This window comes from Mesoplodon densirostris, chromosome 13, assembly GCF_025265405.1.
Source record: "Mesoplodon densirostris isolate mMesDen1 chromosome 13, mMesDen1 primary haplotype, whole genome shotgun sequence".
NCBI lineage: Eukaryota > Metazoa > Chordata > Mammalia > Artiodactyla > Ziphiidae > Mesoplodon > Mesoplodon densirostris.
Window position 1 is genome coordinate 34,726,016 of NC_082673.1, and position 72,089 is coordinate 34,798,104.

Here is a 72,089-nt window from a genome sequence, read left to right on the forward strand (position 1 = left end):
AATTCCATCGGAAGGTATGGGTGACACATCCTCTTCCTTACAGTTGGCAGCCTGGCAACTCCTGAAGAAAGGCCAGCAGAGCCCCACTCACACCGGGCCACCAACAAAGCCTTGGCCCCTCACTCCCTCCCACCAGCACAGCCTCGAGACTGCTGACAGGGCAGAGAATATGGAGTCAGGCACAACTTCAGGGGCTATTGCTGCCTGGAGCGCTGTTTATATTGACCTCAACCAGGCACACCTGGAGAGCGCCGGCCGGCAGGGTAAGGTTGCCCAGGTCAGCTAATCCACAACCCTCAGGGAATCACATTGTTGAAAATAGACCTCGCTAAGGCAGAATAGAAGCCAAGGAAAAAAAGGACACAATGCCATTTGCAGCCCCGTAGATGAGTCTAGAGGTAATCACGTGACTTGGAGTAAGTCAGAAAGTGAAAGACACATATCGTATCATATCACTTATAGGTGTTACCTAAAAATGGATACCAGGGCAGATATTTCCACGGAGAACGGCAATCACAGATTCATTAAACAAACTTATGGTTCACCAATGGAAAGGTGTGAGGATTGGTTTCATTACGATTTCGTGGTTAATAGACATAATCAAAACAGGTGACATATATAATCACCAAAGACCTACGGAATACCAAGAGAAGACTACTCAACATTCTGTCCTAACGTACATGGGAAAAGGATCCCAGGAAGAACAGACATCTGTATATGTGTAAAAGAACCACATCTTCCACACCTACAACAAGCCAAACATTGTAATCAAACTTGCTGTAACAGAAAATAATAAAAAAAAAAACATTAAAAACACAAACAAGAAGTAGTGAGACAAACTTGAGGGGCTTTCTCCTGGCACATTCCATTCTAAATTCCAATCTAGAACACGACTTCCATTGAGGCTCTGTTGCTCTACTTACCAGATTTGGTACGGGAGAACTGCTGCCACCTTGTGGCCGTTTCACGCAACAGCAGCTTTAATCCCAGCGCTAATGGTCAGTTGATATTCAAAATCATTGCAGGCCTGTAAATGACACCTGCCCTGAAAACAAATCCTGGGGTCACATATCGACCAAAAAATTCAAAGGACGTCCATATTTCAAAACGACCATTTCAAAAGGCATATTTTACGCACATTAGTGTTCTGCTTCTTTTTCTTTTGTTCCTTTTTTGTTAAAAAAACGGGAATGGAAAAAGGCATCCCTCAGAATGGGTGAAATTCATTGTAAATGAATCAATGGACAAAGGTTTAATCTCCAATATATATATAAACAGCTCATGCAGCTTAATATTCAAAAAACAAACAACCCAATACAGAAATGGGCAGAAGATCTAAAGAGACGTTTCTTCAAAGAAGACACAGAGATGGCCAAGACGCACATGAAAAGCTGCTCAACAGCAATAATTATTAGAGAAATGCAAATCAAACTACAATGAGGTATCACCTCACACCTGTTAGAATCAGCATCATCAGAAAATCTACAAACAACAAATTCTGGGGAGGGTGTGGACAAAAGGAGCCGTCTTCCACTATTGGTGGGGATGTAAATTGATACAGTCACTATGGAGAACAGTATGGAGTTTCCTTAAAAAAACTAGAAATAGAATTACCATCTGATCCAGCAATCCCACTTCTGGGCATATACCCAGAGAAAACCATAAATCAAAAAGGCACATTCACCACAATGTTCATTGCAGCACTATTTACAATAGCCAGGTAATGCAAGTAACCTAAATGCCCACAGACAGATGAATGGATAAAGATGTGGTACATATATAAAATGGAATATTACTCAGCCATAAAAAGGAATGAAACTGGGTCATTTGTAGAGACATCGATGGATCTAGAGACTGTCATACAGAATGAAGTAAGTCAGAAAGAGGAAAACAAATATTATATATTAATGCATATATGTGGAACCGAAAAAATGGTACAGATGAACTGGTTTGCAGGGAAGAAATAGAGACACAGAGGTAGAGAACAAACGTATGGACACCAAGTGGGGGAAGCCATGGGGTGGTGGTGGTGGGATGAGTTGGGAGATTGGGATTGACCTGTATACATGTATATGCATAAAATACATAACTAATAATAACCTACAGTATAAAAAGATAAATACAATTAAATTTCAAAATTAAAAAAAAATAAAATAAAACAGAAAAAAAGTTCTTCCCTTCACACAGATGTATTTATAGGAATGAATTATTTCCATGCTTATATCTATAAATACATAAAAGAGGAATAAAATCTAACTTGAACCATAAAAGAAAAAAAAATACCTGAACCCACCAGTTATACAGAGGGAAACCCTATCAGGGCACTTGCTCCAGCGGTAAACAATTCTGAAATTGGTCAGAGGTGGGGAATCACCTCCCATACAGCCAGCAACCCACACCCCATGCAAGGAGCGTCCTCATTGCGAAGCTGGTGGACCGTGCTGAGGCATCTGTGAGTAAACGTGAGCTGAGCCCCAGGCCAGCTGCTGCTGAACTGTTCCCACCCTTCCCAGGTAAAACACCTGAATATGTACAAGGGCTTGAAAGCCTAGAGGAAGGGCCCTGGAGCCACACCAGCGACAGCACGCAGGCCAACTTGGTGCCTGCAGGCCAGCCAGGATGGTCCTGGCCCCGTGCGCTCTTCTGGAAGCTTTCTATTGCCCTGCCTGAGATACCCCTCCTGTCCCGGCCCCCACTGCTTTTTTCTTTCCTCACCTCTGTCCGGAGAGAAATTCCATCGGAAGGTATGGGTGACACATCCTCTTCCTTACAGTTGGCAGCCTGGCAACTCCTGAAGAAAGGCCAGCAGAGCCCCACTCACACCGGGCCACCAACAAAGCCTTGGCCCCTCACTCCCTCCCACCAGCACAGCCTCGAGACTGCTGACAGGGCAGAGAATATGGAGTCAGGCACAACTTCAGGGGCTATTGCTGCCTGGAGCGCTGTTTATATTGACCTCAACCAGGCACACCTGGAGAGCGCCGGCCGGCAGGGTAAGGTTGCCCAGGTCAGCTAATCCACAACCCTCAGGGAATCACATTGTTGAAAATAGACCTCGCTAAGGCAGAATAGAAGCCAAGGAAAAAAAGGACACAATGCCATTTGCAGCCCCGTAGATGAGTCTAGAGGTAATCACGTGACTTGGAGTAAGTCAGAAAGTGAAAGACACATATCGTATCATATCACTTATAGGTGTTACCTAAAAATGGATACCAGGGCAGATATTTCCACGGAGAACGGCAATCACAGATTCATTAAACAAACTTATGGTTCACCAATGGAAAGGTGTGAGGATTGGTTTCATTACGATTTCGTGGTTAATAGACATAATCAAAACAGGTGACATATATAATCACCAAAGACCTACGGAATACCAAGAGAAGACTACTCAACATTCTGTCCTAACGTACATGGGAAAAGGATCCCAGGAAGAACAGACATCTGTATATGTGTAAAAGAACCACATCTTCCACACCTACAACAAGCCAAACATTGTAATCAAACTTGCTGTAACAGAAAATAATAAAAAAAAAAACATTAAAAACACAAACAAGAAGTAGTGAGACAAACTTGAGGGGCTTTCTCCTGGCACATTCCATTCTAAATTCCAATCTAGAACACGACTTCCATTGAGGCTCTGTTGCTCTACTTACCAGATTTGGTACGGGAGAACTGCTGCCACCTTGTGGCCGTTTCACGCAACAGCAGCTTTAATCCCAGCGCTAATGGTCAGTTGATATTCAAAATCATTGCAGGCCTGTAAATGACACCTGCCCTGAAAACAAATCCTGGGGTCACATATCGACCAAAAAATTCAAAGGACGTCCATATTTCAAAACGACCATTTCAAAAGGCATATTTTACGCACATTAGTGTTCTGCTTCTTTTTCTTTTGTTCCTTTTTTGTTAAAAAAACGGGAATGGAAAAAGGCATCCCTCAGAATGGGTGAAATTCATTGTAAATGAATCAATGGACAAAGGTTTAATCTCCAATATATATATAAACAGCTCATGCAGCTTAATATTCAAAAAACAAACAACCCAATACAGAAATGGGCAGAAGATCTAAAGAGACGTTTCTTCAAAGAAGACACAGAGATGGCCAAGACGCACATGAAAAGCTGCTCAACAGCAATAATTATTAGAGAAATGCAAATCAAACTACAATGAGGTATCACCTCACACCTGTTAGAATCAGCATCATCAGAAAATCTACAAACAACAAATTCTGGGGAGGGTGTGGACAAAAGGAGCCGTCTTCCACTATTGGTGGGGATGTAAATTGATACAGTCACTATGGAGAACAGTATGGAGTTTCCTTAAAAAAACTAGAAATAGAATTACCATCTGATCCAGCAATCCCACTTCTGGGCATATACCCAGAGAAAACCATAAATCAAAAAGGCACATTCACCACAATGTTCATTGCAGCACTATTTACAATACCCAGGTAATGCAAGTAACCTAAATGCCCACAGACAGATGAATGGATAAAGATGTGGTACATATATAAAATGGAATATTACTCAGCCATAAAAAGGAATGAAACTGGGTCATTTGTAGAGACATCGATGGATCTAGAGACTGTCATACAGAATGAAGTAAGTCAGAAAGAGGAAAACAAATATTGTATATTAATGCATATATGTGGAACCGAAAAAATGGTACAGATGAACTGGTTTGCAGGGAAGAAATAGAGACACAGAGGTAGAGAACAAACGTATGGACACCAAGTGGGGGAAGCCATGGGGTGGGGGTGGTGGGATGAGTTGGGAGATTGGGATTGACCTGTATACATGTATATGCATAAAATACATAACTAATAATAACCTACTGTAGAAAAAGGTAAATACAATTAAATTTCAAAATTAAAAAATAAAATAAAATAAAACAGAAAAAAGTTCTTCCCTTCACACAGATGTATTTATAGGAATGAATTATTTCCATGCTTATATCTATAAATACATAAAAGAGGAATCAAATCTAACTTGAACCATAAAAGAAAAAAAAACCTGAACACACCAGTTATACAGAGGGAAACCCTATCAGGGCACTTGCTCCAGTGGTAAACAATTCTGAAATTGGTCAGAGGTGGGGAATCACCTCCCATACAGCCAGCAACCCACACCCCATGCAAGGAGGGTCCTCATTGCGAAGCTGGGGGACCGTGCTGAGGCATCTGTGAGTAAACGTGAGCTGAGCCCCAGGCCAGCTGCTGCTGAACTGTTCCCACCCTTCCCAGGTAAAACACCTGAATATGTACAAGGGTTTGAAAGCCTAGAGGAAGGGCCCTGGAGCCACACCAGCGACAGCACGCAGGCCAACTTGGTGCCTGCAGGCCAGCCAGGATGGTCCTGGCCCCGTGCGCTCTTCTGGAAGCTTTCTATTGCCCTGCCTGAGATACCCCTCCTGTCCCGGCCCCCACTGCTTTTTTCTTTCCTCACCTCTGTCCGGAGAGAAATTCCATCGGAAGGTATGGGTGACACATCCTCTTCTTTACAGGTGGCAGCCTGGCAACTCCTGCAGAAAGGCCAGCAGAGCCCCACTCACACCGGGCCACCAACAAAGCCTTGGCCCCTCACTCCCTCCCACCAGCACAGCCCCGAGACTGCTGACAGGGCAGAGAATATGGAGTCAGGCACAACTTCAGGGGCTATTGCTGCCTGGAGCGCTGTTTATATGGACCTCAACCAGGCACACCTGGGGAGCGCCGGCCGGCAGGGTAAGGTTGCCCAGGTCAGCTAATCCACAACCCTCAGGGAATCACATTGTTGAAAATAGACCTCGCTAAGGCAGAATAGAAGCCAAGGAAAAAAAGGACACAATGCCATTTGCAGCCCCGTAGATGAGTCTAGAGGTAATCATGTGACTTGGAGTAAGTCAGAAAGTGAAAGACACATATCGTATCATATCACTTATAGGTATTACCTAAAAATGGATACCAGGGCAGATATTTCCACGGAGAACGGCAATCACAGATTCATTAAACAAACTTATGGTTCACCAATGGAAAGGTGTGAGGATTGGTTTCATTACAATTTCGTGGTTAACAGACATAATCAAACACAGGTGACATATATAATCACCAAAGACCTACGGAATACCAAGAGAAGACTGCTCAACATTCTGTCCTAACGTACATGGGAAAAGGATCCCAGGAAGAACAGACATCTGTATATGTGTAAAAGAACCTCATCTTCCACACCTACAAGAAGCCAAACATTGTAATCAAACTTGCTGTAACAGAAAATTAAAAAAGAAATTAAAAACACAAACAAGAAGTAGTGAGACAAACTTGAGGGGCTTTCTCCTGGCACATTCCATTCTAAATTCCAATCTAGAACACGACTTCCATTGAGGCTCTGTTGCTCTAGTTACCAGATTTGGTACGGGAGAACTGCTGCCACCTTGTGGCCGTTTCACGCAACTGCAGCTTTAATCCCAGCGCTAATGGTCAGTTGATATTCAAAATCATTGCAGGCCTGTAAATGACACCTGCCCTGAAAACAAATCCTGGGGTCACATATCGACCAAAAAATTCAAAGGATGTCCATATTTCAAAACGACCATTTCAAAAGGCATATTTTACGCACATTAGTGTTCTGCTTCTTTTTCTTTTGTTCCTTTTTTGTTAAAAAAACGGGAATGGAAAAAGGCATCCCTCAGAATGGGTGAAAATCATTGCAAATGAATCAATGGACAAAGGTTTAATCTCCAATATATATATAAACAGCTCATGCAGCTTAATATTCAAAAAACAAACAACCCAATACAGAAATGGGCAGAAGATCTAAAGAGACGTTTCTTCAAAGAAGACACAGAGATGGCCAAGACGCACATGAAAAGCTGCTCAACAGCACTAATTATTAGAGAAATGCAAATCAAACTACAATGAGGTATCACCTCACACCTGTTAGAATCGGCATCATCAGAAAATCTACAAACAACAAATTCTGGGGAGGGTGTGGACAAAAGGAGCCGTCTTCCACTATTGGTGGGGATGTAAATTGATACAGTCACTATGGAGAACAGTATGGAGTTTCCTTAAAAAAACTAGAAATAGAATTACCATCTGATCCAGCAATCCCACTTCTGGGCATATACCCAGAGAAAACCATAAATCAAAAAGGCACATTCACCACAATGTTCATTGCAGCACTATTTACAATAGCCAGGTAATGCAAGTAACCTAAATGCCCACAGACAGATGAATGGATAAAGATGTGGTACATATATAAAATGGAATATTACTCAGCCATAAAAAGGAATGAAACTGGGTCATTTGTAGAGACATCGATGGATCTAGAGACTGTCATACAGAATGAAGTAAGTCAGAAAGAGGAAAACAAATATTGTATATTAATGCATATATGTGGAACCGAAAAAATGGTACAGATGAACTGGTTTGCAGGGAAGAAATAGAGACACAGAGGTAGAGAACAAACGTATGGACACCAAGTGGGGGAAGCCATGGGGTGGTGGTGGTGGGATGAGTTGGGAGATTGGGATTGACCTGTATACATGTATATGCATAAAATACATAACTAATAATAACCTACAGTATAAAAAGATAAATACAATTAAATTTCAAAATTAAAAAAAAAATAAAATAAAACAGAAAAAAGTTCTTCCCTTCACACAGATGTATTTATAGGAATGAATTATTTCCATGCTTATATCTATAAATACATAAAAGAGGAATAAAATCTAACTTGAACCATAAAAGAAAAAAAAATACCTGAACCCACCAGTTATACAGAGGGAAACCCTATCAGGGCACTTGCTCCAGTGGTAAACAATTCTGAAATTGGTCAGAGGTGGGGAATCACCTCCCATACAGCCAGCAACCCACACCCCATGCAAGGAGCGTCCTCATTGCGAAGCTGGGGGACCGTGCTGAGGCATCTGTGAGTAAACGTGAGCTGAGCCCCAGGCCAGCTGCTGCTGAACTGTTCCCACCCTTCCCAGGTAAAACACCTGAATATGTACAAGGGCTTGAAAGCCTAGAGGAAGGGCCCTGGAGCCACACCAGCGACAGCACGCAGGCCAACTTGGTGCCTGCAGGCCAGCCAGGATGGTCCTGGCCCCGTGCGCTCTTCTGGAAGCTTTCTATTGCCCTGCCTGAGATACCCCTCCTGTCCCGGCCCCCACTGCTTTTTTCTTTCCTCACCTCTGTCCGGAGAGAAATTCCATCGGAAGGTATGGGTGACACATCCTCTTCTTTACAGGTGGCAGCCTGGCAACTCCTGCAGAAAGGCCAGCAGAGCCCCACTCACACCGGGCCACCAACAAAGCCTTGGCCCCTCACTCCCTCCCACCAGCACAGCCCCGAGACTGCTGACAGGGCAGAGAATATGGAGTCAGGCACAACTTCAGGGGCTATTGCTGCCTGGAGCGCTGTTTATATGGACCTCAACCAGGCACACCTGGGGAGCGCCGGCCGGCAGGGTAAGGTTGCCCAGGTCAGCTAATCCACAACCCTCAGGGAATCACATTGTTGAAAATAGACCTCGCTAAGGCAGAATAGAAGCCAAGGAAAAAAAGGACACAATGCCATTTGCAGCCCCGTAGATGAGTCTAGAGGTAATCACGTGACTTGGAGTAAGTCAGAAAGTGAAAGACACATATCGTATCATATCACTTATAGGTGTTACCTAAAAATGGATACCAGGGCAGATATTTCCACGGAGAACGGCAATCACAGATTCATTAAACAAACTTATGGTTCACCAATGGAAAGGTGTGAGGATTGGTTTCATTACGATTTCGTGGTTAACAGACATAATCAAACACAGGTGACATATATAATCACCAAAGACCTACGGAATACCAAGAGAAGACTACTCAACATTCTGTCCTAACGTACATGGGAAAAGGATCCCAGGAAGAACAGACATCTGTATATGTGTAAAAGAACCACATCTTCCACACCTACAACAAGCCAAACATTGTAATCAAACTTGCTGTAACAGAAAATAATAAAAAAAAAAAATTAAAAACACAAACAAGAAGTAGTGAGACAAACTTGAGGGGCTTTCTCCTGGCACATTCCATTCTAAATTCCAATCTAGAACACGACTTCCATTGAGGCTCTGTTGCTCTAGTTACAGATTTGGTACGGGAGAACTGCTGCCACCTTGTGGCCGTTTCACGCTACAGCAGCTTTAATCCCAGCGCTAATGGTCAGTTGATATTCAAAATCATTGCAGGCCTGTAAATGACACCTGCCCTGAAAACAAATCCTGGGGTCACATATCGACCAAAAAATTCAAAGGACGTCCATATTTCAAAACGACCATTTCAAAAGGCATATTTTACGCACATTAGTGTTCTGCTTCTTTTTCTTTTGTTCCTTTTTTGTTAAAAAAAACGGGAATGGAAAAAGGCATCCCTCAGAATGGGTGAAAATCATTGCAAATGAATCAATGGACAAAGGTTTAATCTCCAATATATATATAAACAGCTCATGCAGCTTAATATTCAAAAAACAAACAACCCAATACAGAAATGGGCAGAAGATCTAAAGAGACGTTTCTTCAAAGAAGACACAGAGATGGCCAAGACGCACATGAAAAGCTGCTCAACAGCACTAATTATTAGAGAAATGCAAATCAAACTACAATGAGGTATCACCTCACACCTGTTAGAATCAGCATCATCAGAAAATCTACAAACAACAAATTCTGGGGAGGGTGTGGACAAAAGGAGCCGTCTTCCACTATTGGTGGGGATGTAAATTGATACAGTCACTATGGAGAACAGTATGGAGTTTCCTTAAAAAAACTAGAAATAGAATTACCATCTGATCCAGCAATCCCACTTCTGGGCATATACCCAGAGAAAACCATAAATCAAAAAGGCACATTCACCACAATGTTCATTGCAGCACTATTTACAATACCCAGGTAATGCAAGTAACCTAAATGCCCACAGACAGATGAATGGATAAAGATGTGGTACATATATAAAATGGAATATTACTCAGCCATAAAAAGGAATGAAACTGGGTCATTTGTAGAGACATCGATGGATCTAGAGACTGTCATACAGAATGAAGTAAGTCAGAAAGAGGAAAACAAATATTGTATATTAATGCATATATGTGGAACCGAAAAAATGGTACAGATGAACTGGTTTGCAGGGAAGAAATAGAGACACAGAGGTAGAGAACAAACGTATGGACACCAAGTGGGGGAAGCCATGGGGTGGGGGTGGTGGGATGAGTTGGGAGATTGGGATTGACCTGTATACATGTATATGCATAAAATACATAACTAATAATAACCTACTGTAGAAAAAGGTAAATACAATTAAATTTCAAAATTAAAAAATAAAATAAAATAAAACAGAAAAAAGTTCTTCCCTTCACACAGATGTATTTATAGGAATGAATTATTTCCATGCTTATATCTATAAATACATAAAAGAGGAATCAAATCTAACTTGAACCATAAAAGAAAAAAAAACCTGAACACACCAGTTATACAGAGGGAAACCCTATCAGGGCACTTGCTCCAGTGGTAAACAATTCTGAAATTGGTCAGAGGTGGGGAATCACCTCCCATACAGCCAGCAACCCACACCCCATGCAAGGAGGGTCCTCATTGCGAAGCTGGGGGACCGTGCTGAGGCATCTGTGAGTAAACGTGAGCTGAGCCCCAGGCCAGCTGCTGCTGAACTGTTCCCACCCTTCCCAGGTAAAACACCTGAATATGTACAAGGGTTTGAAAGCCTAGAGGAAGGGCCCTGGAGCCACACCAGCGACAGCACGCAGGCCAACTTGGTGCCTGCAGGCCAGCCAGGATGGTCCTGGCCCCGTGCGCTCTTCTGGAAGCTTTCTATTGCCCTGCCTGAGATACCCCTCCTGTCCCGGCCCCCACTGCTTTTTTCTTTCCTCACCTCTGTCCGGAGAGAAATTCCATCGGAAGGTATGGGTGACACATCCTCTTCTTTACAGGTGGCAGCCTGGCAACTCCTGCAGAAAGGCCAGCAGAGCCCCACTCACACCGGGCCACCAACAAAGCCTTGGCCCCTCACTCCCTCCCACCAGCACAGCCCCGAGACTGCTGACAGGGCAGAGAATATGGAGTCAGGCACAACTTCAGGGGCTATTGCTGCCTGGAGCGCTGTTTATATGGACCTCAACCAGGCACACCTGGGGAGCGCCGGCCGGCAGGGTAAGGTTGCCCAGGTCAGCTAATCCACAACCCTCAGGGAATCACATTGTTGAAAATAGACCTCGCTAAGGCAGAATAGAAGCCAAGGAAAAAAAGGACACAATGCCATTTGCAGCCCCGTAGATGAGTCTAGAGGTAATCATGTGACTTGGAGTAAGTCAGAAAGTGAAAGACACATATCGTATCATATCACTTATAGGTATTACCTAAAAATGGATACCAGGGCAGATATTTCCACGGAGAACGGCAATCACAGATTCATTAAACAAACTTATGGTTCACCAATGGAAAGGTGTGAGGATTGGTTTCATTACAATTTCGTGGTTAACAGACATAATCAAACACAGGTGACATATATAATCACCAAAGACCTACGGAATACCAAGAGAAGACTGCTCAACATTCTGTCCTAACGTACATGGGAAAAGGATCCCAGGAAGAACAGACATCTGTATATGTGTAAAAGAACCTCATCTTCCACACCTACAAGAAGCCAAACATTGTAATCAAACTTGCTGTAACAGAAAATTAAAAAAGAAATTAAAAACACAAACAAGAAGTAGTGAGACAAACTTGAGGGGCTTTCTCCTGGCACATTCCATTCTAAATTCCAATCTAGAACACGACTTCCATTGAGGCTCTGTTGCTCTAGTTACCAGATTTGGTACGGGAGAACTGCTGCCACCTTGTGGCCGTTTCACGCAACTGCAGCTTTAATCCCAGCGCTAATGGTCAGTTGATATTCAAAATCATTGCAGGCCTGTAAATGACACCTGCCCTGAAAACAAATCCTGGGGTCACATATCGACCAAAAAATTCAAAGGATGTCCATATTTCAAAACGACCATTTCAAAAGGCATATTTTACGCACATTAGTGTTCTGCTTCTTTTTCTTTTGTTCCTTTTTTGTTAAAAAAACGGGAATGGAAAAAGGCATCCCTCAGAATGGGTGAAAATCATTGCAAATGAATCAATGGACAAAGGTTTAATCTCCAATATATATATAAACAGCTCATGCAGCTTAATATTCAAAAAACAAACAACCCAATACAGAAATGGGCAGAAGATCTAAAGAGACGTTTCTTCAAAGAAGACACAGAGATGGCCAAGACGCACATGAAAAGCTGCTCAACAGCACTAATTATTAGAGAAATGCAAATCAAACTACAATGAGGTATCACCTCACACCTGTTAGAATCGGCATCATCAGAAAATCTACAAACAACAAATTCTGGGGAGGGTGTGGACAAAAGGAGCCGTCTTCCACTATTGGTGGGGATGTAAATTGATACAGTCACTATGGAGAACAGTATGGAGTTTCCTTAAAAAAACTAGAAATAGAATTACCATCTGATCCAGCAATCCCACTTCTGGGCATATACCCAGAGAAAACCATAAATCAAAAAGGCACATTCACCACAATGTTCATTGCAGCACTATTTACAATAGCCAGGTAATGCAAGTAACCTAAATGCCCACAGACAGATGAATGGATAAAGATGTGGTACATATATAAAATGGAATATTACTCAGCCATAAAAAGGAATGAAACTGGGTCATTTGTAGAGACATCGATGGATCTAGAGACTGTCATACAGAATGAAGTAAGTCAGAAAGAGGAAAACAAATATTGTATATTAATGCATATATGTGGAACCGAAAAAAATGGTACAGATGAACTGGTTTGCAGGGAAGAAATAGAGACACAGAGGTAGAGAACAAACGTATGGACACCAAGTGGGGGAAGCCATGGGGTGGTGGTGGTGGGATGAGTTGGGAGATTGGGATTGACCTGTATACATGTATATGCATAAAATACATAACTAATAATAACCTACTGTAGAAAAAGGTAAATACAATTAAATTTCAAAATTAAAAAAATAAAATAAAATAAAAGAGAAAAAAGTTCTTCCCTTCACACAGATGTATTTATAGGAATGAATTATTTCCATGCTTATATCTATAAATACATAAAAGAGGAATAAAATCTAACTTGAACCATAAAAGAAAAAAAAAACCTGAACACACCAGTTATACAGAGGGAAACCCTATCAGGGCACTTGCTCCAGTGGTAAACAATTCTGAAATTGGTCAGAGGTGGGGAATCACCTCCCATACAGCCAGCAACCCACACCCCATGCAAGGAGCGTCCTCATTGCGAAGCTGGGGGACCGTGCTGAGGCATCTGTGAGTAAACGTGAGCTGAGCCCCAGGCCAGCTGCTGCTGAACTGTTCCCACCCTTCCCAGGTAAAACACCTGAATATGTACAAGGGCTTGAAAGCCTAGAGGAAGGGCCCTGGAGCCACACCAGCGACAGCACGCAGGCCAACTTGGTGCCTGCAGGCCAGCCAGGATGGTCCTGGCCCCGTGCACTCTTCTGGAAACTTTCTATTGCCCTGCCTGAGATACCCCTCCTGTCCCGGCCCCCACTGCTTTTTTCTTTCCTCACCTCTGTCCGGAGAGAAATTCCATCGGAAGGTATGGGTGACACATCCTCTTCTTTACAGGTGGCAGCCTGGCAACTCCTGCAGAAAGGCCAGCAGAGCCCCACTCACACCGGGCCACCAACAAAGCCTTGGCCCCTCACTCCATCCCACCAGCACAGCCCCGAGACTGCTGACAGGGCAGAGAATATGGAGTCAGGCACAACTTCAGGGGCTATTGCTGCCTGGAGCGCTGTTTATATGGACCTCAACCAGGCACACCTGGGGAGCGCCGGCCGGCAGGGTAACGTTGCCCAGGTCAGCTAATCCACAACCCTCAGGGAATCACATTGTTGAAAATAGACCTCGTTAAGGCAGAATAGAAGCCAAGGAAAAAAAGGACACAATGCCATTTGCAGCCCCGTAGATGAGTCTAGAGGTAATCACGTGACTTGGAGTAAGTCAGAAAGTGAAAGACACATATCGTATCATATCACTTATAGGTGTTACCTAAAAATGGATACCAGGGCAGATATTTCCACGGAGAACGGCAATCACAGATTCATTAAACAAACTTATGGTTCACCAATGGAAAGGTGTGAGGATTGGTTCCATTACGATTTCGTGGTTAACAGACATAATCAAACACAGGTGACATATATAATCACCAAAGACCTACGGAATACCAAGAGAAGACTACTCAACATTCTGTCCTAACGTACATGGGAAAAGGATCCCAGGAAGAACAGACATCTGTATATGTGTAAAAGAACCACATCTTCCACACCTACAACAAGCCAAACATTGTAATCAAACTTGCTGTAACAGAAAATAATAAAAAAAACAAAATTAAAAACACAAACAAGAAGTAGTGAGACAAACTTGAGGGGCTTTCTCCTGGCACATTCCATTCTAAATTCCAATCTAGAACACGACTTCCATTGAGGCTCTGTTGCTCTAGTTACCAGATTTGGTACGGGAGAACTGCTGCCACCTTGTGGCCGTTTCACGCAACAGCAGCTTTAATCCCAGCGCTAATGGTCAGTTGATATTCAAAATCATTGCAGGCCTGTAAATGACACCTGCCCTGAAAACAAATCCTGGGGTCACATATCGACCAAAAAATTCAAAGGATGTCCATATTTCAAAACGACCATTTCAAAAGGCATATTTTACGCACATTAGTGTTCTGCTTCTTTTTCTTTTGTTCCTTTTTTGTTAAAAAAACGGGAATGGAAAAAGCCATCCCTCAGAATGGGTGAAAATCATTGCAAATGAATCAATGGACAAAGCTTTAATCTCCAATATATATATAAACAGCTCATGCAGCTTAATATTCAAAAAACAAACAACCCAATACAGAAATGGGCAGAAGATCTAAAGAGACGTTTCTTCAAAGAAGACACAGAGATGGCCAAGACGCACATGAAAAGCTGCTCAACAGCACTAATTATTAGAGAAATGCAAATCAAACTACAATGAGGTATCACCTCACACCTGTTAGAATCGGCATCATCAGAAAATCTACAAACAACAAATTCTGGGGAGGGTGTGGACAAAAGGAGCCGTCTTCCACTATTGGTGGGGACGTAAATTGATACAGTCACTATGGAGAACAGTATGGAGTTTCCTTAAAAAAACTAGAAATAGAATTACCATCTGATCCAGCAATCCCACTTCAGGGCATATACCCAGAGAAAACCATAAATCAAAAAGGCACATTCACCACAATGTTCATTGCAGCACTATTTACAATAGCCAGGTAATGCAAGTAACCTAAATGCCCACAGACAGATGAATGGATAAAGATGTGGTACATATATAAAATGGAATATTACTCAGCCATAAAAGGAATGAAACTGGGTCATTTGTAGAGACATCGATGGATCTAGAGACTGTCATACAGAATGAAGTAAGTCAGAAAGAGGAAAACAAATATTGTATATTAATGCATATATGTGGAACCGAAAAAATGGTACAGATGAACTGGTTTGCAGGGAAGAAATAGAGACACAGAGGTAGAGAACAAACGTATGGACACCAAGTGGGGGAAGCCATGGGGTGGTGGTGGTGGGATGAGTTGGGAGATTGGGATTGACCTGTATACATGTATATGCATAAAATACATAACTAATAATAACCTACTGTAGAAAAAGGTAAATACAATTAAATTTCAAAATTAAAAAAATAAAATAAAATAAAACAGAAAAAAGTTCTTCCCTTCACACAGATGTATTTATAGGAATGAATTATTTCCATGCTTATATCTATAAATACATAAAAGAGGAATCAAATCTAACTTGAACCATAAAAGAAAAAAAATACCTGAACCCACCAGTTATACAGAGGGAAACCCTATCAGGGCACTTGCTCCAGCGGTAAACAATTCTGAAATTGGTCAGAGGTGGGGAATCACCTCCCATACAGCCAGCAACCCACACCCCATGCAAGGAGCGTCCTCATTGCGAAGCTGGGGGACCGTGCTGAGGCATCTGTGAGTAAACGTGAGCTGAGCCCCAGGCCAGCTGCTGCTGAACTGTTCCCACCCTTCCCAGGTAAAACACCTGAATATGTACAAGGGCTTGAAAGCCTAGAGGAAGGGCCCTGGAGCCACACCAGCGACAGCATGCAGGCCAACTTGGTGCCTGCAGGCCAGCCAGGATGGTCCTGGCCCCGTGCGCTCTTCTGGAAGCTTTCTATTGCCCTGCCTGAGATACCCCTCCTGTCCCGGCCCCCACTGCTTTTTTCTTTCCTCACCTCTGTCCGGAGAGAAATTCCATCGGAAGGTATGGGTGACACATCCTCTTCTTTACAGGTGGCAGCCTGGCAACTCCTGCAGAAAGGCCAGCAGAGCCCCACTCACACCGGGCCACCAACAAAGCCTTGGCCCCTCACTCCCTCCTACCAGCACAGCCCCGAGACTGCTGACGGGGCAGAGAATATGGAGTCAGGCACAACTTCAGATGCTATTGCTGCCTGGAGCGCTGTTTATATTGACCTCAACCAGGCACACCTGGGGAGGGCCGGCCGGCAGGGTAAGGTTGCCCAGGTCAGCTAATCCACAACCCTCAGGGAATCACATTGTTGAAAATAGACCTCGTTAAGGCAGAATAGAAGCCAAGGAAAAAAAGGACACAATGCCATTTGCAGCCCCGTAGATGAGTCTAGAGGTAATCACGTGACTTGGAGTAAGTCAGAAAGTGAAAGACACATATCGTATCATATCACTTATAGGTGTTACCTAAAAATGGATACCAGGGCAGATATTTCCACGGAGAACGGCAATCACAGATTCATTAAACAAACTTATGGTTCACCAATGGAAAGGTGTGAGGATTGGTTTCATTACGATTTCGTGGTTAACAGACATAATCAAACACAGGTGACATATATAATCACCAAAGACCTACGGAATACCAAGAGAAGACTACTCAACATTCTGTCCTAACGTACATGGGAAAAGGATCCCAGGAAGAACAGACATCTGTATATGTGTAAAAGAACCACATCTTCCACACCTACAACAAGCCAAACATTGTAATCAAACTTGCTGTAACAGAAAATAATAAAAAAAACAAAATTAAAAACACAAACAAGAAGTAGTGAGACAAACTTGAGGGGCTTTCTCCTGGCACATTCCATTCTAAATTCCAATCTAGAACACGACTTCCATTGAGGCTCTGTTGCTCTAGTTACCAGATTTGGTACGGGAGAACTGCTGCCACCTTGTGGCCGTTTCACGCAACAGCAGCTTTAATCCCAGCGCTAATGGTCAGTTGATATTCAAAATCATTGCAGGCCTGTAAATGACACCTGCCCTGAAAACAAATCCTGGGGTCACATATCGACCAAAAAATTCAAAGGACGTCCATATTTCAAAACGACCATTTCAAAAGGCATATTTTACGCACATTAGTGTTCTGCTTCTTTTTCTTTTGTTCCTTTTTTGTTAAAAAAACGGGAATGGAAAAAGGCATCCCTCAGAATGGGTGAAAATCATTGCAAATGAATCAATGGACAAAGGTTTAATCTCCAATATATATATAAACAGCTCATGCAGCTTAATATTCAAAAAACAAACAACCCAATACAAAAATGGGCAGAAGATCTAAAGAGACGTTTCTTCAAAGAAGACACAGAGATGGCCAAGACGCACATGAAAAGCTGCTCAACAGCACTAATTATTAGAGAAATGCAAATCAAACTACAATGAGGTATCACCTCACACCTGTTAGAATCGGCATCATCAGAAAATCTACAAACAACAAATTCTGGGGAGGGTGTGGACAAAAGGAGCCGTCTTCCACTATTGGTGGGGACGTAAATTGATACAGTCACTATGGAGAACAGTATGGAGTTTCCTTAAAAAAACTAGAAATAGAATTACCATCTGATCCAGCAATCCCACTTCTGGGCATATACCCAGAGAAAACCATAAATCAAAAAGGCACATTCACCACAATGTTCATTGCAGCACTATTTACAATAGCCAGGTAATGCAAGTAACCTAAATGCCCACAGACAGATGAATGGATAAAGATGTGGTACATATATAAAATGGAATATTACTCGGCCATAAAAAGGAATGAAACTGGGTCATTTGTAGAGACATCGATGGATCTAGAGACTGTCATACAGAATGAAGTAAGTCAGAAAGAGGAAAACAAATATTGTATATTAATGCATATATGTGGAACCGAAAAAATGGTACAGATGAACTGGTTTGCAGGGAAGAAATAGAGACACAGAGGTAGAGAACAAACGTATGGACATCAAGTGGGGGAAGCCATGGGGTGGTGGTGGTGGGATGAGTTGGGAGATTGGGATTGACCTGTATACATGTATATGCATAAAATACATAACTAATAATAACCTACAGTATAAAAAGGTAAATACAATTAAATTTCAAAATTAAAAAAAAATAAAATATAACAGAAAAAAGTTCTTCCCTTCACACAGATGTATTTATAGGAATGAATTATTTCCATGCTTATATCTATAAATACATAAAAGAGGAATAAAATCTAACTTGAACCATAAAAGAAAAAAAATACCTGAACCCACCAGTTATACAGAGGGAAACCCTATCAGGGCACTTGCTCCAGCGGTAAACAATTCTGAAATTGGTCAGAGGTGGGGAATCACCTCCCATACAGCCAGCAACCCACACCCCATGCAAGGAGCGTCCTCATTGCGAAGCTGGGGGACCGTGCTGAGGCATCAGTGAGTAAACGTGAGCTGAGCCCCAGGCCAGCTGCTGCTGAACTGTTCCCACCCTTCCCAGGTAAAACACCTGAATATGTACAAGGGCTTGAAAGCCTAGAGGAAGGGCCCTGGAGCCACACCAGCGACAGCACGCAGGCCAACTTGGTGCCTGCAGGCCAGCCAGGACGGTCCTGGCCCCGTGCGCTCTTCTGGAAGCTTTCTATTGCCCTGCCTGAGATACCCCTCCTGTCCCGGCCCCCACTGCTTTTTTCTTTCCTCACCTCTTTCCGGAGAGAAATTCCATCGGAAGGTATGGGTGACACATCCTCTTCTTTACAGGTGGCAGCCTGGCAACTCCTGCAGAAAGGCCAGCAGAGCCCCACTCACACCGGGCCACCAACAAAGCCTTGGCCCCTCACTCCCTCCCACCAGCACAGCCCCGAGACTGCTGACGGGGCAGAGAATATGGAGTCAGGCACAACTTCAGATGCTATTGCTGCCTGGAGCGCTGTTTATATTGACCTCAACCAGGCACACCTGGGGAGGGCCGGCCGGCAGGGTAAGGTTGCCCAGGTCAGCTAATCCACAACCCTCAGGGAATCACATTGTTGAAAATAGACCTCGTTAAGGCAGAATAGAAGCCAAGGAAAAAAAGGACACAATGCCATTTGCAGCCCCGTAGATGAGTCTAGAGGTAATCACGTGACTTGGAGTAAGTCAGAAAGTGAAAGACACATATCGTATCATATCACTTATAGGTGTTACCTAAAAATGGATACCAGGGCAGATATTTCCACGGAGAACGGCAATCACAGATTCATTAAACAAACTTATGGTTCACCAATGGAAAGGTGTGAGGATTGGTTTCATTACGATTTCGTGGTTAACAGACATAATCAAACACAGGTGACATATATAAACACCAAAGACCTACGGAATACCAAGAGAAGACTACTCAACATTCTGTCCTAACGTACATGGGAAAAGGATCCCAGGAAGAACAGACATCTGTATATGTGTAAAAGAACCACATCTTCCACACCTACAACAAGCCAAACATTGTAATCAAACTTGCTGTAACAGAAAATAAAAAAAAAAAAAATTAAAAACACAAAAAAGAAGTAGTGAGACAAACTTGAGGGGCTTTCTCCTGGCACATTCCATTCTAAATTCCAATCTAGAACACGACTTCCATTGAGGCTCTGTTGCTCTAGTTACCAGATTTGGTACGGGAGAACTGATTTCACTTGTGGCCGTTTCACGCAACTGCAGCTTTAATCCCAGCGCTAATGGTCAGTTGATATTCAAAATCATTGCAGGCCTGTAAATGACACCTGCCCTGAAAACAAATCCTGGGGTCACATATCGACCAAAAAATTCAAAGGACGTCCATATTTCAAAACGACCATTTCAAAAGGCATATTTTACGCACATTAGTGTTCTGCTTCTTTTTCTTTTGTTCCTTTTTTGTTAAAAAAACGGGAATGGAAAAAGGCATCCCTCAGAATGGGTGAAAATCGTTGCAAATGAATCAATGGACAAAGGTTTAATCTCCAATATATATATAAACAGCTCATGCAGCTTAATATTCAAAAAACAAACAACCCAATACAGAAATGGGCAGAAGATCTAAAGAGACGTTTCTTCAAAGAAGACACAGAGATGGCCAAGACGCACATGAAAAGCTGCTCAACAGCACTAATTATTAGAGAAATGCAAATCAAACTACAATGAGGTATCACCTCACACCTGTTAGAATTGGCATCATCAGAAAATCTACAAACAACAAATTCTGGGGAGGGTGTGGACAAAAGGAGCCGTCTTCCACTATTGGTGGGGATGTAAATTGATACAGTCACTATGGAGAACAGTATGGAGTTTCCTTAAAAAAACTAGAAATAGAATTACCATCTGATCCAGCAATCCCACTTCTGGGCATATACCCAGAGAAAACCATAAATCAAAAAGGCACATTCACCACAATGTTCATTTCAGCACTATTTACAATAGCCAGGTAATGCAAGTAACCTAAATGCCCACAGACAGATGAATGGATAAAGATGTGGTACATATATAAAATGGAATATTACTCAGCCATAAAAGGAATGAAACTGGGTCATTTGTAGAGACATCGATGGATCTAGAGACTGTCATACAGAATGAAGTAAGTCAGAAAGAGGAAAACAAATATTGTATATTAATGCATATATGTGGAACCGAAAAAATGGTACAGATGAACTGGTTTGCAGGGAAGAAATAGAGACACAGAGGTAGAGAACAAACGTATGGACACCAAGTTGGGGAAGCCATGGGGTGGTGGTGGTGGGATGAGTTGGGAGATTGGGATTGACCTGTATACATGTATATGCATAAAAAACATAACTAATAATAACCTACTCTATAAAAAGGTAAATACAATTAAATTTCAAAATTAAAAAAATAAAATAAAATAAAACAGAAAAAAGTTCTTCCCTTCACACAGATGTATTTATAGGAATGAATTATTTCCATGCTTATATCTATAAATACATAAAAGAGGAATCAAATCTAACTTGAACCATAAAAGAAAAAAAATACCTGAACCCACCAGTTATACAGAGGGAAACCCTATCAGGGCACTTGCTCCAGTGGTAAACAATTCTGAAATTGGTCAGAGGTGGGGAATCACCTCCCATACAGCCAGCAACCCACACCCCATGCAAGGAGCGTCCTCATTGCGAAGCTGGGGGACCGTGCTGAGGCATCAGTGAGTAAACGTGAGCTGAGCCCCAGGCCAGCTGCTGCTGAACTGTTCCCACCCTTCCCAGGTAAAACACCTGAATATGTACAAGGGCTTGAAAGCCTAGAGGAAGGGCCCTGGAGCCACACCAGCGACAGCATGCAGGCCAACTTGGTGCCTGCAGGCCAGCCAGGATGGTCCTGGCCCCGTGCGCTCTTCTGGAAGCTTTCTATTGCCCTGCCTGAGATACCCCTCCTGTCCCGGCCCCCACTGCTTTTTTCTTTCCTCACCTCTGTCCGGAGAGAAATTCCATCGGAAGGTATGGGTGACACATCCTCTTCTTTACAGGTGGCAGCCTGGCAACTCCTGCAGAAAGGCCAGCAGAGCCCCACTCACACCGGGCCACCAACAAAGCCTTGGCCCCTCACTCCCTCCTACCAGCACAGCCCCGAGACTGCTGACGGGGCAGAGAATATGGAGTCAGGCACAACTTCAGATGCTATTGCTGCCTGGAGCGCTGTTTATATTGACCTCAACCAGGCACACCTGGGGAGGGCCGGCCGGCAGGGTAAGGTTGCCCAGGTCAGCTAATCCACAACCCTCAGGGAATCACATTGTTGAAAATAGACCTCGTTAAGGCAGAATAGAAGCCAAGGAAAAAAAGGACACAATGCCATTTGCAGCCCCGTAGATGAGTCTAGAGGTAATCACGTGACTTGGAGTAAGTCAGAAAGTGAAAGACACATATCGTATCATATCACTTATAGGTGTTACCTAAAAATGGATACCAGGGCAGATATTTCCATGGAGAACGGCAATCACAGATTCATTAAACAAACTTATGGTTCACCAATGGAAAGGTGTGAGGATTGGTTTCATTACGATTTCGTGGTTAACAGACATAATCAAACACAGGTGACATATATAATCACCAAAGACCTACGGAATACCAAGAGAAGACTACTCAACATTCTGTCCTAACGTACATGGGAAAAGGATCCCAGGAAGAACAGACATCTGTATATGTGTAAAAGAACCACATCTTCCACACCTACAACAAGCCAAACATTGTAATCAAACTTGCTGTAACAGAAAATAAAAAAAAAAAACAAATTAAAAACACAAACAAGAAGTAGTGAGACAAACTTGAGGGGCTTTCTCCTGGCACATTCCATTCTAAATTCCAATCTAGAACACGACTTCCATTGAGGCTCTGTTGCTCTAGTTACCAGATTTGGTACGGGAGAACTGCTGCCACCTTGTGGCCGTTTCACGCAACAGCAGCTTTAATCCCAGCGCTAATGGTCAGTTGATATTCAAAATCATTGCAGGCCTGTAAATGACACCTGCCCTGAAAACAAATCCTGGGGTCACATATCGACCAAAAAATTCAAAGGACGTCCATATTTCAAAACGACCATTTCAAAAGGCATATTTTACGCACATTAGTGTTCTGCTTCTTTTTCTTTTGTTCCTTTTTTGTTAAAAAAACGGGAATGGAAAAAGGCATCCCTCAGAATGGGTGAAAATCATTGCAAATGAATCAATGGACAAAGGTTTAATCTCCAATATATATATAAACAGCTCATGCAGCTTAATATTCAAAAAACAAACAACCCAATACAGAAATGGGCAGAAGATCTAAAGAGACGTTTCTTCAAAGAAGACACAGAGATGGCCAAGACGCACATGAAAAGCTGCTCAACAGCACTAATTATTAGAGAAATGCAAATCAAACTACAATGAGGTATCACCTCACACCTGTTAGAATCGGCATCATCAGAAAATCTACAAACAACAAATTCTGGGGAGGGTGTGGACAAAAGGAGCCGTCTTCCACTATTGGTGGGGACGTAAATTGATACAGTCACTATGGAGAACAGTATGGAGTTTCCTTAAAAAAACTAGAAATAGAATTACCATCTGATCCAGCAATCCCACTTCTGGGCATATACCCAGAGAAAACCATAAATCAAAAAGGCACATTCACCACAATGTTCATTGCAGCACTATTTACAATAGCCAGGTAATGCAAGTAACCTAAATGCCCACAGACAGATGAATGGATAAAGATGTGGTACATATATAAAATGGAATATTACTCGGCCATAAAAAGGAATGAAACTGGGTCATTTGTAGAGACATCGATGGATCTAGAGACTGTCATACAGAATGAAGTAAGTCAGAAAGAGGAAAACAAATATTGTATATTAATGCATATATGTGGAACCGAAAAAATGGTACAGATGAACTGGTTTGCAGGGAAGAAATAGAGACACAGAGGTAGAGAACAAACGTATGGACATCAAGTGGGGGAAGCCATGGGGTGGTGGTGGTGGGATGAGTTGGGAGATTGGGATTGACCTGTATACATGTATATGCATAAAATACATAACTAATAATAACCTACAGTATAAAAAGGTAAATACAATTAAATTTCAAAATTAAAAAAAAATAAAATAAAACAGAAAAAAGTTCTTCCCTTCACACAGATGTATTTATAGGAATGAATTATTTCCATGCTTATATCTATAAATACATAAAAGAGGAATAAAATCTAACTTGAACCATAAAAGAAAAAAAATACCTGAACCCACCAGTTATACAGAGGGAAACCCTATCAGGGCACTTGCTCCAGCGGTAAACAATTCTGAAATTGGTCAGAGGTGGGGAATCACCTCCCATACAGCCAGCAACCCACACCCCATGCAAGGAGCGTCCTCATTGCGAAGCTGGGGGACCGTGCTGAGGCATCTGTGAGTAAACGTGAGCTGAGCCCCAGGCCAGCTGCTGCTGAACTGTTCCCACCCTTCCCAGGTAAAACACCTGAATATGTACAAGGGCTTGAAAGCCTAGAGGAAGGGCCCTGGAGCCACACCAGCGACAGCACACAGGCCAACATGGTGCCTGCAGGCCAGCCAGGACGGTCCTGGCCCCGGGCGCTCTTCTGGAAGCTTTCTATTGCCCTGCCTGAGATACCCCTCCTGTCCCGGCCCCCACTGCTTTTTTCTTTCCTCACCTCTGTCCGGAGAGAAATTCCATCGGAAGGTATGGGTGACACATCCTCTTCTTTACAGGTGGCAGCCTGGCAACTCCTGCAGAAAGGCCAGCAGAGCCCCACTCACACCGGGCCACCAACAAAGCCTTGGCCCCTCACTCCCTCCCACCAGCACAGCCCCGAGACTGCTGACGGGGCAGAGAATATGGAGTCAGGCACAACTTCAGATGCTATTGCTGCCTGGAGCGCTGTTTATATTGACCTCAACCAGGCACACCTGGGGAGGGCCGGCCGGCAGGGTAAGGTTGCCCAGGTCAGCTAATCCACAACCCTCAGGGAATCACATTGTTGAAAATAGACCTCGTTAAGGCAGAATAGAAGCCAAGGAAAAAAAGGACACAATGCCATTTGCAGCCCCGTAGATGAGTCTAGAGGTAATCACGTGACTTGGAGTAAGTCAGAAAGTGAAAGACACATATCGTATCATATCACTTATAGGTGTTACCTAAAAATGGATACCAGGGCAGATATTTCCACGGAGAACGGCAATCACAGATTCATTAAACAAACTTATGGTTCACCAATGGAAAGGTGTGAGGATTGGTTTCATTACGATTTCGTGGTTAACAGACATAATCAAACACAGGTGACATATATAATCACCAAAGACCTACGGAATACCAAGAGAAGACTACTCAACATTCTGTCCTAACGTACATGGGAAAAGGATCCCAGGAAGAACAGACATCTGTATATGTGTAAAAGAACCACATCTTCCACACCTACAACAAGCCAAACATTGTAATCAAACTTGCTGTAACAGAAAATAATAAAAAAAAAATTAAAAACACAAACAAGAAGTAGTGAGACAAACTTGAGGGGCTTTCTCCTGGCACATTCCATTCTAAATTCCAATCTAGAACACGACTTCCATTGAGGCTCTGTTGCTCTAGTTACCAGATTTGGTACGGGAGAACTGCTGCCACATTGTGGCCGTTTCACGCAACAGCAGCTTTAATCCCAGCGCTAATGGTCAGTTGATATTCAAAATCATTGCAGGCCTGTAAATGACACCTGCCCTGAAAACAAATCCTGGGGTCACATATCGACCAAAAAATTCAAAGGACGTCCATATTTCAAAACGACCATTTCAAAAGGCATATTTTACGCACATTAGTGTTCTGCTTCTTTTTCTTTTGTTCCTTTTTTGTTAAAAAAACGGGAATGGAAAAAGGCATCCCTCAGAATGGGTGAAAATCATTGCAAATGAATCAATGGACAAAGGTTTAATCTCCAATATATATATAAACAGCTCATGCAGCTTAATATTCAAAAAACAAACAACCCAATACAGAAATGGGCAGAAGATCTAAAGAGACGTTTCTTCAAAGAAGACACAGAGATGGCCAAGACGCACATGAAAAGCTGCTCAACAGCACTAATTATTAGAGAAATGCAAATCAAACTACAATGAGGTATCACCTCACACCTGTTAGAATCGGCATCATCAGAAAATCTACAAACAACAAATTCTGGGGAGGGTGTGGACAAAAGGAGCCGTCTTCCACTATTGGTGGGGATGTAAATTGATACAGTCACTATGGAGAACAGTATGGAGTTTCCTTAAAATAACTAGAAATAGAATTACCATCTGATCCAGCAATCCCACTTCTGGGCATATACCCAGAGAAAACCATAAATCAAAAAGGCACATTCACCACAATGTTCATTGCAGCACTATTTACAATAGCCAGGTAATGCAAGTAACCTAAATGGCCACAGACAGATGAATGGATAAAGATGTGGTACATATATAAAATGGAATATTACTCGGCCATAAAAAGGAATGAAACTGGGTCATTTGTAGAGACATCGATGGAAATAGACACTGTCATACAGAATGAAGTAAGTCAGAAAGAGGAAAACAAATATTGTATATTAATGCATATATGTGGAACCGAAAAAATGGTACAGATGAACTGGTTTACAGGGAAGAAATAGAGACACAGAGGTAGAGAACAAACGTATGGACACCAAGTGGGGGAAGCCATGGGGTGGTGGTGGTGGGATGAGTTGGGAGATTGGGATTGACCTGTATACATGTATATGCATAAAATACATAACTAATAATAACCTACAGTATAAAAAGGTAAATACAATTAAATTTCAAAATTAAAAAAAATAAAATAAAACAGAAAAAAGTTCTTCCCTTCACACAGATGTATTTATAGGAATGAATTATTTCCATGCTTATATCTATAAATACATAAAAGAGGAATCAAATCTAACTTGAACCATAAAAGAAAAAAAATACCTGAACCCACCAGTTATACAGAGGGAAACCCTATCAGGGCACTTGCTCCAGCGGTAAACAATTCTGAAATTGGTCAGAGGTGGGGAATCACCTCCCATACAGCCAGCAACCCACACCCCATGCAAGGAGCATCCTCATTGCGAAGCTGGGGGACCGTGCTGAGGCATCTGTGAGTAAACGTGAGCTGAGCCCCAGGCCAGCTGCTGCTGAACTGTTCCCACCCTTCCCAGGTAAAACACCTGAATATGTACAAGGGCTTGAAAGCCTAGAGGAAGGGCCCTGGAGCCACACCAGCGACAGCACGCAGGCCAACTTGGTGCCTGCAGGCCAGCCAGGACGGTCCTGGCCCCGGGCGCTCTTATGGAAGCTTTCTATTGCCCTGCCTGAGATACCCCTCCTGTCCAGGCCCCCACTGCTTTTTTCTTTCCTCACCTCTGTCCGGAGAGAAATTCCATCGGAAGGTATGGGTGACACATCCTCTTCTTTACAGGTGGCAGCCTGGCAACTCCTGCAGAAAGGCCAGCAGAGCCCCACTCACACCGGGCCACCAACAAAGCCTTGGCCCCTCACTCCCTCCCACCAGCACAGCCCCGAGACTGCTGACAGGGCAGAGAATATGGAGTCAGGCACAACTTCAGGGGCTATTGCTTCCTGGAGCGCTGTTTATATTGACCTCAACCAGGCACACCTGGGGAGGGCCCGCCGGCAGGGTAAGGTTGCCCAGGTCAGCTAATCCACAACCCTCAGGGAATCACATTGTTGAAAATAGACCTCGCTAAGGCAGAATAGAAGCCAAGGAAAAAAAGGACACAATGCCATTTGCAGCCCCGTAGATGAGTCTAGAGGTAATCACGTGACTTGGAGTAAGTCAGAAAATGATAGACACATATCGTATCATATCACTTATAGGTGTTACTTAAAAATGGATACCAGGGCAGATATTTCCACGGAGAACGGCAATCACAGATTCATTAAACAAACTTATGGTTCACCAATGGAAAGGTGTGAGGATTGGTTTCATTACGATTTCGTGGTTAACAGACATAAACAAACACAGGTGACATATATAATCACCAAAGACCTACGGAATACCAAGAGAAGACTACTCAACATTCTGTCCTATCGTACATGGGAAAAGGATCCCAGGAAGAACAGACATCTGTATATGTGTAAAAGAACCACATCTTCCACACCTACAACAAGCCAAACATTGTAATCAAACTTGCTGTAACAGAAAATTAAAAAAAAAACCAAATTAAAAACACAAACAAGAAGTAGTGAGACAAACTTGAGGGGCTTTCTCCTGGCACATTCCATTCTAAATTCCAATCTAGAACACGACTTCCATTGAGGCTCTGTTGCTCTAGTTACCAGATTTGGTACGGGAGAACTGCTGCCACCTTGTGGCCGTTTCACGCAACAGCAGCTTTAATCCCAGCGCTAATGGTCAGTTGATATTCAAAATCATTGCAGGCCTGTAAATGACACCTGCCCTGAAAACAAATCCTGGGGTCACATATCGACCAAAAAATTCAAAGGACGTCCATATTTCAAAACGACCATTTCAAAAGGCATATTTTACGCACATTAGTGTTCTGCTTCTTTTTCTTTTGTTCCTTTTTTGTTAAAAAAACGGGAATGGAAAAAGGCATCCCTCAGAATGGGTGAAAATCGTTGCAAATGAATCAATGGACAAAGGTTTAATCTCCAATATATATATAAACAGCTCATGCAGCTTAATATTCAAAAAACAAACAACCCAATACAGAAATGGGCAGAAGATCTAAAGAGACGTTTCTTCAAAGAAGACACAGAGATGGCCAAGACGCACATGAAAAGCTGCTCAACAGCACTAATTATTAGAGAAATGCAAATCAAACTACAATGAGGTATCACCTCACACCTGTTAGAATCGGCATCATCAGAAAATCTACAAACAACAAATTCTGGGGAGGGTGTGGACAAAAGGAGCCGTCTTCCACTATTGGAGGGGACGTAAATTGATACAGTCACTATGGAGAACAGTATGGAGTTTCCTTAAAAAAACTAGAAATAGAATTACCATCTGATCCAGCAATCCCACTTCTGGGCATATACCCAGAGAAAACCATAAATCAAAAAGGCACATTCACCACAATGTTCATTGCAGCACTATTTACAATAGCCAGGTAATGCAAGTAACCTAAATGCCCACAGACAGATTAATGGATAAAGATGTGGTACATATATAAAATGGAATATTACTCGGCCATAAAAAGGAATGAAACTGGGTCATTTGTACAGACATCGATCGATCTAGACACTGTCATACAGAATGAAGTAAGTCAGAAAGAGGAAAACAAATATTGTATATTAATGCATATATGTGGAACCGAAAAAATGGTACAGATGAACTGGTTTGCAGGGAAGAAATAGAGACACAGAGGTAGAGAACAAACGTATGGACACCAAGTGGGGGAAGCCATGGGGTAGTGGTGGTGGGATGAGTTGGGAGATTGGGATTGACCTGTATACATGTATATGCATAAAATACATAACTAATAATAACCTACAGTATAAAAAGGTAAATACAATTAAATTTCAAAATTAAAAAAAAATAAAATAAAACAGAAAAAAGTTCTTCCCTTCACACAGATGTATTTATAGGAATGAATTATTTCCATGCTTATATCTATAAATACATAAAAGAGGAATAAAATCTAACTTGAACCATAAAAGAAAAAAAATACCTGAACCCACCAGTTATACAGAGGGAAACCCTATCAGGGCACTTGCTCCAGTGGTAAACAATTCTGAAATTGGTCAGAGGTGGGGAATCACCTCCCATACAGCCAGCAACCCACACCCCATGCAAGGAGCGTCCTCATTGCGAAGCTGGGGGACCGTGCTGAGGCATCTGTGAGTAAACGTGAGCTGAGCCCCAGGCCAGCTGCTGCTGAACTGTTCCCACCCTTCCCAGGTAAAACACCTGAATATGTACAAGGGCTTGAAAGCCTAGAGGAAGGGCCCTGGAGCCACACCAGCGACAGCACGCAGGCCAACTTGGTGCCTGCAGGCCAGCCAGGATGGTCCTGGCCCCGTGCGCTCTTCTGGAAGCTTTCTATTGCCCTGCCTGAGATACCCCTCCTGTCCCGGCCCCCACTGCTTTTTTCTTTCCTCACCTCTGTCCAGAGAGAAATTCCATCGGAAGGTATGGGTGACACATCCTCTTCTTTACAGGTGGCAGCCTGGCAACTCCTGCAGAAAGGCCAGCAGAGCCCCACTCACACCGGGCCACCAACAAAGCCTTGGCCCCTCACTCCCTCCCACCAGCACAGCCCCGAGACTGCTGACGGGGCAGAGAATATGGAGTCAGGCACAACTTCAGGGGCTATTGCTGCCTGGAGCGCTGTTTATATTGACCTCAACCAGGCACACCTGGAGAGGGCCGGCCGGTAGGGTAAGGCTGCCCAGGTCAGCTAATCCACAACCCTCAGGGAATCACATTGTTGAAAATGGACCTCGCTAAGGCAGAATAGAAGCCAAGGGAAAAAAGGACACAATGCCATTTGCAGCCCCGTAGATGAGTCTAGAGGTAATCACGTGACTTGGAGTAAGTCAGAAAGTGAAAGACACATATCGTATCATATCACTTATAGGTGTTACCTAAAAATGGATACCAGGGCAGATATGTCCACGGAGAAGGGCAATCACAGATTCATTAAACAAACTTATGGTTCACCAATGGAAATGTGTGAGGATTGGTTTCATTACGATATCAGGGTTAACAGACATAATCAAACACAGGTGACATATATAATCACCAAAGACCTACGGAATACCAAGAGAAAACTACTCAACATTCTGTCCTAACGTACATGGGAAAAGGATCCCAGGAAGAACAGATATCTGTATATGTGTAAAAGAACCACATCTTCCACACCTACAACAAGCCAAACATTGTAATCAAACTTGCTGTAACAGAAAATAAAAAAAAAAATTTAAAACACAAACAAGAAGTAGTGAGACAAACTTGAGGGGCTTTCTCCTGGCACATTCCATTCTAAATTCCAATCTAGAACACGACTTCCATTGAGGCTCTGTTGCTCTATTTACCAGATTTGGTAAGGGAGAACTGCTGCCACCTTGTGTCCGTTTCACGCAACAGCAGCTTTAATCCCAGCGCTAATGGTCAGTTGATATTCAAAATCATTGCAGGCCTGTAAATGACACCTGCCCTGAAAACAAATCCTGGGGTCACATATCGACCAAAAAATTCAAAGGACGTCCATATTTCAAAACGACCATTTCAAAAGGCATATTTTACGCACATTAGTGTTCTGCTTCTTTTTCTTTTGTTCCTTTTTTGTTAAAAAAACGGGAATGGAAAAAGGCATCCCTCAGAATGGGTGAAAATCGTTGCAAATGAATCAATGGACAAAGGTTTAATCTCCAATATATATATAAACAGCTCATGCAGCTTAATATTCTAAAAACAAACAACCCAATACAGAAATGGGCAGAAGATCTAAAGAGACGTTTCTTCAAAGAAGACACAGAGACGGCCAAGACGCACATGAAAAGCTGCTCAACAGCACTAATTATTAGAGAAATGCAAATCAAACTACAATGAGGTATCACCTCACACCTGTTAGAATCGGCATCATCAGAAAATCTACAAACAACAAATTCTGGGGAGGGTGTGGACAAAAGGAGCCGTCTTCCACTATTGGTGGGGATGTAAATTGATACAGTCACTATGGAGAACAGTATGGAGTTTCCTTAAGAAAACTAGAAATAGAATTACCATCTGATCCAGCAATCCCACTTCTGGGCATATACCCAGAGAAAACCATAAATCAAAAAGGCACATTCACCACAATGTTCATTGCAGCACTATTTACAATAGCCAGGTAATGCAAGTAACCTAAATGCCCACAGACAGATGAATGGATAAAGATGTGGTACATATATAAAATGGAATATTACTCAGCCATAAAAAGGAATGAAACTGGGTCATTTGTAGAGGCATCGATGGATCTAGAGACTGTCATACAGAATGAAGTAAGTCAGAAAGAGGAAAACAAATATTGTATATTAATGCATATATGTGGAACTGAAAAAATGGTACAGATGAACTGGTTTGCAGGGAAGAAATAGAGACACAGAGGTAGAGAACAAACGTATGGACACCAAGTGGGGGAAGCCATGGGGTGGTGGTGGTGGGATGAGTTGGGAGATTGGGATTGACCTGTATACATGTATATGCATAAAATACATAACTAATAATAACCTACTGTATAAAAAAATAAATACAATTAAATTTCAAAATTAAAAAAAATTTTAAATAAAACAGAAAAAAGTTCTTCCCTTCACACAGATGTATTTATAGGAATGAATTATTTCCATGCTTATATCTATAAATACATAAAAGAGGAATAAAATCTAACTTGAACCATAAAAGAAAAAAAATACCTGAACCCACCAGTTATACAGAGGGAAACCCTATCAGGGCACTTGCTCCAGGGGTAAACAAGTCAGAAATTGGTCAGAGGTGGGGAATCAACCTCCCATACAGCTAGCCACCCACAGCCCATGCAAGGAGCGTCCTCATTGCGAAGCTGGGGGACCGTGCTGAGGCATCTGTGAGTAAACGTGAGCTGAGCCCCAGGCCAGCTGCTGCTGAACTGTTCCCACCCTTCCCAGGTAAAACACCTGAATATGTACAAGGGCTTGAAAGCCTAGAGGAAGGGCCCTGGAGCCACACCAGCGACAGCACGCAGGCCAACTTGGTGCCTGCAGGCCAGCCAGGATGGTCCTGGCCCCGTGAGCTCTTCTGGAAGCTTTCTATTGTCCTGCCTGAGATACCCCTCCTGTCCCGGCCCCCACTGCTTTTTTCTTTCCTCACCTCTGTCCGGAGAGAAATTCCATCGGAAGGTATGGGTGACACATCCTCTTCTTTACAGGTGGCAGCCTGGCAACTCCTGCAGAAAGGCCAGCAGAGCCCCACTCACACCGGGCCACCAACAAAGCCTTGGCCCCTCACTCCCTCCCACCAGCACAGCCCCAAGACTGCTGACGGGGCAGAGAATATGGAGTCAGGCACAACTTCAGATGCTATTGCTGCCTGGAGCGCTGTTTATATTGACCTCAACCAGGCACACCTGGGGAGGGCCGGCCGGCAGGGTAAGGTTGCCCAGGTCAGCTAATCCACAACCCTCAGGGAATCACATTGTTGAAAATAGACCTCGTTAAGGCAGAATAGAAGCCAAGGAAAAAAAGGACACAATGCCATTTGCAGCCCCGTAGATGAGTCGAGGTAATCACGTGACTTGGAGTAAGTCAGAAAGTGAAAGACACATATCGTATCATATCACTTATAGGTGTTACCTAAAAATGGATACCAGGGCAGATATTTCCACGGAGAACGGCAATCACAGATTCATTAAACAAACTTATGGTTCACCAATGGAAAGGTGTGAGGATTGGTCTCATTACGATTTCGTGGTTAACAGACATAATCAAACACAGGTGACATATATAATCACCAAAGACCTACGGAATACCAAGAGAAGACTACTCAACATTCTGTCCTAACGTACATGGGAAAAGGATCCCAGGAAGAACAGACATCTGTATATGTGTAAAAGAACCACATCTTCCACACCTACAACAAGCCAAACATTGTAATCAAACTTGCTGTAACAGAAAATTTAAAAAAAAAATTAAAAACACAAACAAGAAGTAGTGAGACAAACTTGAGGGGCTTTCTCCTGGCACATTCCATTCTAAATTCCAATCTAGAACACGACTTCCATTGAGGCTCTGTTGCTCTAGTAACCAGATTTGGTACGGGAGAACTGCTGCCACCTTGTGGCCGTTTCACGCAACAGCAGCTTTAATCCCAGCGCTAATGGTCAGTTGATATTCAAAATCATTGCAGGCATGTAAATGACACCTGCCCTGAAAACAAATCCTGGGGTCACATATCGACCAAAAAATTCAAAGGACGTCCATATTTCAAAACGACCATTTCAAAAGGCATATTTTACGCACATTAGTGTTCTGCTTCTTTTTCTTTTGTTCCTTTTTTGTTAAAAAAACGGGAATGGAAAAAGGCATCCCTCAGAATGGGTGAAAATCATTGCAAATGAATCAATGGACAAAGGTTTAATCTCCAATATATATATATAAACAGCTCATGCAGCTTAATATTCAAAAAACAAACAACCCAATACAGAAATGGGCAGAAGATCTAAAGAGACGTTTCTTCAAAGAAGGCACAGAGATGGCCAAGACGCACATGAAAAGCTGCTCAACAGCACTAATTATTAGAGAAATGCAAATCAAACTACAATGAGGTATCACCTCACACCTGTTAGAATCGGCATCATCAGAAAATCTACAAACAACAAATTCTGGGGAGGGTGTGGACAAAAGGAGCCGTCTTCCACTATTGGAGGGGACGTAAATTGATACAGTCACTATGGAGAACAGTATGGAGTTTCCTTAAAAAAACTAGAAATAGAATTACCATCTGATCCAGCAATCCCACTTCTGGGCATATACCCAGAGAAAACCATAAATCAAAAAGGCACATTCACCACAATGTTCATTGCAGCACTATTTACAATAGCCAGGTAATGCAAGTAACCTAAATGGCCACAGACAGATGAATGGATAAAGATGTGGTACATATATAAAATGGAATATTACTCGGCCATAAAAAGGAATGAAACTGGGTCATTTGTAGAGACATCGATGGATCTAGACACTGTCATACAGAATGAAGTAAGTCAGAAAGAGGAAAACAAATATTGTATATTAATGCATATATGTGGAACCGAAAAAATGGTACAGATGAACTGGTTTGCAGGGAAGAAATAGAGACACAGAGGTAGAGAACAAACGTATGGACACCAAGTGGGGGAAGCCATGGGGTGGTGGTGGTGGGATGAGTTGGGAGATTGGGATTGACCTGTATACATGTATATGCATAAAATACATAACTAATAATAACCTACAGTATAAAAAGGTAAATACAATTAAATTTCAAAATTAAAAAAAAATAAAATAAAACAGAAAAAAGTCTTCCCTTCACACAGATGTATTTATAGGAATGAATTATTTCCATGCTTATATCTATAAATACATAAAAGAGGAATAAAATCTAACTTGAACCATAAAAGAAAAAAAATACCTGAACCCACCAGTTATACAGAGGGAAACCCTATCAGGGCACTTGCTCCAGCGGTAAACAATTCTGAAATTGGTCAGAGGTGGGGAATCACCTCCCATACAGCCAGCAACCCACATCCCATGCAAGGAGCGTCCTCATTGCGAAGCTGGGGGACCGTGCTGAGGCAACTGTGAGTAAACGTGAGCTGAGCCCCAGGCCAGCTGCTGCTGAACTGTTCCCACCCTTCCCAGGTAAAACACCTGAATATGTACAAGGGCTTGAAAGCCTAGAGGAAGGGCCCTGGAGCCACACCAGCGACAGCACGCAGGCCAACTTGGTGCCTGCAGGCCAGCCAGGATGGTCCTGGCCCCGTGCGCTCTTCTGGAAGCTTTCTATTGCCCTGCCTGAGATACCCCTCCTGTCCCGGCCCCCACTGCTTTTTTCTTTCCTCACCTCTGTCCAGAGAGAAATTCCATCGGAAGGTATGGGTGACACATCCTCTTCTTTACAGGTGGCAGCCTGGCAACTCCTGCAGAAAGGCCAGCAGAGCCCCACTCACACCGGGCCACCAACAAAGCCTTGGCCCCTCACTCCCTCCCACCAGCACATCCCCGAGACAGCTGACGGGGCAGAGAATATGGAGTCAGGCACAACTTCAGGGGCTATTGCTGCCTGGAGCGCTGTTTATATTGACGTCAACCAGGCACACCTGGGGAGGGCCGGCCGGCAGGGTAAGGCTGCCCAGGTCAGCTAATCCACAACCCTCAGGGAATCACATTGTTGAAAATGGACCTCGCTAAGGCAGAATAGAAGCCAAGGGAAAAAAGGACACAATGCCATTTGCAGCCCCGTAGATGAGTCTAGAGGTAATCACGTGACTTGGAGTAAGTCAGAAAGTGAAAGACACATATCGTATCATATCACTTATAGGTATTACCTAAAAATGGATACCAGGGCAGATATGTCCACGGAGAAGGGCAATCACAGATTCATTAAACAAACTTATGGTTCACCAATGGAAAGGTGTGAGGATTGGTTTCATTACGATATCAGGGTTAACAGACATAATCAAACACAGGTGACATATATAATCACCAAAGACCTACGGAATACCAAGAGAAAACTACTCAACATTCTGTCCTAACGTACATGGGAAAAGGATCCCAGGAAGAACAGATATCTGTATATGTGTAAAAGAACCACATCTTCCACACCTACAACAAGCCAAACATTGTAATCAAACTTGCTGTAACAGAAAATTAAAAAAAAAAATTAAAAACACAAACAAGAAGTAGTGAGACAAACTTGAGGGGCTTTCTCCTGGCACATTCCATTCTAAATTCCAATCTAGAACACGACTTCCATTGAGGCTCTGTTGCTCTAGTTACCAGATTTGGTAAGGGAGAACTGCTGCCACCTTGTGGCCGTTTCACGCAACAGCAGCTTTAATCCCAGCGCTAATGGTCAGTTGATATTCAAAATCATTGCAGGCCTGTAAATGACACCTGCCCTGAAAACAAATCCTGGGGTCACATATCGACCAAAAAATTCAAAGGACGTCCATATTTCAAAACGACCATTTCAAAAGGCATATTTTACGCACATTAGTGTTCTGCTTCTTTTTCTTTTGTTCCTTTTTTGTTAAAAAAACGGGAATGGAAAAAGGCATCCCTCAGAATGGGTGAAAATCGTTGCAAATGAATCAATGGACAAAGGTTTAATCTCCAATATATATATAAACAGCTCATGCAGCTTAATATTCAAAAAACAAACAACCCAATACAGAAATGGGCAGAAGATCTAAAGAGACGTTTCTTCAAAGAAGACACAGAGACGGCCAAGACGCACATGAAAAGCTGCTCAACAGCACTAATTATTAGAGAAATGCAAATCAAACTACAATGAGGTATCACCTCACACCTGTTAGAATCGGCATCATCAGAAAATCTACAAACAACAAATTCTGGGGAGGGTGTGGACAAAAGGAGCCGTCTTCCACTATTGGTGGGGATGTAAATTGATACAGTCACTATGGAGAACAGTATGGAGTTTCCTTAAGAAAACTAGAAATAGAATTACCATCTGATCCAGCAATCCCACTTCTGGGCATATACCCAGAGAAAACCATAAATCAAAAAGGCACATTCACCACAATGTTCATTGCAGCACTATTTACAATAGCCAGGTAATGCAAGTAACCTAAATGCCCACAGACAGATGAATGGATAAAGATGTGGTACATATATAAAATGGAATATTACTCAGCCATAAAAAGGAATGAAACTGGGTCATTTGTAGAGGCATCGATGGATCTAGAGACTGTCATACAGAATGAAGTAAGTCAGAAAGAGGAAATCAAATATTGTATATTAATGCATATATGTGGAACTGAAAAAATGGTACAGATGAACTGGTTTGCAGGGAAGAAATAGAGACACAGAGGTAGAGAACAAACGTATGGACACCAAGTGGGGGAAGCCATGGGGTGGTGGTGGTGGGATGAGTTGGGAGATTGGGATTGACCTGTATACATGTATATGCATAAAATACATAACTAATAATAACCTACTGTATAAAAAAATAAATACAATTAAATTTCAAAATTAAAAAAAAATTTTAAATAAAACAGAAAAAAGTTCTTCCCTTCACACAGATGTATTTATAGGAATGAATTATTTCCATGCTTATATCTATAAATACATAAAAGAGGAATAAAATCTAACTTGAACCATAAAAGAAAAAAAATACCTGAACCCACCAGTTATACAGAGGGAAACCCTATCAGGGCACTTGCTCCAGTGGTAAACAAGTCTGAAATTGGTCAGAGGTGGGGAATCAACCTCCCATACAGCCAGCAACCCACAGCCCATGCAAGGAGCGTCCTCATTGCGAAGCTGGGGGACCGTGCTGAGGCATCTGTGAGTAAACGTGAGTTGAGCCCCAGGCCAGCTGCTGCTGAACTGTTCCCACCCTTCCCAGGTAAAACACCTGAATATGTACAAGGGCTTGAAAGCCTAGAGGAAGGGCCCTGGAGCCACACCAGCGACAGCACGCAGGCCAACTTGGTGCCTGCAGGCCAGCCAGGATGGTCCTGGCCCCGTGCGCTCTTCTGGAAGCTTTCTATTGTCCTGCCTGAGATACCCCTCCTGTCCCGGCCCCCACTGCTTTTTTCTTTCCTCACCTCTGTCCGGAGAGAAATTCCATCGGAAGGTATGGGTGACACATCCTCTTCTTTACAGGTGGCAGCCTGGCAACTCCTGCAGAAAGGCCAGCAGAGCCCCACTCACACCGGGCCACCAACAAAGCCTTGGCCCCTCACTCCCTCCCACCAGCACAGCCCCAAGACTGCTGACGGGGCAGAGAATATGGAGTCAGGCACAACTTCAGATGCTATTGCTGCCTGGAGCGCTGTTTATATTGACCTCAACCAGGCACACCTGGGGAGGGCCGGCCGGCAGGGTAAGGTTGCCCAGGTCAGCTAATCCACAACCCTCAGGGAATCACATTGTTGAAAATAGACCTCGTTAAGGCAGAATAGAAGCCAAGGAAAAAAAGGACACAATGCCATTTGCAGCCCCGTAGATGAGTCGAGGTAATCACGTGACTTGGAGTAAGTCAGAAAGTGAAAGACACATATCGTATCATATCACTTATAGGTGTTACCTAAAAATGGATACCAGGGCAGATATTTCCACGGAGAACGGCAATCACAGATTCATTAAACAAACTTATGGTTCACCAATGGAAAGGTGTGAGGATTGGTCTCATTACGATTTCGTGGTTAACAGACATAATCAAACACAGGTGACATATATAATCACCAAAGACCTACGGAATACCAAGAGAAGACTACTCAACATTCTGTCCTAACGTACATGGGAAAAGGATCCCAGGAAGAACAGACATCTGTATATGTGTAAAAGAACCACATCTTCCACACCTACAACAAGCCAAACATTGTAATCAAACTTGCTGTAACAGAAAATTTAAAAAAAAAATTAAAAACACAAACAAGAAGTAGTGAGACAAACTTGAGGGGCTTTCTCCTGGCACATTCCATTCTAAATTCCAATCTAGAACACGACTTCCATTGAGGCTCTGTTGCTCTAGTAACCAGATTTGGTACGGGAGAACTGCTGCCACCTTGTGGCCGTTTCACGCAACAGCAGCTTTAATCCCAGCGCTAATGGTCAGTTGATATTCAAAATCATTGCAGGCATGTAAATGACACCTGCCCTGAAAACAAATCCTGGGGTCACATATCGACCAAAAAATTCAAAGGACGTCCATATTTCAAAACGACCATTTCAAAAGGCATATTTTATGCACATTAGTGTTCTGCTTCTTTTTCTTTTGTTCCTTTTTTGTTAAAAAAACGGGAATGGAAAAAGGCATCCCTCAGAATGGGTGAAAATCATTGCAAATGAATCAATGGACAAAGGTTTAATCTCCAATATATATATAAACAGCTCATGCAGCTTAATATTCAAAAAACAAACAACCCAATACAGAAATGGGCAGAAGATCTAAAGAGACGTTTCTTCAAAGAAGGCACAGAGATGGCCAAGACGCACATGAAAAGCTGCTCAACAGCACTAATTATTAGAGAAATGCAAATCAAACTACAATGAGGTATCACCTCACACCTGTTAGAATCGGCATCATCAGAAAATCTACAAACAACAAATTCTGGGGAGGGTGTGGACAAAAGGAGCCGTCTTCCACTATTGGAGGGGACATAAATTGATACAGTCACTATGGAGAACAGTATGGAGTTTCCTTAAAAAAACTAGAAATAGAATTACCATCTGATCCAGCAATCCAACTTCTGGGCATATACCCAGAGAAAACCATAAATCAAAAAGGCACATTCACCACAATGTTCATTGCAGCACTATTTACAATAGCCAGGTAATGCAAGTAACCTAAATGCCCACAGACAGATGAATGGATAAAGATGTGGTACATATATAAAATGGAATATTACTCGGCCATAAAAAGGAATGAAACTGGGTCATTTGTAGAGACATCGATGGATCTAGACACTGTCATACAGAATGAAGTAAGTCAGAAAGAGGAAAACAAATATTGTATATTAATGCATATATGTGGAACCGAAAAAATGGTACAGATGAACTGGTTTGTAGGGAAGAAATAGAGACACAGAGGTAGAGAACAAACGTATGGACACCAAGTGGGGGAAGCCATGGGGTGGTGGTGGTGGGATGAGTTGGGAGATTGGGATTGACCTGTATACATGTATATGCATAAAATACATAACTAATAATAACCTACAGTATAAAAAGGTAAATACAATTAAATTTCAAAATTAAAAAAAAATAAAATAAAACAGATAAAAGTTCTTCCCTTCACACAGATGTATTTATAGGAATGAATTATTTCCATGCTTATATCTATAAATACATAAAAGAGGAATAAAATCTAACTTGAACCATAAAAGAAAAAAAATACCTGAACCCACCAGTTATACAGAGGGAAACCCTATCAGGGCACTTGCTCCAGCGGTAAACAATTCTGAAATTGGTCAGAGGTGGGGAATCACCTCCCATACAGCCAGCAACCCACACCCCATGCAAGGAGCGTCCTCATTGCGAAGCTGGGGGACCGTGCTGAGGCATCTGTGAGTAAACGTGAGCTGAGCCCCAGGCCAGCTGCTGCTGAACTGTTCCCACCCTTCCCAGGTAAAACACCTGAATATGTACAAGGGCTTGAAAGCCTAGAGGAAGGGCCGTGGAGCCACACCAGCGACAGCACGCAGGCCAACTTGGTGCCTGCAGGCCAGCCAGGATGGTCCTGGCCCCGTGCGCTCTTCTGGAAGCTTTCTATTGCCCTGCCTGAGATACCCCTCCTGTCCCGGCCCCCACTGATTTTTTCTTTCCTCAACTCTGTCCAGAGAGAAATTCCATCGGAAGGTATGGGTGACACATCCTCTTCTTTACAGGTGGCAGCCTGGCAACTCCTGCAGAAAGGCCAGCAGAGCCCCACTCACACCGGGCCACCAACAAAGCCTTGGCCCCTCACTCCCTCCCACCAGCACATCCCCGAGACAGCTGACGGGGCAGAGAATATGGAGTCAGGCACAACTTCAGGGGCTATTGCTGCCTGGAGCGCTGTTTATATTGACCTCAACCAGGCACACCTGGGGAGGGCCGGCCGGCAGGGTAAGGCTGCCCAGGTCAGCTAATCCACAACCCTCAGGGAATCACATTGTTGAAAATGGACCTCGCTAAGGCAGAATAGAAGCCAAGGGAAAAAAGGACACAATGCCATTTGCAGCCCCGTAGATGAGTCTAGAGGTAATCACGTGACTTGGAGTAAGTTAGAAAGTGAAAGACACATATCGTATCATATCACTTATAGGTATTACCTAAAAATGGATACCAGGGCAGATATGTCCACGGAGAAGGGCAATCACAGATTCATTAAACAAACTTATGGTTCACCAATGGAAAGGTGTGAGGATTGGTTTCATTACGATATCAGGGTTAACAGACATAATCAAACACAGGTGACATATATAATCACCAAAGACCTACGGAATACCAAGAGAAAACTACTCAACATTCTGTCCTAACGTACATGGGAAAAGGATCCCAGGAAGAACAGATATCTGTATATGTGTAAAAGAACCACATCTTCCACACCTACAACAAGCCAAACATTGTAATCAAACTTGCTGTAACAGAAAATAAAAAAAAAAAATTAAAAACACAAACAAGAAGTAGTGAGACAAACTTGAGGGGCTTTCTCCTGGCACATTCCATTCTAAATTCCAATCTAGAACACGACTTCCATTGAGGCTCTGTTGCTCTAGTTACCAGATTTGGTAAGGGAGAACTGCTGCCACCTTGTGGCCGTTTCACGCAACAGCAGCTTTAATCCCAGCGCTAATGGTCAGTTGATATTCAAAATCATTGCAGGCCTGTAAATGACACCTGCCCTGAAAACAAATCCTGGGGTCACATATCGACCAAAAAATTCAAAGGACGTCCATATTTCAAAACGACCATTTCAAAAGGCATATTTTACGCACATTAGTGTTCTGCTTCTTTTTCTTTTGTTCCTTTTTTGTTAAAAAAACGGGAATGGAAAAAGGCATCCTCAGAATGGGTGAAAATCGTTGCAAATGAATCAATGGACAAAGGTTTAATCTCCAATATATATATAAACAGCTCATGCACCTTAATATTCAAAAAACAAACAACCCAATACAGAAATGGGCAGAAGATCTAAAGAGACGTTTCTTCAAAGAAGACACAGAAGCGGCCAAGACGCACATGAAAAGCTGCTCAACAGCACTAATTATTAGAGAAATGCAAATCAAACTACAATGAGGTATCACCTCACACCTGTTAGAATCGGCATCATCAGAAAATCTACAAACAACAAATTCTGGGGAGGGTGTGGACAAAAGGAGCCATCTTCCACTATTGGTTGGGATGTAAATTGATACAGTCACTATGGAGAACAGTATGGAGTTTCCTTAAGAAAACTAGAAATAGAATTACCATCTGATCCAGCAATCCCATTCTGGGCATATACCCAGAGAAAACCATAAATCAAAAAGGCACATTCACCACAATGTTCATTGCAGCACTATTTACAATAGCCAGGTAATGCAAGTAACCTAAATGCCCACAGACAGAAGAATGGATAAAGATGTGGTACATATATAAAATGGAATATTACTCAGCCATAAAAAGGAATGAAACTGGGTCATTTGTAGAGGCATCGATGGATCTAGAGACTGTCATACAGAATGAAGTAAGTCAGAAAGAGGAAAACAAATATTGTATATTAATGCATATATGTGGAACTGAAAAAATGGTACAGATGAACTGGTTTGCAGGGAAGAAATAGAGACACAGAGGTAGAGAACAAACGTATGGACACCAAGTGGGGGAAGCCATGGGGTGGTGGTGGTGGGATGAGTTGGGAGATTGGGATTGACCTGTATACATATATATGCATAAAATACATAACTAATAATAACCTACTGTATAAAAAAATAAATACAATTAAATTTCAAAATTAAAAAAAAATTTTAAATAAAACAGAAAAAAGTTCTTCCCTTCACACAGATGTATTTATAGGAATGAATTATTTCCATGCTTATATCTATAAATACATAAAAGAGGAATAAAATCTAACTTGAACCATAAAAGAAAAAAAATACCTGAACCCACCAGTTATACAGAGGGAAACCCTATCAGGGCACTTGCTCCAGTGGTAAACAAGTCTGAAATTGGTCAGAGGTGGGGAATCAACCTCCCATACAGCCAGCAACCCACAGCCCATGCAAGGAGCGTCCTCATTGCGAAGCTGGGGGACCGTGCTGAGGCATCTGTGAGTAAACGTGAGCTGAGCCCCAGGCCAGCTGCTGCTGAACTGTTCCCACCCTTCCCAGGTAAAACACCTGAATATGTACAAGGGCTTGAAAGCCTAGAGGAAGGGCCCTGGAGCCACACCAGCGACAGCACGCAGGCCAACTTGGTGCCTGCAAGCCAGCCAGGATGGTCCTGGCCCCGTGCGCTCTTCTGGAAGCTTTCTATTGTCCTGCCTGAGATACCCCTCCTGTCCCGGCCCCCACTGCTTTTTTCTTTCCTCACCTCTGTCCGGAGAGAAATTCCATCGGAAGGTATGGGTGACACATCCTCTTCTTTACAGGTGGCAGCCTGGCAACTCCTGCAGAAAGGCCAGCAGAGCCCCACTCACACCGGGCCACCAACAAAGCCTTGGCCCCTCACTCCCTCCCACCAGCACAGCCCCAAGACTGCTGACGGGGCAGAGAATATGGAGTCAGGCACAACTTCAGATGCTATTGCTGCCTGGAGCGCTGTTTATATTGACCTCAACAAGGCACACCTGGGGAGGGCCGGCCGGCAGGGTAAGGTTGCCCAGCTCAGCTAATCCACAACCCTCAGGGAATCACATTGTTGAAAATAGACCTCGTTAAGGCAGAATAGAAGCCAAGGAAAAAAAGGACACAATGCCATTTGCAGCCCCGTAGATGAGTCGAGGTAATCACGTGACTTGGAGTAAGTCAGAAAGTGAAAGACACATATCGTATCATATCACTTATAGGTGTTACCTAAAAATGGATACCAGGGCAGATATTTCCACGGAGAACGGCAATCACAGATTCATTAAACAAACTTATGGTTCACCAATGGAAAGGTGTGAGGATTGGTCTCATTACGATTTCGTGGTTAACAGACATAATCAAACACAGGTGACATATATAATCACCAAAGACCTACGGAATACCAAGAGAAGACTACTCAACATTCTGTCCTAACGTACATGGGAAAAGGATCCCAGGAAGAACAGACATCTGTATATGTGTAAAAGAACCACATCTTCCACACCTACAACAAGCCAAACATTGTAATCAAACTTGCTGTAACAGAAAATTTAAAAAAAAATTAAAAACACAAACAAGAAGTAGTGAGTCAAACTTGAGGGGCTTTCTCCTGGCACATTCCATTCTAAATTCCAATGTAGAACACGACTTCCATTGAGGCTCTGTTGCTCTAGTAACCAGATTTGGTACGGGAGAACTGCTGCCACCTTGTGGCCGTTTCACGCAACAGCAGCTTTAATCCCAGCGCTAATGGTCAGTTGATATTCAAAATCATTGCAGGCATGTAAATGACACCTGCCCTGAAAACAAATCCTGGGGTCACATATCGACCAAAAAATTCAAAGGACGTCCATATTTCAAAACGACCATTTCAAAAGGCATATTTTACGCACATTAGTGTTCTGCTTCTTTTTCTTTTGTTCCTTTTTTGTTAAAAAAACGGGAATGGAAAAAGGCATCCTCAGAATGGGTGAAAATCGTTGCAAATGAATCAATGGACAAAGGTTTAATCTCCAATATATATATAAACAGCTCATGCAGCTTAATATTCAAAAAACAAACAACCCAATACAGAAATGGGCAGAAGATCTAAAGAGACGTTTCTTCAAAGAAGACACAGAGATGGCCAAGACGCACATGAAAAGCTGCTCAACAGCACTAATTATTAGAGAAATGCAAATCAAACTACAATGAGGTATCACCTCACACCTGTTAGAATCGGCATCATCAGAAAATCTACAAACAACAAATTCTGGGGAGGGTGTGGACAAAAGGAGCCATCTTCCACTATTGGTGGGGATGTAAATTGATACAGTCACTATGGAGAACAGTATGGAGTTTCCTTAAGAAAACTAGAAATAGAATTACCATCTGATCCAGCAATCCCATTCTGGGCATATACCCAGAGAAAACCATAAATCAAAAAGGCACATTCACCACAATGTTCATTGCAGCACTATTTACAATAGCCAGGTAATGCAAGTAACCTAAATGCCCACAGACAGATGAATGGATAAAGATGTGGTACATATATAAAATGGAATATTACTCAGCCATAAAAAGGAATGAAACTGGGTCATTTGTAGAGGCATCGATGGATCTAGAGACTGTCATACAGAATGAAGTAAGTCAGAAAGAGGAAAACAAATATTGTATATTAATGCATATATGTGGAACTGAAAAAATGGTACAGATGAACTGGTTTGCAGGGAAGAAATAGAGACACAGAGGTAGAGAACAAACGTATGGACACCAAGTGGGGGAAGCCATGGGGTGGTGGTGGTGGGATGAGTTGGGAGATTGGGATTGACCTGTATACATATATATGCATAAAATACATAACTAATAATAACCTACTGTATAAAAAAATAAATACAATTAAATTTCAAAATTAAAAAAAAATTTTAAATAAAACAGAAAAAAGTTCTTCCCTTCACACAGATGTATTTATAGGAATGAATTATTTCCATGCTTATATCTATAAATACATAAAAGAGGAATAAAATCTAACTTGAACCATAAAAGAAAAAAAATACCTGAACCCACCAGTTATACAGAGGGAAACCCTATCAGGGCACTTGCTCCAGCGGTAAACAATTCTGAAATTGGTCAGAGGTGGGGAATCACCTCCCATACAACCAGCAACCCACCCCCCATGCAAGGAGCGTCCTCATTGCAAAGCTCGGGACCATTCTGAGGCATCTGTGAGTAAACGTGAGCTGAGCCCCAGGCCAGCTGCTGCTGAACTGTTCCCACCCTTCCCAGGTAAAACACCTGAATATGTACAAGGGCTTGAAAGCCTAGAGGAAGGGCCCAGGAACCACACAAGCCACAGCACGCAGGCCAACTTGGTGCCTGCAGGTCAGCCAGGATGGGACTGGCCCCGGGCGCTCTTCTGGAAGCTTTCTATTGCCCTGCCTGAGATACCCCTCCTGTCCCAGCCCCCACTGCTTTTATCCTTCCTCACCTCTGTCCGGAGAGATATTCCATCGGAAGTTATGAGTGACACATCCTCTTCTTTACAGGTGGCAGCCTGGCAACTCCTGCAGAAAGGCCAGCAGAGCCCCACTCACACTGGGCCACCAACAAAGCCTTGGCCCCTCACTCCCTCCCACCAGCACAGCCCCGAGACTGCTGACGGGGCAGAGAATATGGAGTCAGCCACAACTTCAGGGGCTATTGCTTCCTGGAGCGCTGTTTATATTGACCTCAACCAGGCACACCTGGGGAGGGCCGGCCGGCAGGGTAAGGCTGCCCAGCTCAGCTAATCCACAACCCTCAGGGAATCACATTGTTGAAAATGGACCTCGCTAAGGCAGAATAGAAGCCAAGGAAAAAAAGGACACAATGCCATTTGCAGCCCCGTAGATGAGTCTAGAGGTAATCACGTGACTTGGAGTAAGTCAGAAAGTGAAAGACACATATCGTATCATATCACTTATAGGTGTTACCTAAAAATGGATACCAGGGCAGATATTTCCACGGAGAAGGGCAATCACAGATTCATTAAACAAACTTATGGTTCACCAATGGAAAGGTGTGAGGATTGGTTTCATTACGATATCGGGGTTAACAGACATAATCAAACACAGGTGACATATATAATCACCAAAGACCTACGGAATACCAAGAGAAGACTACTCAACTTTCTGTCCTAACGTACATGTGAAAAGGATCCCAGGAAGGACAGACATCTGTATATGTGTAAAAGAACCACATCTTCCACACCTACAACAAGCTAAACATTTTAATGAAACTTGCTGTAATAGAAAATAAAAAAAAAATTAAAAACACGAACAAGAAGTAGTGAGACAAACTTGAGGGGCTTTCTCCTGGCACATTCCATTCTAAATTCCAATGTAGAACACGACTTCCATTGAGGCTCTGTTGCTCTAGTAACCAGATTTGGTAAGGGAGAACTGCTGCCACCTTGTGGCCGTTTCACGCAACAGCAGCTTTAATCCCAGCGCTAATGGTCAGTTGATATTCAAAATCATTGCAGGCCTGTAAATGACACCTGCCCTGAAAACAAATCCTGGGGTCACATATCGACCAAAAAATTCAAAGGACGTCCATATTTCAAAACGACCATTTCAAAAGGCATATTTTACGCACATTAGTGTTCTGCTTCCTTTTCTTTCTTTCCTTTTTAGTTAAAAAAACGGGAATGGAAAAAGGCATCCCTCAGAATGGGCGAAAATCGTTGCAAATGAATCAATGGACAAAGGTTTAATCTCCAATATATATATAAACAGCTCATGCAGCTTAATATTAAAAAAACAAACAACCCAATACAAAAATGGGCAGAAGATCTAAAGAGACGTTTCTGCAAAGAAGGCACAGAGATGGCCAAGACGCACATGAAAAGCTGCTCAACAGCACTAATTATTAGAGAAATGCAAATCAAACTACAATGAGGTATCACCTCACACCTGTTAGAATCAGCATCATCAGAAAATCTACAAACAACAAATTCTGGGGAGGGTGTGGACAAAAGGAGCCCTCTTCCACTATTGGTGGGGATGTAAATTGATACAGTCACTATGGAGAACAGTATGGAGTTTCCTTAAAAAAACTAGAAATAGAATTACCATCTGATCCAGCAATCCCACTTCTGGGCATATACCCAGAGAAAACCATAAATCAAAAAGGCACATTCACCACAATGTTCATTGCAGCACTATTTACAATAGCCAGGTAATGCAAGTAACCTAAATGCCCACAGACAGATGAATGGATAAAGATGTGGTACATATATAAAATGGAATATTACTCAGCCATAAAAAGGAATGAAACTGGGTCATTTGTAGAGACATCGATGGATCTAGAGACTGTCATACAGAATGAAGTAAGTCAGAAAGAGGAAAACAAATATTGTATATTAATGCATATATGTGGAACCTAAAAAATGGTACAGATGAACTGGTTTGCAGGGAAGAAATAGAGACATAGAGGTAGAGAACAAACGTATGGACACCAAGTGTGGGAAGCCATGGGGTAGTGGTGGTGGGATGAGTTGGGAGATTGGGATTGACCTGTATACATGTATAAGCATAAAATACATAACTAATTATAACCTGCTGTATAAAAAAATAAATACAATTGAATTTCACAATTTTTTTAAAAAAATTTAAAATAAAACAGAAAAATGTTCTTCCCTTCACACAGATGTATTTATAGGAATGAATTATTTCCATGCTTATATCTATAAATACATAAAAGAGGAATCAAATCTCACTTGAACCATAAAAGAAAAAAAAAACCTGAACCCACCAGTTATACAGAGGGAAACCCTATCAGGGCACTTGCTCCAGCGGTAAACAATTCTGAAATTGGTCAGAGGTGGGGAATCACCTCCCATACAGCCAGCAACACTGCCCCCATGCAAGGAGCGTCCTCATTGCAAAGCTGGGGGACCGTGCTGAGGCATCTGTGAGTAAACATGAGCTGAGCCCCAGGCCAGCTGCTGCTGAACTGTTCCCACCCTTCCCAGGTAAAACACCTGAATATGTACAAGGGCTTGAAAGCCTAGAGGAAGGGCCGTGGAGCCACACCAGCGACAGCACGCAGGCCAACTTGGTGCCTTCAGGTCAGCCAGGATGGTCCTGGCCCCGGGCGCTCTTCTGGAAGCTTTCTATTGCCCTGCCTGAGATACCCCTCCTGTCCCGGCCCCCACTGCTTTTTTCCTTCCTCACCTCTGTCCGGAGAGAAATTCCATCGGAAGGTATGAGTGACACATCCTCTTCTTTACAGGTGGCAGCCTGGCAACTCCTGCAGAAAGGCCAGCAGAGCCCCACTCACACCGGGCCACCAACAAAGCCTTGGCCCCTCACTCCCTCCCACCAGCACAGCCCCGAGACTGCTGACGGGGCAGAGAATATGGAGTCAGGCACAACTTCAGGGGCTATTGCTGCCTGGCGCGCTGTTTATATTGACCTCAACCAGGCACACCTTGGGAGGGCGAGCCGGCAGGGTAAGGCTGCCCAGGTCAGCTAATCCACAACCATCAGGGAATCACATTGTTGAAAATGGACCTCGCTAAGGCAGAATAGAAGCCAAGGAAAAAAAGGACACAATGCCATTTGCAGCCCCGTAGATGAGTCTAGAGGTAATCACGTGACTTGCAGTAAGTCAGAAAGTGAAAGACACATATCGTATCATATCACTTATAGGTATTACCTAAAAATGGATACCAGGGCAGATATTTCCACGGAGAAGGGCAATCACAGATTCATGAAACAAACTTATGGTTCACCAATGGAAAGGTGTGAGGATTGGTTTCATTACGATTTCGGGGTTAACAGATATAATCAAACACAGGTGACATATATAATCACCAAAGATCTACGGAATACCAAGAGAAGACTACTCAACATTCTGTCCTAACGTACATGGGAAAAGGATCCCAGGAAGAACAGACATCTGTATATGTGTAAAAGAACCACATCTTCCACACCTACAACAAGCCAAACATTGTAATCAAACTTGCTGTAATAGAAAATAAAAAAAAAATTAAAAACACGAACAAGAAGTAGTGAGACAAACTTGAGGGGCTTTCTCCTGGCACATTCCATTCTAAATTCCAATGTAGAACACGACTTCCATTGAGGCTCTGTTGCTCTAGTAACCAGATTTGGTAAGGGAGAACTGCTGCCACCTTGTGGCCGTTTCACGCAACAGCAGCTTTAATCCCAGCGCTAATGGTCAGTTGATATTCAAAATCATTGCAGGCCTGTAAATGACACCTGCCCTGAAAACAAATCCTGGGGTCACATATCGAGCAAAAAATTCAAAGGACGTCCATATTTCAAAACGACCATTTCAAAAGGCATATTTTACGCACATTAGTGTTCTGCTTCTTTTTCTTTCTTTCCTTTTTTGTTAAAAAAACGGGAATGGAAAAAGGCATCCCTCAGAATGGGCGAAAATCGTTGCAAATGAATCAATGGACAAAGGTTTAATCTCCAATATATATAAACAGCTCATGCAGCTTAATATTAAAAAAACAAACAACCCAATACAAAAATGGGCAGAAGATCTAAAGAGACGTTTCTTCAAAGAAGACACAGAGATGGCCAAGACGCACATGAAAAGCTGCTCAACAGCACTAATTATTAGAGAAATGCAAATCAAAACTACAATGAGGTATCACCTCACACCTGTTAGAATCGGCATCATCAGAAAATCTACAAACAACAAATTCTGGGGAGGGTGTGGACAAAAGGAGCCCTCTTCCACTATTGGTGGGGATGTAAATTGATACAGTCACTATGGAGAACAGTATGGAGTTTCCTTAAAAAAACTAGAAATAGAATTACCATCTGACCCAGCAATCCCACTTCTGGGCATATACCCAGTGAAAACCATAAATCAAAAAGGCACATTCACCACAATGTTCATTGCAGCACTATTTACAATAGCCAGGTAATGCAAGTAACCTAAATGCCCACAGACAGATGAATGGATAAAGATGTGGTACATATATAAAATGGAATATTACTCAGCCATAAAAAGGAATGAAACTGGGTCATTTGTAGAGACATCGATGGATCTACAGACTGTCATACAGAATGAAGTAAGTCAGAAAGAGGAAAACAAATATTGTATATTAATGCATATATGTGGAACCTAAAAAATGGTACAGATGAACAGGTTTGCAGGGAAGAAATAGAGACATAGAGGTAGAGAACAAACGTATGGACACCAAGTGTGGGAAGCCATGGGGTGGTGGTGGTGGGATGAGTTGGGAGATTGGGATTGACCTGTATACATGTATAAGCATAAAATACATAACTAATTATAACCTGCTGTATAAAAAATAAATACAATTAAATTTCAATATTTTTTTAAAAAAAATTTAAAATAAAACAGAAAAAAGTTCTTCCCTTCACACAGATGTATTTATAGGAATGAATTATTTCCATGCTTATATCTATAAATACATAAAAGAGGAATCAAATCTAACTTGAACCATAAAAGAAAAAAAATACCTGAACCCACCAGTTATACAGAGGGAAACCCTATCAGGGCACTTGCTTCAGCGGTAAACAAGTCTGAAATTGGTCAGAGGTGGGGAATCACCTCCCATACAGCCAGCAACCCACACCCCATGCAAGGAGCGTCCTCATTGCGAAGCTGGGGGACCGTGCTGAGGCATCTGTGAGTAAACGTGAGCTGAGCCCCAGGCCAGCTGCTACTGAACTGTTCCCACCCTTCCCAGGTAAAACACCTGAATATGTACAAGGGCTTGAAAGCCTAGAGGAAGGGCCCTGGAGCCACACCAGCGACAGCACGCAGGCCAACTTGGTGCCTGCAGGCCAGCCAGGATGGTCCTGGCCCCGTGCGCTCTTCTGGAAGCTTTCTATTGCCCTGCCTGAGATACCCCTCCTGTCCCGGCCCCCACTGCTTTTTTCTTTCCTCACCTCTGTCCGGAGAGAAATTCCATCGGAAGGTATGGGTGACACATCCTCTTCTTTACAGGTGGCAGCCTGGCAACTCCTGCAGAAAGGCCAGCAGAGCCCCACTCACACCGGGCCACCAACAAAGCCTTGGCCCCTCACTCCCTCCCACCAGCACAGCCCCAAGACTGCTGACGGGGCAGAGAATATGGAGTCAGGCACAACTTCAGGGGCTATTGCTGCCTGGAGCGCTGTTTATATTGACCTCAACCAGGCACACCTGGTGAGCGCCGGCCGGCAGGGTAAGGTTGCCCAGGTCAGCTAATCCACAACCCTCAGGGAATCACATTGTTGAAAATAGACCTCGCTAAGGCAGAATAGAAGCCAAGGAAAAAAAGGACACAATGCCATTTGCAGCCCCGTAGATGAGTCTAGAGGTAATCACATGACGTGGAGTAAGTCAGAATGTGATAGACACATATCGTATCATATCACTTATAGGTGTTACCTAAAAATGGATACCAGGGCAGATATTTCCACGGAGAACGGCAATCACAGATTCATTAAACAAACTTATGGTTCACCAATGGAAAGGTGTGAGGATTGGTTTCATTACGATTTCGTGGTTAACAGACATAATCAAACACAGGTGACATATATAATCACCAAAGACCTATGGAATACCAAGAGAAGACTACTCAACATTCTGTCCTAACGTACATGGGAAAAGGATCCCAGGAAGAACAGACATCTGTATATGTGTAAAAGAACCTCATCTTCCACACCTACAACAAGCCAAACATTGTAATCAAACTTGCTGTAACAGAAAATTAAAAAAAAAATTAAAAACACAAACAAGAAGTAGTGAGACAAACTTGAGGGGCTTTCTCCTGGCACATTCCATTCTAAATTCCAATCTAGAACACGACTTCCATTGAGGCTCTGTTGCTCTATTTACCAGATTTGGTAAGGGAGAACTGCTGCCACCTTGTGGCCGTTTCACGCAACAGCAGCTTTAATCCCAGCGCTAATGGTCAGTTGATATTCAAAATCATTGCAGGCCTGTAAATGACACCTGCCCTGAAAACAAATCCTGGGGTCACATATCGACCAAAAAATTCAAAGGACGTCCATATTTCAAAACGACCATTTCAAAAGGCATATTTTACGCACATTAGTGTTCTGCTTCTTTTTCTTTTGTTCCTTTTTTGTTAAAAAAACGGGAATGGAAAAAGGCATCCCTCAGAATGGGTGAAAATCGTTGCAAATGAATCAATGGACAAAGGTTTAATCTCCAATATATATATAAACAGCTCATGCAGCTTAATATTCTAAAAACAAACAACCCAATACAGAAATGGGCAGAAGATCTAAAGAGACGTTTCTTCAAAGAAGACACAGAGACGGCCAAGACGCACATGAAAAGCTGCTCAACAGCACTAATTATTAGAGAAATGCAAATCAAACTACAATGAGGTATCACCTCACACCTGTTAGAATCGGCATCATCAGAAAATCTACAAACAACAAATTCTGGGGAGGGTGTGGACAAAAGGAGCCCTCTTCCACTATTGGTGGGGATGTAAATTGATACAGTCACTATGGAGAACAGTATGGAGTTTCCTTAAGAAAACTAGAAATAGAATTACCATCTGATCCAGCAATCCCACTTCTGGGCATATACCCAGAGAAAACCATAAATCAAAAAGGCACATTCACCACAATGTTCATTGCAGCACTATTTACAATAGCCAGGTAATGCAAGTAACCTAAATGCCCACAGAGAGATGAATGGATAAAGATGTGGTACATATATAAAATGGAATATTACTCAGCCATAAAAAGGAATGAAACTGGGTCATTTGTAGAGGCATCGATGGATCTAGAGACTGTCATACAGAATGAAGTAAGTCAGAAAGAGGAAAACAAATATTGTATATTAATGCATATATGTGGAACTGAAAAAATGGTACAGATGAACTGGTTTGCAGGGAAGAAATAGAGACACAGAGGTAGAGAACAAACGTATGGACACCAAGTGGGGGAAGCCATGGGGTGGTGGTGGTGGGATGAGTTGGGAGATTGGGATTGACCTGTATACATGTATATGCATAAAATACATAACTAATAATAACCTACTGTATAAAAAAATAAATACAATTAAATTTCAAAATTAAAAAAAAATTTTAAATAAAACAGAAAAAAGTTCTTCCCTTCACACAGATGTATTTATAGGAATGAATTATTTCCATGCTTATATCTATAAATACATAAAAGAGGAATAAAATCTAACTTGAACCATAAAAGAAAAAAAATACCTGAACCCACCAGTTATACAGAGGGAAACCCTATCAGGGCACTTGCTCCAGTGGTAAACAAGTCTGAAATTGGTCAGAGGTGGGGAATCAACCTCCCATACAGCTAGCCACCCACAGCCCATGCAAGGAGCGTCCTCATTGCGAAGCTGGGGGACCGTGCTGAGGCATCTGTGAGTAAACGTGAGCTGAGCCCCAGGCCAGCTGCTGCTGAACTGTTCCCACCCTTCCCAGGTAAAACACCTGAATATGTACAAGGGCTTGAAAGCCTAGAGGAAGGGCCCTGGAGCCACACCAGCGACAGCACGCAGGCCAACTTGGTGCCTGCAGGCCAGCCAGGATGGTCCTGGCCCCGTGCGCTCTTCTGGAAGCTTTCTATTGTCCTGCCTGAGATACCCCTCCTGTCCCGGCCCCCACTGCTTTTTTCTTTCCTCACCTCTGTCCGGAGAGAAATTCCATCGGAAGGTATGGGTGACACATCCTCTTCTTTACAGGTGGCAGCCTGGCAACTCCTGCAGAAAGGCCAGCAGAGCCCCACTCACACCGGGCCACCAACAAAGCCTTGGCCCCTCACTCCCTCCCACCAGCACAGCCCCAAGACTGCTGACGGGGCAGAGAATATGGAGTCAGGCACAACTTCAGATGCTATTGCTGCCTGGAGCGCTGTTTATATTGACCTCAACCAGGCACACCTGGGGAGGGCCGGCCGGCAGGGTAAGGTTGCCCAGCTCAGCTAATCCACAACCCTCAGGGAATCACATTGTTGAAAATAGACCTCATTAAGGCAGAATAGAAGCCAAGGAAAAAAAGGACACAATGCCATTTGCAGCCCCGTAGATGAGTCGAGGTAATCACGTGACTTGCAGTAAGTCAGAAAGTGAAAGACACATATCGTATCATATCACTTATAGGTGTTACCTAAAAATGGATACCAGGGCAGATATTTCCACGGAGAACGGCAATCACAGATTCATTAAACAAACTTATGGTTCACCAATGGAAAGGTGTGAGGATTGGTCTCATTACGATTTCGTGGTTAACAGACATAATCAAACACAGGTGACATATATAATCACCAAAGACCTACGGAATACCAAGAGAAGACTACTCAACATTCTGTCCTAACGTACATGGGAAAAGGATCCCAGGAAGAACAGACATCTGTATATGTGTAAAAGAACCACATCTTCCACACCTACAACAAGCCAAACATTGTAATCAAACTTGCTGTAACAGAAAATTTAAAAAAAAATTAAAAACACAAACAAGAAGTAGTGAGTCAAACTTGAGGGGCTTTCTCCTGGCACATTCCATTCTAAATTCAAATGTAGAACACGACTTCCATTGAGGCTCTGTTGCTCTAGTAACCAGATTTGGTAAGGGAGAACTGCTGCCACCTTGTGGCCGTTTCACGCAACAGCAGCTTTAATCCCAGCGCTAATGGTCAGTTGATATTCAAAATCATTGCAGGCATGTAAATGACACCTGCCCTGAAAACAAATCCTGGGGTCACATATCGACCAAAAATTTCAAAGGACGTCCATATTTCAAAACGACCATTTCAAAAGGCATATTTTACGCACATTAGTGTTCTGCTTCTTTTTCTTTTGTTCCTTTTTTGTTAAAAAAACGGGAATGGAAAAAGGCATCCCTCAGAATGGGTGAAAATCATTGCAAATGAATCAATGGACAAAGGTTTAATCTCCAATATATATATAAACAGCTCATGCAGCTTAATATTCAAAAAACAAACAACCCAATACAGAAATGGGCAGAAGATCTAAAGAGACGTTTCTTCAAAGAAGGCACAGAGATGGCCAAGACGCACATGAAAAGCTGCTCAACAGCACTAATTATTAGAGAAATGCAAATCAAACTACAATGAGGTATCACCTCACACCTGTTAGAATCGGCATCATCAGAAAATCTACAAACAACAAATTCTGGGGAGGGTGTGGACAAAAGGAGCCGTCTTCCACTATTGGAGGGGACGTAAATTGATACAGTCACTATGGAGAACAGTATGGAGTTTCCTTAAAAAAACTAGAAATAGAATTACCATCTGATCCAATAATCCAACTTCTGGGCATATACCCAGAGAAAACCATAAATCAAAAAGGCACATTCACCACAATGTTCATTGCAGCACTATTTACAATAGCCAGGTAATGCAAGTAACCTAAATGCCCACAGACAGATGAATGGATAAAGATGTGGTACATATATAAAATGGAATATTACTCGGCCATAAAAAGGAATGAAACTGGGTCATTTGTAGAGACATCGATGGATCTAGACACTGTCATACAGAATGAAGTAAGTCAGAAAGAGGAAAACAAATATTGTATATTAATGCATATATGTGGAACCGAAAAAATGGTACAGATGAACTGGTTTGCAGGGAAGAAATAGAGACACAGAGGTAGAGAACAAACGTATGGACACCAAGTGGGGGAAGCCATGGGGTGGTAGTGGTGGGATGAGTTGGGAGATTGGGATTGACCTGTATACATGTATATGCATAAAATACATAACTAATAATAACCTACAGTATAAAAAGGTAAATACAATTAAATTTCAAAATTAAAAAAAAATAAAATAAAACAGAAAAAAGTTCTTCCCTTCACACAGATGTATTTATAGGAATGAATTATTTCCATGCTTATATCTATAAATACATAAAAGAGGAATAAAATCTAACTTGAACCATAAAAGAAAAAAAATACCTGAACCCACCAGTTATACAGAGGGAAACCCTATCAGGGCACTTGCTCCAGCGGTAAACAATTCTGAAATTGGTCAGAGGTGGGGAATCACCTCCCATACAGCCAGCAACCCACCCCCCATGCAAGGAGCGTCCTCATTGCAAAGCTCGGGACCATTCTGAGGCATCTGTGAGTAAACGTGAGCTGAGCCCCAGGCCAGCTGCTGCTGAACTGTTCCCACCCTTCCCAGGTAAAACACCTGAATATGTACAAGGGCTTGAAAGCCTAGAGGAAGGGCCCAGGAACCACACAAGCCACAGCACGCAGGCCAACTTGGTGCCTGCAGGTCAGCCAGGATGGGACTGGCCCCGGGTGCTCTTCTGGAAGCTTTCTATTGCCCTGCCTGAGATACCCCTCCTGTCCCAGGCCCCACTGCTTTTATCCTTCCTCACCTCTGTCCGGAGAGATATTCCATCGGAAGTTATGAGTGACACATCCTCTTCTTTACAGGTGGCAGCCTGGCAACTCCTGCAGAAAGGCCAGCAGAGCCCCACTCACACTGGGCCACCAACAAAGCCTTGGCCCCTCACTCCCTCCCACCAGCACAGCCCCGAGACTGCTGACGGGGCAGAGAATATGGAGTCAGCCACAACTTCAGGGGCTATTGCTTCCTGGAGCGCTGTTTATATTGACCTCAACCAGGCACACCTGGAGAGGGCCGGCCGGCAGGGTAAGGCTGCCCAGGTCAGCTAATCCACAACCCTCAGGGAATCACATTGTTGAAAATGGACCTCGCTAAGGCAGAATAGAAGCCAAGGAAAAAAAGGACACAATGCCATTTGCAGCCCCGTAGATGAGTCTAGAGGTAATCACGTGACTTGGAGTAAGTCAGAAAGTGAAAGACACATATCGTATCATATCACTTATAGGTGTTACCTAAAAATGGATACCAGGGCAGATATTTCCACGGAGAAGGGCAATCACAGATTCATTAAACAAACTTATGGTTCACCAATGGAAAGGTGTGAGGATTGGTTTCATTACGATATCGGGGTTAACAGACATAATCAAACACAGGTGACATATATAATCACCAAAGACCTACGGAATACCAAGAGAAGACTACTCAACATTCTGTCCTAACGTACATGGGAAAAGGATCCCAGGAAGAACAGACATCTGTATATGTGTAAAACAACCACATCTTCCACACCTACAACAAACGAAACATTGTAATCAAACTTGCTGTAATAGAAAATAAAAAAAAATTAAAAACACGAACAAGAAGTAGTGAGACAAACTTGAGGGGCTTTCTCCTGGCACATTCCATTCTAAATTCCAATGTAGAACACGACTTCCATTGAGGCTCTGTTGCTCTAGTAACCAGATTTGGTAAGGGAGAACTGCTGCCACCTTGTGGCCGTTTCACGCAACAGCAGCTTTAATCCCAGCGCTAATGGTCAGTTGATATTCAAAATCATTGCAGGCCTGTAAATGACACCTACCCTGAAAACAAATCCAGGGGTCACATATTGAACAAAAAATTCAAAGGACGTCCATATTTCAAAACGACCATTTCAAAAGGCATATTTTACGCACATTAGTGTTCTGCTTCTTTTTCTTTCTTTCCTTTTTTGTTAAAAAAACGGGAATGGAAAAAGGCATCCCTCAGAATGGGTGAAAATCGTTGCAAATGAATCAATGGACAAAGGTTTAATCTCCAATATATATATAAACAGCTCATGCAGCTTAATATTAAAATAAAACAACCCAATACAAAAATGGGCAGAAGATCTAAAGAGACGTTTCTTCAAAGAAGACACAGAGATGGCCAAGACGCACATGAAAAGCTGCTCAACAGCACTAATTATTAGAGAAATGCAAATCAAAACTACAATGAGGTATCACCTCACACCTTTAAGAATCGGCATCATCAGAAAATCTACAAACAACAAATTCTGGGGAGTGTGTGGGCAAAAGGAGCCCTCTTCCACTATTGATGGGGATGTAAATTGATACAGTCACTATGGAGAACAGTATGGAGTTTCCTTAAAAAAACTAGAAATAGAATTACCATCTGATCCAGCAATTCCACTTCTGGGCATATACCCAGAGAAAACCATAAATCAAAAAGGCACATTCACCACAATGTTCATTGCAGCACTATTTACAATAGCCAGGTAATGCAAGCAACCTAAATGCCCACAGACAGATGAATGGATAAAGATGTGGTACATATATAAAATGGAATATTACTCAGCCATAAAAAGGAATGAAACTGGGTCATTTGTAGAGACATCGATGGATCTAGACACTGTCATACAGAATGAAGTAAGTCAGAAAGAGGAAAACAAATATTGTATATTAATGCATATATGTGGAACCGAAAAAATGGTACAGATGAACTGGTTTGCAGGGAAGAAATAGAGACACAGAGGTAGAGAACAAACGTATGGACACCAAGTGGGGGAAGCCATGGGGTGGTAGTGGTGGGATGAGTTGGGAGATTGGGATTGACCTGTATACATGTATATGCATAAAATACATAACTAATAATAACCTACAGTATAAAAAGGTAAATACAATTAAATTTCAAAATTAAAAAAAAATAAAATAAAACAGAAAAAAGTTCTTCCCTTCACACAGATGTATTTATAGGAATGAATTATTTCCATGCTTATATCTATAAATACATAAAAGAGGAATAAAATCTAACTTGAACCATAAAAGAAAAAAAATACCTGAACCCACCAGTTATACAGAGGGAAACCCTATCAGGGCACTTGCTCCAGCGGTAAACAATTCTGAAATTGGTCAGAGGTGGGGAATCACCTCCCATACAGCCAGCAACCCACCCCCCATGCAAGGAGCGTCCTCATTGCAAAGCTCGGGACCATTCTGAGGCATCTGTGAGTAAACGTGAGCTGAGCCCCAGGCCAGCTGCTGCTGAACTGTTCCCACCCTTCCCAGGTAAAACACCTGAATATGTACAAGGGCTTGAAAGCCTAGAGGAAGGGCCCAGGAACCACACAAGCCACAGCACGCAGGCCAACTTGGTGCCTGCAGGTCAGCCAGGATGGGACTGGCCCCGGGCGCTCTTCTGGAAGCTTTCTATTGCCCTGCCTGAGATACCCCTCCTGTCCCAGCCCCCACTGCTTTTATCCTTCCTCACCTCTGTCCGGAGAGATATTCCATCGGAAGTTATGAGTGACACATCCTCTTCTTTACAGGTGGCAGCCTGGCAACTCCTGCAGAAAGGCCAGCAGAGCCCCACTCACACTGGGCCACCAACAAAGCCTTGGCCCCTCACTCCCTCCCACCAGCACAGCCCCGAGACTGCTGACGGGGCAGAGAATATGGAGTCAGCCACAACTTCAGGGGCTATTGCTTCCTGGAGCGCTGTTTATATTGACCTCAACCAGGCACACCTGGGGAGGGCCGGCCGGCAGGATAAGGCTGCCCAGGTCAGCTAATCCACAACCATCAGGGAATCACATTGTTGAAAATGGACCTCGCTAAGGCAGAATAGAAGCCAAGGAAAAAAAGGACACAATGCCATTTGCAGCCCCGTAGATGAGTCTAGAGGTAATCACGTGACTTGGAGTAAGTCAGAAAGTGAAAGACACATATCGTATCATATCACTTATAGGTGTTACCTAAAAATGGATACCAGGGCAGATATTTCCACGGAGAAGGGCAATCACAGATTCATTAAACAAACTTATGGTTCACCAATGGAAAGGTGTGAGGATTGGTTTCATTACGATTTCGGGGTTAACAGACATAATCAAACACAGGTGACATATATAATCACCAAAGACCTACGGAATACCAAGAGAAGACTACTCAACATTCTGTCCTAATGTACATGGGAGAAGGATCCCAGGAAGAATAGACATCTGTATATGTGTAAAACAACCACATCATCCACACCTACAACAAGCCAAACATTGTAATCAAACTTGCTGTAATAGAAAATAAAAAAAAAATTAAAAACACGAACAAGAAGTAGTGAGACAAACTTGAGGGGCTTTCTCCTGGCACATTCCATTCTAAATTCCAATCTAGAACACGACTTCCATTGAGGCTCTGTTGCTCTAGTAACCAGAATTGGTAAGAGAGAACTGCTGCCACCTTCTGGCCGTTTCACGCAACAGCAGCTTTAATCCCAGCGCTAATGGTCAGTTGATATTCAAAATCATTGCAGGCCTGTAAATGACACCTGCCCTGAAAACAAATCCTGGGGTCACATATCGACCAAAAAATTCAAAGGACGTCCATATTTCAAAACGACCATTTCAAAAGGCATATTTTACGCACATTAGTGTTCTGCTTCTTTTTCTTTCTTTCCTTTTTTGTTAAAAAAACGGGAATGGAAAAAGGCATCCCTCAGAATGGGCGAAAATCGTTGCAAATGAATCAATGGACAAAGGTTTAATCTCCAATATATATATAAACAGCTCATGCAGCTTAATATTAAAAAAACAAACAACCCAATACAAAAATGGGCAGAAGATCTAAAGAGACGTTTCTTCAAAGAAGGCACAGAGATGGCCAAGACGCACATGAAAAGCTGCTCAACAGCACTAATTATTAGAGAAATGCAAATCAAAACTACAATGAGGTATCACCTCACACCTGTTAGAATCGGCATCATCAGAAAATCTACAAACAACAAATTCTGGGGAGGGTGTGGACAAAAGGAGCCCTCTTCCACTATTGGTGGGGATGTAAATTGATACAGTCACTATGGAGAACAGTATGGAGTTTCCTTAAAAAAACTAGAAATAGAATTACAATCTGATCCAGCAATCCCACTTCTGGGCATATACCCAGAGAAAACCATAAATCAAAAAGGAACATTCACCACAATGTTCATTGCAGCACTATTTACAATAGCCAGGTAATGCAAGTAACCTAAATGCCCACAGACAGATGAATGGATAAAGATGTGGTACATATATAAAATGGAATATTACTCAGCCATAAAAAGGAATGAAACTGGGTCATTTGTAGAGACATCGATGGATCTAGAGACTGTCATACACAATCAAGTAAGTCAGAAAGAGGAAAACAAATATTGTATATTAATGCATATATGGGGAACCTAAAAAATGGTGCAGATGAACTGGTTTTCAGGGAAGAAATAGAGACACAGAGGTATAGAACAAACGTATGGACACCAAGTGTGGGAAGCCATGGGGTGGTGGTGGTGGGATGAGTTGGTTGATTGGGATTGACCTGTATACATGTATAAGCATAAAATACATAACTAATAATAACCTGCTGTATAAAAAAATAAATACAATTAAATTTCAAAATTTTTTTTTAAAAAAGTTTAAAATAAAACAGAAAAAAGTTATTCGCTTCACACAGATGTATTTACAGGAATGAATTATTTCCATGCTTATATCTATAAATACATAAAAGAGGAATCAAATCTAACTTGAACCATAAAAGAAAAAAAAAAACCTGAACACACCAGTTATACAGAGGGAAACCCTATTAGGGCACTTGCTCTAGCAGTAAACAATTCTGAAATTGGTCAGAGGTGGGGAATCACCTCCCATACAGCCAGCAACCCACCCCCCCCATGCAAGGAGCGTCCTCATTGCAAAGCTGGGGTATCGTGCTGAGGAATCTGTGAGTAAACGTGAGCTGAGCCCCAGGCCAGCTGCTGCTGAACTGTTCCCACCCTTCCCAGGTAAAACACCTGAATATGTACAAGGGCTTGAAAGCCTAGAGGAAGGGCCGTGGAGCCACACCAGCGACAGCACGCAGGCCAACTTGGTGCCTGAAGGTCAGCCAGGATGGTCCTGGGCCCGGGCGCTCTTCTGGAAGCTTTCTATTGCCTGAGATACCCCTCCTGTCCCAGCCCCCACTGCTTTTATCCTTCCTCACCTCTGTCCGGAGAGAAATTCCATCGGAAGTTATGAGTGACACATCCTCTTCTTTGCAGGTGGCAGCCTGGCAACTCCTGCAGAAAGGACAGCAGAGCCCCACTCACACCGGGCCACCAACAAAGCCTTGGCCCCTCAATCCCTCCCACCAGCACAGCCCCGAGACTGCTGACGGGGCAGAGAATATGGAGTCAGGCACAACTTCAGGGGCTATTGCTGCCTGGAGCGCTGTTTATATTGACCTCAACCAGGCACACCTGGGGAGGGCCGGCCGGCAGGGTAAGGCTGCCCAGGTCAGCTAATCCACAACCATCAGGGAATCACATTGTTGAAAATGGACCTCGCTAAGGCAGAATAGAAGCCAAGGAAAAAAAGTACACAATGCCATTTGCAGCACCGTAGATGAGTCTAGAGGTAATCACGTGACTTGGAGTAAGTCAGAAAGTGAAAGACACATATCGTATCATATCACTTATAGGTGTTACCTAAAAATGGATACCAGGGCAGATATTTCCATGGAGAACGGCAATCACAGATTCATTAAACAAACTTATGGTTCACCAATGGAAAGGTGTGAGGATTGGTTTCATTACGATATCGGGGTTAACAGACATAATCAAACACAGGTGACATATATAATCACCAAAGACCTACGGAATACCAAGAGAAGACTACTCAACATTCTGTCCTAACGTACATGTGAAAAGGATCCCAGGAAGAACAGACATCTGTATATGTGTAAAAGAACCACATCTTCCACACCTACAACAAGCCAAACATTGTAATCAAACTTGCTGTAATAGAAAATAAAATAAAATTAAAAACACGAACAAGAAGTAGTGAGACAAACTTGAGGGGCTTTCTCCTGGCACATTCCATTCTAAATTCCAATCTAGAACACGACTTCCATTGAGGCTCTGTTGCTCTAGTAACCAGATTTGGTAAGGGAGAACTGCTGCCACCTTGTGGCCGTTTCACACAACAGCAGCTTTAATCCCAGCGCTAATGGTCAGTTGATATTCAAAATCATTGCAGGCCTGTAAATGACACCTGCCCTGAAAACAAATCCTGGGGTCACATATCGACCAAAAAATTCAAAGGACGTCCATATTTCAAAACGACCATTTCAAAAGGCATATTTTACGCACATTAGTGTTCTGCTTCTTTTTCTTTCTTTCCTTTTTTGTTAAAAAAACGGGAATGGAAAAAGGCATCCCTCAGAATGGGCGAAAATCGTTGCAAATGAATCAATGGACAAAGGTTTAATCTCCAATATATATATAAACAGCTCATGCAGCTTAATATTAAAAAAACAAACAACCCAATACAAAAATGGGCAGAAGATCTAAAGAGACGTTTCTGCAAAGAGGACACAGAGATGGCCAAGACGCACATGAAAAGCTGCTCAACAGCACTAATTATTAGAGAAATGCAAATCAAAACTACAATGAGGTATCACCTCACACCTGTTAGAATCGGCATCATCAGAAAATCTACAAACAACAAATTCTGGGGAGGGTGTGGACTAAAGGAGCCCTCTTCCACTATTGGTGGGGATGTAAATTGATATAGTCACTATGGAGAACAGTATGGAGTTTCCTTAAAAAAACTAGAAATAGAATTACCATCTGATCCAGCAATCCCACTTCTGGGCATATACCCAGAGAAAACCATAAATCAAAAAGGCACATTCACCACAATGTTCATTGCAGCACTATTTACAATAGCCAGGTAATGCAAGCAACCTAAATGCCCACAGACAGATGAATGGATAAAGATGAGGTACATATATAAAATGGAATATTACTCAGCCATAAAAAGGGATGAAACTGGATCATTTGTAGATACATCGATGGATCTAGAGACTGTCATACAGAATGAAGTAAGTCAGAAAGAGGGAAAACAAATATTGTATATTAATGCATATATGTGGAACCTAAAAAATGGTACAGATGAACTGGTTTGCAGGGAAGAAATAGAGACACAGAGGTAGAGAACAAACGTATGGACACCAAGTGTGGGAAGCCATGGGGTGGTGGTTGTGGGATGAGTTGGGAGTTTGGGATTCACCTCTATACATGTATATGCATAAAATACATAACTAATAATAACCTGCTGTATAAAAAAATAAATAAAATTAAATTTCAAAATTTTAAAAAAAATTTAAAATAAAACAGAGAAAAGTTCTTCCCTTCACACAGATGTATTTATATGAATGAATTATTTCCATGCTTATATCTATAAATACATAAAAGAGGAATCAAATCTAACTTGAACCATAAAAGAAAAAAAAAAACCTGAACACACCAGTTATACAGAGGGAAACCCTATTAGGACACTTGCTCTAGCGGTAAACAATTCTGAAATTGGTCAGAGGTGGGGAATCACATCCCATACAGTCAGCAACCCACCCCCCCATGCAAGGAGCGACCTCATTGCAAAGCTGGGGGACCGTGCTGAGGCACCTGTGAGTAAACGTGAGCTGAGCCCCAGGCCAGCTGCTGCTGAACTGTTCCCACCCTTCCCAGGTAAAACACCTGAATATGTACAAGGGCTTGAAAGCCTAGAGGAAGGGCCGTGGAGCCACACCAGCGACAGCACGCAGGCCAACTTGGTGCCTGCAGGTCAGCCAGGATGGTCCTGGCCCCGGGCGCTCTTCTGGAAGCTTTCTAGTGCCCTGCCTGAGATACCCCTCCTGTCCCGGCCCCCACTGCTTTTTTCCTTCCTCACCTCTGTCCGGAGAGAAATTCCATCGGAAGTTATGAGTGACACATCCTCTTCTTTACAGGTGGCACCCTGGCATCTCCTGCAGAAAGGCCAGCAGAGCCCCACTCACACCGGGCCACCAACAAAGCCTTGGCCCCTCACTCCCTCCCACCAGCACAGCCCCGAGACTGCTGACGGGGCAGAGAATATGGAGTCAGGCACAACTTCAGGGGCTATTGCTGCCTGGCGCGCTGTTTATATTGACCTCAACCAGGCACACCTGGGGAGGGCGAGCCGGCAGGGTAAGGTTGCCCAGGTCAGCTAATCCACAACCATCAGGGAATCACATTGTTGAAAATGGAACTCGTTAAGGCAGAATAGAAGCCAAGGAAAAAAAGGACACAATGCCATTTGCAGCACCGTAGATGAGTCTAGATGTAATCACGTGACTTGGAGTAAGTCAGAAAGTGAAAGACACATATCGTATCATATCACTTATAGGTATTACCTAAAAATGGATACCAGGGCAGATATTTCCACGGAGAAGGGCAATCACAGATTCATTAAACAAACTTATGGTTCACCAATGGAAAGGTGTGAGGATTGGTTTCATTACGATTTCGGGGTTAACAGATATAATCAAACACAGGTGACATATATAATCACCAAAGATCTATGGAATACCAAGAGAAGACTACTCAACATTCTATCCTAACGTACATGGGAAAAGGATCCCAGGAAGAACAGACATCTGTATATGTGTAAAAGAACCACATCTTCCACACCTACAACAAGCTAAACATTTTAATGAAACTTGCTGTAATAGAAAATAAAAAAAAAAATTAAAAACACAAACAAGAAGTAGTGAGACAAACTTGAGGGGCTTTCTCCTGGCACATTCCATTCTAAATTCCAATCTAGAACACGACTTCCATTGAGGCTCTGTTGCTCTAGTAACCAGATTTGGTAAGGGAGAACTGCTGCCACCTTGTGGCCATTTCACGCAACAGCAGCTTTAATCCCAGCGCTAATGGTCAGTTGATATTCAAAATCATTGCAGGCCTGTAAATGACACCTGCCCTGAAAACAAATCCTGGGGTCACATATCGACCAAAAATTTCAAAGGACGTCCATATTTCAAAATGACCATTTCAAAAGGCATATTTTACGCACATTAGTGTTCTGCTTCTTTTTCTTTCTTTCCTTTTTTGTTAAAAAAACGGGAATGGAAAAAGGCATCCCTCAGAATGGGCGAAAATCGTTGCAAATCAATCAATGGACAAAGGTTTAATCTCCAATATATATATAAACAGCTCATGCAGCTTAATATTAAAAAAACAAACAACCCAATACAAAAATGGGCAGAAGATCTAAAGAGACGTTTCTGCAAAGAAGACACAGAGATGGCCAAGACGCACATGAAAAGCTGCCCAACAGCACTAATTATTAGAGAAATGCAAATCACACTACAATGAGGTATCACCTCACACCTGTTAGAATCGGCATCATCAGAAAATCTACAAACAACAAATTCTGGGGAGGGTGTGGACAAAAGGAGCCCTCTTCCACTATTGGTGGGGATGTAAATTGATACAGTCACTATGGAGAACAGTATGGAGTTTCCTTAAAAAAACTAGAAATAGAATTACCATCTGATCCAGCAATCCCACTTCTGGGCATATACCCAGAGAAAACCATAAATCAAAAAGGCACATTCACCACAATGTTAATTGCAGCACTATTTACAATAGCCAGGTAATGCAAGCAACCTAAATGCCCACAGACAGATGAATGGATAAAGATGAGGTACATATATAAAATGGAATATTACGCAGCCATAAAAAGGGATGAAACTGGGTCATTTGTAGAGACATCGATGGATCTAGAGACTGTCATACAGAATGAAGTAAGTCAGAAAGAGGGAAAACAAATATTGTATATTAATGCATATATGTGGAACCTAAAAAATGGTACAGATGAACTGGTTTGCAGGGAAGAAATAGAGACACAGAGGTAGAGAACAAACGTATGGACACCAAGTGTGGGAAGCCATGGGGTGGTGGTTGTGGGATGAGTTGGGAGTTTGGGATTCACCTCTATACATGTATATGCATAAAATACATAACTAATAATAACCTGCTGTATAAAAAAATAAATAAAATTAAATTTCAAAATTTTAAAAAAAATTTAAAATAAAACAGAGAAAAGTTCTTCCCTTCACACAGATGTATTTATATGAATGAATTATTTCCATGCTTATATCTATAAATACATAAAAGAGGAATCAAATCTAACTTGAACCATAAAAGAAAAAAAAAAACCTGAACACACCAGTTATACAGAGGGAAACCCTATTAGGGCACTTGCTCTAGCGGTAATCAATTCTGAAATTGGTCAGAGGTGGGGAATCACATCCCATACAGTCAGCAACCCACCCCCCCATGCAAGGAGCGACCTCATTGCAAAGCTGGGGGACCGTGCTGAGGCACCTGTGAGTAAACGTGAGCTGAGCCCCAAGCCAGCTGCTGCTGAACTGTTCCCACCCTTCCCAGGTAAAACACCTGAATATGTACAAGGGCTTGAAAGCCTAGAGGAAGGGCCGTGGAGCCACACCAGCGACAGCACGCAGGCCAACTTGGTGCCTGCAGGTCAGCCAGGATTGTCCTGGCCCCGGGCGCTCTTCTGGAAGCTTTCTATTGCCCTGCCTGAGATACCCCTCCTGTCCCGGCCCCCACTGCTTTTTTCCTTCCTCACCTCTGTCCGGAGAGAAATTCCATCGGAAGTTATGAGTGACACATCCTCTTCTTTACAGGTGGCAGCCTGGCAACTCCTGCAGAAAGGCCAGCAGAGCCCCACTCACACCGGGCCACCAACAAAGCCTTGGCCCCTCACTCCCTCCCACCAGCACAGCCCCGAGACTGCTGACGGGGCAGAGAATATGGAGTCAGGCACAACTTCAGGGGCTATTGCTGCCTGGCGCGCTGTTTATATTGACCTCAACCAGGCACACCTTGGGAGGGCGAGCCGGCAGTGTAAGGTTGCCCAGGTCAGCTAATCCACAACCATCAGGGAATCACATTGTTGAAAATGGAACTCGTTAAGGCAGAATAGAAGCCAATTAAAAAAAGGACACAATGCCATTTGCAGCACCGTAGATGAGTCTAGATGTAATCACGTGACTTGGAGTAAGTCAGAAAGTGAAAGACACATATCGTATCATATCACTTATAGGTATTACCTAAAAATGGATACCAGGGCAGATATTTCCACGGAGAAGGGCAATCACAGATTCATTAAACAAACATATGGTTCACCAATGGAAAGGTGTAAGGATTGGTTTCATTACGATATCGGGGTTAACAGACATAATCAAACACAGGTGACATATATAATCACCAAAGACCTACGGAATACCAAGAGAAGACTACTCAACATTCTGTCCTAACGTACATGGGAAAAGGATCCCAGGAAGAACAGACATCTGTATATGTGTAAAAGAACCACATCTTCCACACCTACAACAAGCTAAACATTTTAATGAAACTTGCTGTAATAGAAAATAAAAAAAAAATTTAAAAACACGAACAAGAAGTAGTGAGACAAACTTGAGGGGCTTTCTCCTGGCACATTCCATTCTAAATTCCAATCTAGAACACGACTTCCATTGAGGCTCTGTTGCTCTAGTAACCAGATTTGGTAAGGGAGAACTGCTGCCGCCTTGTGGCCGTTTCACGCAACAGCAGCTTTAATCCCAGCGCTAATGGTCAGTTGATATTCAAAATCATTGCAGGCCTGTAAATGACACCTGCCCTGAAAACAAATCCTGGGGTCACATATCGACCAAAAAATTCAAAGGACGTCCATATTTCAAAACGACCATTTCAAAAGGCATATTTTACGCACATTAGTGTTCTGCTTCTTTTTCTTTCTTTCATTTTTTGTTAAAAAAACGGGAATGGAAAAAGGCATCCCTCAGAATGGGCGAAAATCGTTGCAAATCAATCAATGGACAAAGGTTTAATCTCCAATATATATATAAACAGCTCATGCAGCTTAATATTAAAAAAACAAACAACCCAATACAAAAATGGGCAGAAGATCTAAAGAGACGTTTCTGCAAAGAAGGCACAGAGATGGCCAAGACGCACATGAAAAGCTGCTCAACAGCACTAATTATTAGAGAAATGCAAATCAAACTACAATGAGGTATCACCTCACACCTGTTAGAATCAGCATCATCAGAAAATCTACAAACAACAAATTCTGGGGAGGGTGTGGACAAAAGGAGCCCTCTTCCACTATTGGTGGGGATGTAAATTGATACAGTCACTATGGAGAACAGTATGGAGTTTCCTTAAAAAAACTAGAAATAGAATTACCATCTGATCCAGCAATCCCACTTCTGGGCATATACCCAGAGAAAACCATAAATCAAAAAGGCACATTCACCACAATGTTCATTGCAGCACTATTTACAATAGCCAGGTAATGCAAGTAACCTAAATGCCCACAGACAGATGAATGGATAAAGATGTGGTACATATATAAAATGGAATATTACTCAGCCATAAAAAGGAATGAAACTGGGTCATTTGTAGAGACATCGATGGATCTAGACACTGTCATACAGAATGAAGTAAGTCAGAAAGAGGAAAACAAATATTGTATATTAATGCATATATGTGGAACCGAAAAAATGGTACAGATGAACTGGTTTGCAGGGAAGAAATAGAGACACAGAGGTAGAGAACAAACGTATGGACACCAAGTGGGGGAAGCCATGGGGTGGTAGTGGTGGGATGAGTTGGGAGATTGGGATTGACCTGTATACATGTATATGCATAAAATACATAACTAATAATAACCTACAGTATAAAAAGGTAAATACAATTAAATTTCAAAATTAAAAAAAAATAAAATAAAACAGAAAAAAGTTCTTCCCTTCACACAGATGTATTTATAGGAATGAATTATTTCCATGCTTATATCTATAAATACATAAAAGAGGAATAAAATCTAACTTGAACCATAAAAGAAAAAAAATACCTGAACCCACCAGTTATACAGAGGGAAACCCTATCAGGGCACTTGCTCCAGCGGTAAACAATTCTGAAATTGGTCAGAGGTGGGGAATCACCTCCCATACAGCCAGCAACCCACCCCCCATGCAAGGAGCGTCCTCATTGCAAAGCTCGGGACCATTCTGAGGCATCTGTGAGTAAACGTGAGCTGAGCCCCAGGCCAGCTGCTGCTGAACTGTTCCCACCCTTCCCAGGTAAAACACCTGAATATGTACAAGGGCTTGAAAGCCTAGAGGAAGGGCCCAGGAACCACACAAGCCACAGCACGCAGGCCAACTTGGTGCCTGCAGGTCAGCCAGGATGGGACTGGCCCCGGGCGCTCTTCTGGAAGCTTTCTATTGCCCTGCCTGAGATACCCCTCCTGTCCCAGCCCCCACTGCTTTTATCCTTCCTCACCTCTGTCCGGAGAGATATTCCATCGGAAGTTATGAGTGACACATCCTCTTCTTTACAGGTGGCAGCCTGGCAACTCCTGCAGAAAGGCCAGCAGAGCCCCACTCACACTGGGCCACCAACAAAGCCTTGGCCCCTCACTCCCTCCCACCAGCACAGCCCCGAGACTGCTGACGGGGCAGAGAATATGGAGTCAGCCACAACTTCAGGGGCTATTGCTTCCTGGAGCGCTGTTTATATTGACCTCAACCAGGCACACCTGGGGAGGGCCGGCCGGCAGGATAAGGCTGCCCAGGTCAGCTAATCCACAACCATCAGGGAATCACATTGTTGAAAATGGACCTCGCTAAGGCAGAATAGAAGCCAAGGAAAAAAAGGACACAATGCCATTTGCAGCCCCGTAGATGAGTCTAGAGGTAATCACGTGACTTGGAGTAAGTCAGAAAGTGAAAGACACATATCGTATCATATCACTTATAGGTGTTACCTAAAAATGGATACCAGGGCAGATATTTCCACGGAGAAGGGCAATCACAGATTCATTAAACAAACTTATGGTTCACCAATGGAAAGGTGTGAGGATTGGTTTCATTACGATTTCGGGGTTAACAGACATAATCAAACACAGGTGACATATATAATCACCAAAGACCTACGGAATACCAAGAGAAGACTACTCAACATTCTGTCCTAATGTACATGGGAGAAGGATCCCAGGAAGAATAGACATCTGTATATGTGTAAAACAACCACATCATCCACACCTACAACAAGCCAAACATTGTAATCAAACTTGCTGTAATAGAAAATAAAAAAAAAATTAAAAACACGAACAAGAAGTAGTGAGACAAACTTGAGGGGCTTTCTCCTGGCACATTCCATTCTAAATTCCAATCTAGAACACGACTTCCATTGAGGCTCTGTTGCTCTAGTAACCAGAATTGGTAAGAGAGAACTGCTGCCACCTTCTGGCCGTTTCACGCAACAGCAGCTTTAATCCCAGCGCTAATGGTCAGTTGATATTCAAAATCATTGCAGGCCTGTAAATGACACCTGCCCTGAAAACAAATCCTGGGGTCACATATCGACCAAAAAATTCAAAGGACGTCCATATTTCAAAACGACCATTTCAAAAGGCATATTTTACGCACATTAGTGTTCTGCTTCTTTTTCTTTCTTTCCTTTTTTGTTAAAAAAACGGGAATGGAAAAA